The sequence below is a fragment of the Prunus mume genome, linkage group LG1 (assembly GCF_029339155.1).
Source record: "Prunus mume cultivar Tortuosa linkage group LG1, ASM2933915v1, whole genome shotgun sequence".
In the NCBI taxonomy this organism is placed as follows: Eukaryota; Viridiplantae; Streptophyta; class Magnoliopsida; order Rosales; family Rosaceae; genus Prunus; species Prunus mume.
In genome coordinates, this window is record NC_142698.1 from 29362590 (window position 1) to 29434678 (window position 72089).

Below are 72089 nucleotides of genomic sequence, written 5' to 3' on the forward strand. Positions count from 1 at the left end.
CCAAAAACTTCATTTAAATCTTTTTTACGATTATGTTATGTACATACTAATAAGATTTATTATTTGTTGTAAAAAATGCAATAACTTTATTTGAAGTATTTTTAAATAGAAAATGACTAGATTATTGTTTGAATTTTAAAAATTGAAACTTAAAAAAAAAAATCACTATTTTATTTATAAAGAAAACATTAAATTTTAATATATATATATATATATGTATATTATTAAATAAAAGAAATAGATAGAAATATAATAATATTATGTGTTTAAAAAATAAATAAATAAAATTGTATAAGTGGGCTTCGGACCAACATGGCCCATCACAAGCCTCAGGTTGACCCAACTCATTATGCCGAATTACCTTATTTTGCCCCTTTCAAAAATACGGATCATGCTGTGTGAGGCCTTACTTAATTAGGCCGTGTTCATGCCGTACTCGGGCCGGCACAAAATTACCTTATTCTCCCTCTTTCTCCTCCACCTCTACCTGCTCAGAGATCGCACTGCCGCGACGAAAACCAGGATAACAGAGGCGAAACCCTCGCAGGTTTGTTTCAGATTCCGAAGATTTGAGCTTCAGACTCAGAGACGCTGAAGATGATTATGAGGATGTGGAGATCTGCTTCTACTTATCGCAACCTACGCAGACACAGAGGAGGTTTGCCTTTTCTTGAATCTAGTGTTTTCTTCAACAATTACTTGGGGGCTTTGTTTCATTCTCAATGTTTAGAGCGAAGAAAATATAAAAACATATGCAAGGCTCGGCATTTTGAGAGCAACTCAAACTCACCCGAAATCGCTGATCTTGAGGACGCTTTGAATTTGTTCAATTCGATGCTTCAAACGCGTCCTCTGCCTTCAGTTGTCGATTTCAATCCATTATTGGGTCAAGTTGCGAAACTGAAACATTATTCTGCTGCCATCTCTTTGTGTAAGCAAATGGATCTGTTGCCAATTCTTCCTAATGTCTCTACTCTAAACATTATGATCAACTGCTTTTGTCATCTGGGCCAAATGGGCTGTAGCTTATCGGTCTTGGCGAAGTTGTTCAAGTTTGGTTTTCAACCCGACGCTGCCACCTACAACACTCTAATCAAGGGCTTCGTTATGGAGGATAGAATTTCTGAGGCAGCAGCACTTTTCAGTAAAATGCTGGAGGACGCGCCCTCATATTCCTTTACCAAATTAGGACATCCTAATGCCAGGACACATATCTTTACTCATTTAGGACAACCTAATGTCAGGACGTATACGGTAATGATTAGCGGACTTTGTAGCAAGGGCCGAATTAGTGAAGCGGAAAACTTACTTACACTAATGAAGGAGAGAGGTTGTTCTCCAAATTGCTACACCTACAACACACTTATCCGAGGGTGTATCAATAATAAAGAGACATCAAGGGCGTTCAGACTTGTTCAAGAAATGGCAGACATGGGTTTCTCTGCGGATGATTCAATCATGAAATGGGTAGTTGATTTATTGTCTAAGGATAAACTAGATCCTGAATTGGTTAAACGTATTTGGTATTTTAAATTATTTTACACAATGCTTAAACCCTAAGAATCACTCCATATAGAAGCTAGCTGTGCTTCAGAAACTTCTTTTCCTTCATTTTTTTTTGGGTGAAATTGGGTGGGGGGTGAGGGGGTTACTTTTCCTTCATTTTTCCTATTAAAGTTGTGTACTGTGCTTTAGCAATCTTACAAGTGCCTTGAGCTATTCTACCTATTCAATTGATTTTGAGATGGATGCCTAAATGCCTAAATTCTTCTTATAAGATCAGAGCATGTTCGCCCACACGTGCTTTCACCCAATATAAGTTGTCTATGTGTTTGGCTCATAAAAAGGTATCTAATTTTACATCGTTGTGGTATTATATAATGTGAATTTGCTTTGTTTCTATTTTAGGTTTTGAAAACAATCTTAATTTTGCATCATTTTGATGATACCCGCCTAATGTTGAGAGAAATATCTTACTTTGAAAATGTGAGTTCTTGCAAAATTGCCTTTTATGGTATCAAACCATACTATGTGTCTAATAATTACGCGTACTCCCACGTAACTCAATATGCATTGTTCATTGTTAAGGTTTAAATAATGTCACGTGAGGTGGCGTATTGAGAGAAATCTCACATCGAGATCTCACATTGAAAAAGTGAGGTCTTGCATAATGGCTTATAAGGGGTTGAGATACTTAAACTCATTCACATTACAAAAAATATTAGTCCTGATATTCTTTTGATAAACGAACACATAAGTATTGTCATTCCAAATTCAAGATGAAATTTGCCCATCAATTATCACTTCTAGGTTTCTAATAATAAATTTTGACCCAATATTACACATAAATCTATTGAAAAAGAAAAGGAAAAAGAATATAGAAAACCCATTATAACCCCCAAAAAAAAAACATTATAACAGATGTGACCTTTTGATGTTTTCATGCGAACCTTCAACCTTCTATTAACCATTATTAGAGCAGTAAGCATATGCAATCAAATCCAATATCAGCTTGCATAAACAAATTCTAGAGAGACCAAATATCAGATGTACTAGCAAGAAGAAAGCAGTTCTATTTGACCAAGAACTCTTTACGATTCTATATACCCAAAAGAAAAAATAAATCATATCTAGGCTTCTATGGAAATATCCAGTCCACCAAGCATTACTCTTGGTATCTGAATGTTGACTTCAACTTTCAACAAAAACTCTGGCCTGCTTAATTTGTTGTTATAAAGTCCACTTTCGTTTTGCAGCAAATGTATATGCAATTCAAGAAAGAAAAACCAACAGAGATGTTAATGACCACCGTACGATGTTACCATCAGTATCACCGTAATTAAGAACACTGTACGATGCAAGAATGAGAAGTTCATTCAAAAGATATATGCAAGATGTAAAAGAATAATTAGCTAAATAGTCTGATTAGGAAAGGTTGTTTTTATCACTTACTTACTGCACATACTCCAACTATAAGGAAGTTTGTACGATTTGTATGAACGGCTTTCTGAATCTCAGAAAGGTTCAAATAAGAACGTCTTTCATAGGTCATGCATGCATACATAACCTCCAACACTTATCTTAGTAGCCTGCAGAAAATGGGAGTAAACGAAAAACTCATTGCGACAATGAAATGACGAGTTGCTTGAAAGTGAAAGATGAAAAAGAAAAACAGAAACTAAATAAAAAAGAAGCATATATTATACCATTTTCTGCAGTCTCAACTCTTGCTGCACTATAGACGGACAACAAACATCAACGATCACGTACTCGCTATTTGCTTGAGATTTTGCAGGATTGCATTGAACCGTTACATTTTGAGGTTCTGGAAAGACATAATTATCAAAATCGCATTCATTCATGATAGTAAGGCCACTTTCATAAGAAATCAATCCATGAGAACACAAGTATTGCTGGAACATATGGTCCAATATATAGCAGAGATGGTAAAAACCGATTCCAAATGACAGGTCTTGGAGACAGTAAGCGTGCTAAAGTAAACTTCTCATACCATTGCAACAGGAATGTGCGCATATCCCTTGCTGCAAGAGAGAACGAGATTGGATCAAATCAAACTGAAAATATGTTTTGAAAATCTGATTGCTAAGTTCTATAGCAATTACAAAATAATAACCACATACTAGAATCAGTGAAAAGAAACAGAGGTAGACGTAGCTATTAACTTTACCAGTGGATGCATCGCCAGATTTATAATCCGAACTTGTATTCGAGTATAACCATCCTTCTCCGGCAGGAGACTCAACAAAGAGGAGATTTGATGCTACATGTGAAAAAAAAGGGACATAATTTAGGGTTCCAATAGTGAATTGTGAAACAGTGCATATTATATTTTCCAAAAAAAGAAAAGAAAAGGAAAGCTGATGTGTCCATTAAACGTAATATATGATATACCTCAATTCCATGACATTGAATTTCTTTGGAGGCTTCTACCATCACCTGTAGGATAAAATGAACCCAGCTCTTTAAAGGCACCTCCACCAATAGAGGAACAGCCTGGACCTTAATACAAAGTTAATCATCGAATTGTTATCAATTCAACAATTCGGTGTTTAAGAGCCTTACTTTCAAGATAAAGTTTCATTCTGGATAAAGGGGCATGATATACATAACAAGCAATCAGTTGAGAGAGAGAGAGAGAGCAAAGTTGCAGAATACTGCCGGGATAGAACACAATCCAAAAGCTAATTCTCAAATAAATAAAATCTAGGTATACAATATGCCTAAATATGGTCCAAAGTGAATAAACTAACTAATACCTAAAGTATAGCAGCAAAGACAATAGGTCAAGCACAACACCAGTTTTGCAAATTTATTAGACAATGGAAGGAAAATTCATAAAACAAGAAACTCCCACAATACATGAAGACATTCCGCAAGAACTACATAAACTAGTTTTCACATTCAAAATACTAGAATCTCCGCATCGCTACAAAGTTTTTGTTCATTTCAAGATGCAAATTAAATTCACTGAGATAAGACTGCTTCAAAATGAAAACACATCACTTAAACTAGTTTTCACACTCAAACTAGAATCTCCACCTCGCTACAAAGTTTTTGTTCATTTCCTCTTTCTTTTTCCTTTTTTCTTTTTTGGATCAGAAAGTTCTTGTTCATTTGAAGATGGAAATGAAATTCACTCAGATTTTTTTTTCCAATGGATGCAAATCAGTATCTAGTTTGCCCTCATCAATTAAGTCAACTATCATTGTCGTTGTTAAATCATCTGCAGAGAAACCCTAGGCCACCATTTCTTGAATAAGTTTTTGTGCCCTTGATAGCTTATCATTAAGGAGAAATCTCTGGATAATTGTGTTGTAGGTGACAGAATCTGGGGAACAGCCTTTCTCTTCCATTCCTCTAAGCAATGCTTCTGCTTCAGTAAATAGGCCCTTAGTAGAAAGAGCAATTATCAGTATTGTATAAGTCTTGACATCTGGTTTTAGTCCTTTTGAAGGTAAACTGCGAAAGAGATCCCGTGCAGATTCAAGTCTTCCTGCCATGCACAAACCATCAATAAGAATATTGTAGGGACTGATACCAAAATCCACGTTACTGCATTCCAACTCTCCAAAGAATTTCAAAGCCATATCAATATGGCCGTTTCTACACAGTCCATCCAGTAAAACACTATGAGTAGAAATATTTGGAAGTGGACCACCAACTTTCATCTTTGAGAATATGTTTTGTGCATCATCTATTCTTCTGTCTTTGCAAAAGCCGCCAATAAGTGTCGTATAATTAACCGTATCTGGAATCATTCCCTTACGAGTCATTTCCTCAAACAAATGTATTGCTTCCTTCATTCTTCTTTTATTGCAATATCCATTTATCAATATACTATAACTAAAAACATCAACAATAGAGCCCTTCTTAAGCATTAGATCAAAAATGCCTTTCGCATTTTTCGTATCTCTTTGCAAGCAATAACCCTCCATGAGGCAATTGTAAGTAAAAGTATTAGGTTCCATACCTCTAGCAGTCATTAAGTCAATTGCTTGATTAGCTTCCTTCAACTTTCCGTTCTTACACAAAGAGTCAACTAGGATACTGAAGGTTTGAACGTTTGGAGAGATACCTTTACTCCTCATCTCTGTGAAGAATTGTGTTTACACCATAATCAACCGAGCATATCCAGCCTCAAAACAACTAGCACCAAGGCAGACACGTGTCACCACCACAGTGACTTGTGCAAAGTCCCACATCGGAAATCTACACAAACCTCCCACTTTCACCTCCCTATAAATAGGGAATAGTATCCATGTGAAAAGGGGACTTCCTCTCTCCACTTAGAAGAGGATCCGGGTCTCAGAGCTAGACCCTAGGGCCGGGGACTCTCTCCTAGATCCCTGACTGGGCATCTCACTTGTTATCTTTATATTCGAGTCCAATCCCATGTACAAATGTAATCATACACTATTATAATGAGAACATACTTCTCCGTGGACGTAGCCCATTCATTAAGGGTGAACCACGTATATCTTGTCTTCTTTACATTTATCGCTTGCCCAAGTCTTTATACACATGCTTAAGGTCCTCACCTTCATTCATCATCCATCACACCTCATCACTAAGTTGGACTCAATCTTGGCCTAACCATTTTGAGCATCAACAAATTGTGTTGCTTCCGTCAACGGACATGATCTGCATAAACCCAGAAACAAAGACGTATAGGTGATGATGTTTGGGGGAATACCCTTACTTTCCATTTCTGAGAAGAGCTTGAAGGCCTCAGAACAAGTTGGTCCTTACAAAGGCTGTCGATTATTGTGCTGTAGACAACTACATTAGATTGGCAGTCATATTTTTCCATCAACCTAAGCATTTGAATAGCCCTACCATTTTGCCTTAGTTTGCATGAAGCATCTATTAACGTACCAAAAGTAGGGAGCTTCTACAATGAGGAGTTAAAGTGAGGAGGTTATTTGAGGAGATTGATCCGACCGTCAAAACATTTAAAATATTTAAGTCCCATGATTTCTTTACATTTGTTGATGGTGAGATTTGACCTCCTCAATAACCTCCTCACTTTTTCTCATTATAAAGATTTCACCAAAAGTAACAGCATTGGGCTTATATCCTTCTCCAAAAAAGGCTATTTTGCGGACAAGTGCATCAGCCTCATGAACTCTGCTATCAAGGCCCAAGCCCCTTATTAGAGTGTTGAAGGTAGTGACATCTGGTTGAAGCCCAAATTTAAAGAATAGTGCCGAGACTGAAAAACTAGCGCCCATTTGGTTCAAACGACCAAAACAATTCACGATAATGTTTAAAATAGGCGATGATTTACTCCATTTTATCCACTTACACTCCTTTTTTAGTTATAAAATGGAGTGTAAGTGGATAAAATTGGAGTGAGAAAATCACCACTCTTAAAATAAAGGCATCAGGAACAACTCCCAACAGAGTAATTTGCTTATACCAAGATATGACCATCGAGTAATGCTTTAATTTCGCAACTTGACCCAATAGTTGAGTGAAGCGGACAACAGAAGGTCGACGACCCTGTTTAAGCATTTTATCGAACATATTCGATGCATACCCAAGATTAGTGCATCAAATGGGTGTTGGGGGTCTCTAGATTTAGATTTGCTTGGGTTTTGGTTCGAGGACTGAGAAGAACCATGAAATAAACCCAAGTGATTTTTCGAGAAAAAAATCCTAGATCTGGATTGCAGACCAGGAATAGTTGCATAAAGAAGAAGCAGATGTCCGCATAATCATCGTCGTCGTCATCTTTACTGTCTCCGAGTCAGTCTATGCGAGCCAACGTTCAAAGATGGTTCCCTTCAGAAACCCCTAAAACGCTTTTGAGTATCGATGAAAGCTTTCTCTTTCTTGAAGTTCAAAATTGGACCTAGACTCTGGCTTATTTAAGTTGGACCATCCGCGTTCCGAGTCTGAGTAATCACTTGTTTCTCAAAACTCAATTCATTATCCTGCTCATCAGTTTAATAGTTTTCTTAATCACTAGTTACTTTTTAATCAATTCGGAAAACCTGAAAACCATCCACTACATTCTTCTGATACTTTACTTTTTTTTTTTGGGTTTGCTTCAGAAACCGTTCTCATTTGTTTTTAAACCAAAGTTAATGTTTGAGTTGGCTAGGGTGGCTCATGGTGGTTGGGGTGGTGGCGGCTGCTTGAGAGAACAAGAGGGCGTAGAGGCTGCTCATTTTACTAGTTCGGATTGGTGGAGGATGTTCATCAAGGCGTCGGAAAATTGTATGAAATTTCAAGGAATCCCCGTCCCTGTCTCCATATCCCAAATCCGTCGCGAATCCCTGACTTTTTAAAATAAAAAATAAAAAAATATCTATATTATAGCACTCAAGTTAATTTAACAAAATTAATAAAATCATATAATAAAAAATAATAAGTCCACAGTTTAGGGTAGCTTTTTAATTGTTATATTATATCATATTATATATTTAGTACTTAAAAACCTAATCAAAAGCACCTCCGGCATGCTGGAAGTGTTTCGTCAGTTAAACTTTGGGAGTTTCACTAAAACACCCAAAATGGAGGTTGAAATTATAAAAAAACCTAACACCCAAAACACTTTATAAACATACCCAAAACCCATCATTACACACACTCAAAACCCATTTATAAACACACCCAAAAAGTTGACTTTGGGGTTGATTTTGGGTGTGTTTTTATGTTTAAATAGTACTTTGGGTTTTTTTATAAATACATGTCTAGGATTGGGTTTATTTATAAATTTGTATTAAACTTTCTATATAAGTATTTTCTGGACAAGCTTTAAATTTAGTTCAAGTTATTTGACGGGCTTAAATCTTCCTCGGAAATGAATAAAATCAATATAAGCCTAAACTAGTTTAACTGATTCGACCCAAAAAAAAAAAAAAAACTAGCTTAGCATGTCAAGGAAAGTGCGGGTATAGCACAGACAAATGGAAGTTTATGTCAATTTCAACACGTAATTGTTTTGGGTAACTTTTTATTTGTTATATTGTATTATATGTTTAATAACTAACCCGAGTTCGGGAATGGGAATAACAATACCATCCTCACTGTCTTCTATCGGGTATTTTGAAAAATCGGGATCCCTTACCTGTTCCAGTTTTCAAATCTCCCCCGTTAAGGACCCAACACGACGGGAATTTTTGTCATTCCTAAATTCAATGAGAAGAGTGTGGCTCAATATCCTAAAATAAACGAAGGTGTGAATGAGAATGCAACCTACACAAAGATTGGCTTTCATAAATGGGTCTTTATCCTTATTGTGAACCCTCAAAATTTTTGTATTTTTAGTTGGTGCCATTTGTGTGAAAGAAAAATATTCAGGGGTCAAAAGTGGAGATTCAGTGAATTTTTAGAAGTTCTTTGGATTTACTCGAAGTGTAGAAATTTATTTGAAACATACTTTGAAGGTATTCGAAGACATAAAGGTTAATGTTTGAGTAGCTAGGGTGGTGGCTACCGCTTGAGAGAACAAGAGGGCGTGGAGGTTGCTCGGTTTACTAATTTGGATTGGTGGAGGATGTTCATCAAGATGTCAGATTCAATGAGAAGAGTGTGGCTCCATATCCTAAAATGAACGAGAGTGTGAATGAGAATGCAACCGACACAAAGATGGGCTTTCATAATGGGTCTTGATCTTGATTGTGAACCATCGAAATTTTTGTATTTGTAGTTGGTGTCATTTGATTGTGAACCATCTATGATCATGCATCGTGTGATCTGCCTCTCATCTACCTCTATCTTCACTGAACCACAGTAATCATAAACCCCACGAATTGACGATACTGCCACTGTGCTGTGCATCTTTGTTGCAGTGACTGCCACATGAAAACCTGGTAAGACTGTCATTTACCATGGATTCACAGCTACTGTGGCTAGTGGCAGCTTCTACATTTTTCCCAATGCCATGAAGACACCCTTTGATTTGTTTGCATCACCCAACATTGTACCCACGCTGCGCTTATTATTTTTTCTTTTTATCAGGTTGTGGTTTTTTAACTAAATGAGTTGTGTTTGGGTTGAGCTAATTTCCACATGATATACACGTACAAATACATGATTTGTAGCTAGGTCTAATCCAAAACTTACCAAGTCATTTCGTCTGTATTTTTTATATGATTATGATCAATGGCAATAGCCTATGGAGTTCCTTTGTTGGTAGATGGATGGAGTGAATGCCAATCAAACGGATATCTCATCATTTTTGGATCGCAATTGTTGATGTCTATTTTATTACTTAAAATAAAAATAAAAATCTCCGTAATACTTCAAGCAACTACATTTGTGATGGAAATTGATCTAATATCTTGGTGAAGTAACCTTAATTTGTGGGTTATTTTCTCTGCACTTGTGAAACCAAATGTGAGTTGAGGCAAAACATATTGACTAAAAACCTAGATTTTACTCTAGAAAATAATAGGTTTAAGGACTCGTGACCGCTCTATTCGACTTGATTACCGCCCAAATAGACATGCTCAATATCCGATGGGCTACCGCCATTGTCAAGCATAGCTTGGTTTGGTACTCAAAGTATCTAGTGTAGGAACCCAAGTTCTTTCTGAATATGCATTGCATGGTTCAACGTTTAATGACGAAATGGGAGCTTGCCTTTGTTTTCAAAAATTGTTAAGAAACTTTTATAAGGAAAGTTATTTTCGATGAAAGCATAATAACGCAAGGTGGGGTATTTCAAAACTGGGTTTTGCCAAGATAATTCTTTCCGATAACATTAATTTGGGCCTTTTCATGCTACTTTCCATTTAGTGGGCCCTACGCTACGGGGCTGGTTGGATATTAATGGAACACTTTTGGGCCGCTTTATTCAGGTTTTGTTTGAATTCTTAGAATTAAATAAGCCTTGCAAGAAATTGACTTTAATTCGGGTAGCAACAGTGAATTAATAATAGCAAGCGAAACCAGCAGACATCAGTATAATTATTTTTGGAAAATTTATAAATTAAAATCCTACCTGGCAGTGCAGTTAAATCTATAGAAATGTTGGTAAATCATAAATCCTTTCGTTGATCCAAAATTAGACAAAAAAGCCATGTCATATTGGGTAAAAGGTAAAAGGTAAATAAAAATAAATAAAAGTAAATTAAAAAAACAGTAAAGACCCACAGCACAAATATATATTATTAACAAGCTAGTAAAAAACAATTTAAAAAACCTGAATTACATTTTGCAATTATTTTCCAAAAAAAAAAAAACAGTGATTATATTTTGCCCCTCTGTCTGAGGATTGAGGAAGAGAAATAAAACATTAAAATATAAAAGAAATGAAAAAAGAAATGAAGAAAATGAAGAAGAAACAAAGAAGTATTAGGTGGAAAATGTCATGAAATGAAATGATTCAATTGGGCACGGTGAATAAAAGTCGTCTCCTTCCAGCACTGACCGACGGCTTTTCTTTTCTCAAATTTCCTCAGTGCACCTTCCTTCTCTCTTTCTCTTTCTCTCTCTAAGAAGGAGGCATTAGAATTAGATCAAACCCATTTTTGCGATTTTGTAATTGGAGGAGCTGCTGATCTTCACCAACAGTATTCAATTTCTGCTCGTCTGTAGATCCATCCAATACAAGCCCACAAGGATCTTCGACGATTTGGGGGGAGCTGAGCAGTGGTGGCTCTCTCTCTCTCTTTGTCTCTCTGTCTCTCTGTGAGTGTGTCTCGCTAGGGCTGGATCTGAGCAGTCATGGCTTTGTCAGGCATGCGAGGCCTCTCTGTTTTCATCAGCGACATTCGGAATTGCCAGAACAAAGAGCAGGAGAGGCTCCGGGTCGATAAGGAGCTTGGAAATGTCCGTACACGCTTCAAAAACGAAAAGGTTTGTCTTAGGGTTAGGGTTTCGCGTTTCCTTTGTGTTCTCGTGTTGCAAATTCGTTTTTTTAGTTTTGGGGGATGAGAGACAAGTGAGGTTTTTGATCTAGACCATGGTGGAATGACTTCATTGCTTAAATTTGGGATTTGGGTTTTCTTGGGTGTTTGTTGGGCTGCTGAGAAAGTCTGGGAAGTGAAAGGAAACTTAAATTTTGTGATTTCGGGTTTTGTATTAGTAATTGGAAGCGAAAATGTGAACTTAGCTTGAGGTGGATTTATAATTAAGAAAATAAAGGTTACCTGGTTCTATGATTATCTGCGTAGAGTTGGGTGGCATCAGCATTGGTTTTTTTTTGGGTTTTCAAGCTTATTTAGAAATGGCTTTTATGTGGACTTATTATTGCGGAGAGGCAGTAGGAATTTGGTACTACATATATTCCTTGGATTTATAATACCATGGGTTTAATATAAATAGTTCAATGAACGGAACATGTTAGTTCCTGCAGTTTCAGTTGACGGACTTCAAGTGATAGGCATGAACCAGAGGCGTTCACCTTCATTTGCTTTTCTTTTAGATGGATATCATTGAATCTGATTAAATTTGAGTTGAGATGTTACTACTTGTGTATGTTATCTACAATTTTTTGAAATATTGAACTGGATTTTTGTTATGGAAGTGAATAAGATGGGAAATGCATCCTATTCTGTGCCTAGGGAGATTGGAGAACACATGAGGATAGTCTTGACGTAGCTATTTATTGGTTGTGGCATCCTTCACCTAAAAGGAGTCAGTGCTCCCCCATTTCAATTCTATTGCTTGTGGTGCTTTGGTCATCCAACATCCATTTTTAAAATTTAAACCAAGATTGAAAGGAATCCATTCAACAACCTATACCTAGATGTTCTTATGCTGAATTGAAGATTCTCTATAAGCACATTTGGGCTATCCTGTAATTGGAATATGAATTGTTGCTGTCCATCACTGAATTCAAATGTGAAGGGAACTTGATGACTGTTTCAATTTTTATATATGTTGTCAAATATATTTGAAAGGATATAAAAGTAGGTAGAAATTACCTGGAATGATTGAAATACTATAATGGCAAAATGATGTGTTAATGTAGACATGTTTCCTTAGAAAGGGGTATGCCACACAAGCAAGCTAAATTTGTATTAAATTTAAGTTATGAATATATTGAAACTTACTTTTGCATGTTTTTTATTATAAAATGTTGTCATGCGTCACCAGACCCCAAAGTTTTAAGAAATTCGAGGCACAGTTTGTATTGAACAAGGTTACCACTGGACAAGGGAAGCCGTTTTTTTTTGCATTTTTCTTTAAAGGAATAAGATTTCTCTAATCTTATAAATTGTTATGTACCCGCATCTTCTGCCCCTATTCACTCACTGATCTTCAGTCCTTTCTCTGTAGTATCTTGTCTTAGATTGAATTAATTTTGATGACTAAACAAAATTATGTTTATTCTTTATGGGTTATTATTTTCATTCTAGGGTTTATATGACAGTGGGGTCATTACTGTTTGTATTTGATTGTTACTGTCAATGTTGTTGTTGGAAATTGGCTTCAGTTTAAGTGATGGTGATTTCTCATTGTTCATTTCTTCTACTCCTTGTGCACACTCATGATATATGCTATGTGTCACATTACCAACCAAGTGCTTGAACCAGCCTGGTAGAATTAGTAGTTTTATTGAGTTAGCGATCAGTTTAGTTTCTCTACATATTCTTAATGCATCATGGGATTTAATGATCTATTCTTGGACTGCAAAGTTGGCATCTTAAATGATTGGGTATTAGGAAATTAATTGTTTTCTCGAAGATGCTTTGTGTTAGCGCTATACCAGAGACTGTTGTGCCACCTGTGTGGTTTAGGTTGGGTCACCAAAGATGTGCACTTGTATTATTTGATTCAGTTTTGATCTCAGGAAACTCTTTCTAAGTTTTTTCCCCCTCTATCTGTGGATGCTTCTTCTATGGTGTCAAGTGAAACTTATTGTTCTCTGTTTAGGAACAAGTATCGTGTACTACCTTGTGTGTTGTTATTACTGGTGATGCTTTTTCCAGCACCTTGCACAGCCTTATTTTGTGTCCCAATTTTCCTGGAGGAGGAGGAAGGGTGAAGGTTTAGGGAGAGATGGCTATGTTTTAGGTAATTTGGCTGGAGGAAATAGGAGGATATTTGATACTCTTAGGTGAGAGGAGATGGAGATTTTATGGGATAAAGTTGGTTTTTGGTTTGGGCATCTTTATGGGCTCCATTTTCTTCGGAATTTCAGGAAATTCTTGTTATGCAACTTTAGCTGACTGGCGGGCAGCTGTTATTTAGGTGGAGTGCTGTTTCTCTGTTAGCAAATTCATTGCTTGTGCGTGTTTTCTCTGTCTCTCATTAATGATAATGAAAATTGACATTAGTTATATCGCACAAATCTTAGGTTGTCTTTGCTTTGGTTTTGCATAGATTCCACTAAATAGGTTGAGACGTAGATCAGTTTTGTATAAATATGATCTAGTACCATCTTTTTATATGGTGGACGTCCATCTGCTTACACATACCTCACTCTTTACTGCTTGCTCATTATTTAGTTAGAAAGTGCAACAGCTAAACCAAAAAGGGTGACTGGTTAATGGAAATTTTATTGAATTCTTTCAACAGGGTTTGTCACCTTATGAAAAGAAGAAGTATGTTTGGAAAATGCTTTACATTTATATGCTGGGCTATGATGTGGATTTTGGTCACATGGAAGCAGTTTCTTTAATATCTGCGCCTAAGTATCCAGAAAAGCAGGTGATATCTTCTGTTCACATCAATATTAAAACGACTAGTCTTGAGTTTGGTTATCTTCCATTTTCCTTGCATTTATGGCAAAATGGCTTGCAATTCTAGGAAGTAAACCCATTCTCATCATATTTCTTTTTTGTACATTAACGGACGGAAATAGTGATAGACGTTGTTCATCTCAGGGTCATCAGTTTTATTTCTGTACAGTTTTAATACGGTACTTTTGCATACCAATTATATAAATTTATCTTTGGGAAAAAACTAAAATGCACGTTTCTCTTCTGATATGCGATCAACCTCAATGGCAGTAGCTAATTCTTTTATCCCATTATATTGCCTTATCTTCATTGTCCAAAAAACAGAAGAAAGGATCTTACTTTTTAGTTGACTGCAGGTTGGGTACATTGTGACATCATGTCTGCTCAATGAGAACCATGATTTTCTGAGATTAGCGATAAATACTGTGCGCAATGATATTATCGGTCGTAACGAGACTTTCCAGTGTTTGGCATTGACTATGGTATGACAATATCTGTTCAGTTTTCAAAACATACTATTCATTTTGATTTTAAAGTTCTATGTGATAATGATCAAAAGGGATCTTATTTTATGCGTTTGTCTTCCAGAATTATATGATTGTATGCTATGTCAATATTGAATAGGTCTTTTAATAATATTTGTAGTTTGATCTGATTTTGGGATATCTTGAATCTTTCATTTGGATAAGTTGTTCTTTCTGTTTTTGTTTCTTTAAACCTGTTGCTTCCATGTTTTCTTCTTTTGTCTTTCTTATATTCTCTCCTGTTGTGTCCTCATTAAAAAAATTTACAGCTCTTAGATTAGGCCTAATGTACCATCATTATTTCATTTGTATTTGACTTTGTAGGTTGGGAATATCGGTGGAAGAGAATTTGCGGAGTCATTAGCACCTGATGTTCAAAAGTTACTTGTAAGTTGCAATCCTTTTTTCTGTTTGGCTCGAATTAATAGAAAATGATGTTGTTGACCAAGTTTTTTTATTTAGATTTCTAGCAGCTACAGACCACTTGTGAGAAAAAAAGCCGCACTATGTCTATTGCGCTTGTATAGGAAAAATCCTGATGTTGTCAATGTAGATGGCTGGTATGTTCGCATATTACTTTCTTAACTACATGATGTTTTGCATTACTTTTGCCTTCCGTGCTTATTTGATTGGTCTATCTTTTTCCCTTTATTTTAGGGCTGACCGGATGGCACAACTTTTAGATGAACGCGATCTTGGTGTTTTGACATCATCTATGAGCCTTCTAGTAGCCCTCGTATCAAACCACCATGATTCTTACTGGAGTTGTCTTCCAAAATGCGTCAAAATATTAGAACGGCTTGCTAGGAACCAGGATATTCCACAAGAATACACCTACTATGGTATCCCATCTCCCTGGCTTCAGGTTTGTGATATGTACATTTCTTTTTGTTTTATTCTTCAGACTTCTTTGTATGTACCGGATACCAAATAAAATCAGCCTCCTGATTTATCTTTTTCCTTCCGAAACAGATTAATCTTGTCATGTCTATATTAAACTGATATGGCTCTCTCTCTTTGCTTTTTATTTTTTATTTTTTAAATAAAAAAAATGTGCCAACTACTGCACTTGTTTTTAAAGCTTCCACCATTTGCAATCAATGCTGTCATTTTTCTTTTCCATAGATTATAACTTAATCAGCCTTATAATAATATGTTTTTAAATTTTATTTTATATCATGTGCCTTAGTTGTGCTAACCAGCCTAACCTTCTAGAGCATGCTAAACACCCGGAAATTTGGTTCTGGCTTCAGTTTTTCCTCTTTGGTTTACTATAGTTTTTAGGCAAGATCTTTTTAACTTTTTGGGATTTAAAATTCCAATGACTTTGAACCATCTTTGTAGTGCTGCCAGTACTTAGCTTCTTGAGAATATATTTCGTATTTTCTTGTTTTGCCTGGACAATTTACTAGGACACTGTTTCTATCACTTAAATGTGTTGGAAAGTCACTTAAATCTGTTGGAAAATTTGTAGCATTTGGTGAATGTAGAACAAGTTCATGTTTTTCTTACAACTGTTTTTTTGCACAGGTTAAGACAATGAGGGCTCTTCAGTATTTTCCTACTGTTGAAGATCCAAATACCAGACGGTCATTGTTTGAGGTCATTTTCTGTCAAGAACTTATTATCAGTTGTGCTGTTATATTTTATGCTTCTATTAAACCTTGTACTGGTGGTTTCAGGTCTTACAACGGATATTGATGGGTACCGATGTTGTTAAAAATGTTAATAAGAACAATGCATCGCATGCTGTTCTCTTTGAAGCCCTTGCTCTTGTAAGTTTTCTGCAGTAATTTTTATGTATGATCATGAATTTTAGACACCATTTATTAAAACTATACACGCATATAGGTTCCCCTTATTGGCTGACAATTTTTTTATAATTTTGGAACTCCAGTGGTCCTTCTAGTTACTTTTGCATTTACTTCCATTGAAATTTTGTCTTTTGCGTTGAAAGCAACAAAATATTCTGTGTACATACGTTGACAGAGATGTACGTGCATGTATGTGGAATCATTTAAGGGCTTTTATAATTTTATGGCTAGGCTATGTAAGTGGAAGTGGTATCGTCTGCATTATTCTTCCCGCTCTCTTCTTTCTGTCAATTTGAATTGTGCAGTCATCTGAGATTATAACATGCTGGGTGAAATCATTTTGGAGATATTTCTTTGCTAGGAAATGTTTTAAACTTTATTTCATTTTCTTTCGGGCACGCCCACACACAAGTGTCTTATCTATTCCTTTTTAAAGGCAGCGGGATCTTATGTATTATGTGTTATTATTGCCCAATTTTAGGTCATGCATCTGGATGCTGAAAAGGAAATGATGTCTCAGTGTGTTGCACTGCTTGGAAAATTTATTGCTGTGCGAGAACCAAATATCCGATATCTTGGTTTGGTAAGTGGTGAAAAATAATTCTGGCTTCGTTATTAGGCTAAGGATCAATAAATGAATAACAATAGTTCAGTAAATATATCTTTTGGTTTTTCACATTTTCATTTTAACACAATCCCTGACTGAAGCATGCAGAGGAAGTATGTCTAAACTTAGAAGGGTAAATGGGTGGCTGCTGTAAATTTGGATGATTTAAATTTGAAATTGCTCATGTAGGAAAATATGACGCGCATGTTAATGGTGACGGATGTGCAAGATATCATCAAGAGACATCAGGCTCAGATCATCACCTCATTGAAGGATCCAGATATCAGGTTAAATTTGTTATCTGGCTGTATTTGGTTTACAAGCAGAAGAGAAATTTTGTTTTCATTCATAACAGTGCCATCCTTTAGCAATACTAGTTCCTAGGTCCATTTGGCCTGATTCCATGGGCTCACAACTAATAAAATGTCAAAATATGCAAGTTTCTCGGAGCTTACATGACCTCATACCTTTTTTGTAGCATCTTTTATCTATTGAAGCATTCCATATTTTCTTTGATTTTGGCATCATGCTCACTCTATAGTCTGTACTATAATCACTTAGTTCATTTATCCATGCATTGCACATGTCTCTAACCCATAGTATTAACGTTGCAAATTTATTTATTTTTCTTGGGCACGGTTTCCTGAAGTTAATTGTCCTAACGAAGAAATTCTTATTATACTTAAAGGATATTATGAGCACACTCACTCTTATATTTTGTGCTTAAGTTTTATACATCTAACACCATTAAGGGGTCACTAACATCAAATTCTATCCTCAGTATTCGTAGGCGTGCTCTTGACTTGCTTTATGGTATGTGCGATGTTTCAAATGCAAAAGATATAGTTGAAGAACTATTGCAGGTACATCAGATACTCTGTGCGTGTACTACTTGGTTGTATATGATTTTAGTAGATTGCCTCTTGTTTTATATTAGCAGACATTTATTCTCTCTCAATCACAAAATGAGGTACCACTGACTTTCATCTGCATTTCAGTATCTTAGCACAGCGGACTTTGCAATGCGTGAGGAATTGTCACTTAAAGCTGCCATTCTTGCCGAAAAATTTGCCCCTGATCTGTCATGGTAAGCATGGCTCTCATTCTGCTCTTTTCCTTTTTCATTTCTTTAACGAACATGGCTCTCCAATGAACGAGATAGGGCATGGGACCAATACACCAGTAGAGAAATCTGAAAACAGGCATACGAATCTAAATTATTAAGCAAGTGTAGTTCTAAATCACATTTTAGTTAGGGATCTGATTTCCCCACTCCCTTTTTCTCCACTTACACTCCCTTTTGCTTTTTAATACTTCTTAATCAATTTTGTTCTTTCTCTTTCCTATTCTATCCTTACCCTACAGTAATTTCTTTTTTTACTTCACTTTTAATTATTTCTTTTTCTTTACACTTAATTTCCAACTTACACTCCATTTTGTATTAAAGGGAAACAAAATACTTAATTTCTTACTCGATTAAAGGAAAAAAAAAAACTAAAAATGGAGTGCAAGTTGGAAAATTAAGTGTAAATAAAAAGAACTAATATAAAAGTGAAGTAAAAAGAAATCAATGTAGAGTAAGGGTAGAATAGGAAAAAGAAATAACAAAATTGATTAAAAAGTATTAAAAAGCAAAAGGGAGTGTAAGTGGAGAAAAGGGGAGTGGGGAAATCACATCCCAGTAGTTAATATCAGAGAGAAAAGAGAAATAGAGAAGCAGGGAATAATAGACGAAGACACAGAATTTTTTTAATGTAGACGGTCAATCTCTATTGCAATGACTCTTGTTTAAATTAAACACATTTTTGGATTATAAAGATATATCTAGTTTGATATTATGCAAGAGGAGTGATTTTTCATGATCTTTTGAAAACGCTCAGTGTCTGTTTGGTCTTGATTGTATCATCTTCTTGTCTTCTTCTCTTTCTGTTTCTACTTTGAAAAAACTACGACTTTCTATGTGTCATTTTACTTTGAAACTACCATTTTCTATTTCCACGGTTACCTATGATGGGACTGAGGTGAAAAAGGATCAATGTATCCGACTTCTTTGTTTTTGGTCTGACAATGCATTCTGCATTTCGACTTTCAATTAGTTAGGATTAGTGAATTGACTTGAGTTTTTTTTTCATATTGTTATATGTATATATAATATATACTTATTTAAAAACTTAAAGTTGCAATAATTTTGTTTTTGTTGGGTGGTGAATTCTGTGATTTAGTTATTTGTACTTCTTTTGGATCTTCTGGGAGTTTCCTTTCTTATGTGTGGAAGTAAAAGTACTTATGGGAAGTTGGTAAACCTATTATTAATTGGATGCATAGTGATCCTACCATTTTTTCTTTTGTGCATATTGATATTATGCAGGTATGTAGATGTGATTCTTCAACTAATTGACAAAGCTGGAGATTTTGTCAGTGATGATATATGGTTTCGTGTTGTGCAATTTGTTACAAATAATGAAGACTTACAGGTCAGAATGCTTTGCTGCATTTTTACTTTATTAGATATGTATTTTCTAGTAATTATTAGACTGAGATGTTATGCACTTGATCAGCCATATGCAGCAGCAAAAGCCAGAGAGTATCTTGACAAACCTGCTATACATGAGACAATGGTTAAGGTGTGTATAGACTATGATTACGTTTTCCATGCAAGCTTTATCTAAATCTGAAAGATAATACTATATGCCGGATCAGTGGGAATGTTTTATACATGCATGCACACACACATACATAGGCTAATGTTTTGGAACCACACTTTCTGGAAAAAATCAACATGATCAATGGTCCAGATTCAATCTTGAAAGAGAACATTTCTTTTTATATAGAGCCATGATTATCATGATTGCATGATTTAGGAATTGTGTTTCCATTGCTGTGCACGTGATTTGCGTGAGAGCTCATGACCCATATATAGATCATGATTTTTTGGTAGTTACATAAAGAGGTCAGAATTGGCCTTGTTAGCGAAGTTTGTTGAGAAATATTCTTTTGGAAATTCTTTTGGCATGCGGTCATCTGAGCTAGAGATTGCATTGATGCCAGTAGGTAGGTCTTTAAGGTGCAGTGGAGGTTAAAGTTAAAGTCCAAATCTTTGGAAAGACATTTCACAAGGAATTAGTTTCTTTTGTCATTTTCTTCAATTAGTTGTTGAAAATTTTGGGAGAATCAGATTTTTGGAAAATTTGGGTGGGTGATCACTCTATGGTTTTTATTTCTGTATATTTTAGATTATCATCTGTTTATAATGTGCCAAATTTCAATTGCTAATCTGTTGTCCCCTCTTCCATGTATTTTTCTTCTTTTTTTTAATTTGATTTTTTTGGTAAGAGGGGGGCCTAAGGCTTGGGTCTCCTCTTCCATTTCAATGGGCTGTAATTTAACTTTGAAGAGGTTCCGGAACATGGGCAACTAGAATTTGATGGAACCTTCTCTTGCAAATTCTATTTAATTGGTTGATGGTAAACCATCTATCCTTTTTCTCAGTCCAGTGGGAACAATTGATAAGCATAATGTTTGCATATCATCTTCTTGGTTAAGAAGGAATTGAGACATAAGTTGTTTAGTGTAAGGTTGAGAACTTAGATTAAGATCTTCTCCTTGTCTTGGAAACCCTTGTTTTTTAATCTAAGTCATCTATTAGAAACCCAACGGTTATTATGTATTTCTTAGTTTTACTACCCAAACAGGATGAGAGAATCCTTTCATTTCTATTTAAAACCAAGGATAGCCAAGAAAGGAGAGGACCCAAATTTAAGGTTGAGTTGGAGGTTTCCAACTTTGCACAGATTTTATTGAGAGAAATTGTGTTTTTAGTGGTAGGAAAAAAGGCGACTGTTATCAACCTTCCATATCTTGGTCATCTTCTAGGTGGTCGAGTTGGTAAGAGTGTTGGATTCTCGAAGGAAAACATTGAGAGGACGTCGATTTCTTGTGGGAAAGAGTGCATTGTTGAGTGTGGGATTCTTGTTTTATGAGTTCAGTGAAATAAATTTTTCCTCATTTATGTGCCCTTTTTTGGGGAAGGGGTTGGGCTGCAGTTTCTTGGGACTTTTTATCTTTGTACTTGTGTTTGGTGTGTTAGTGCTGAGTAGGTAGTTGAATGTTAGAGATTTGTTCAATGGACTAGTTATCCACTGCTATTGCACTTTCTTGACCTCTTGTTAAAAAATAAAAAGAAATAATATATAATTGGTATGTCTTCTAAATAAAGTAAAATAGAAAGATTAAGGGGTCGAGAATTGTGAGCTCGAAATGCTTAATGCTGATTCTCATTATGTTAAAAAAAGAGTCCTGTTTTGGTTCTAGGTTGTATATCTTTGCACATATGCTACTCAAGAGATCCGTTTCAATTTGAACTCACCTTAATCTTTGTTGTTTCTCTTGCATATATTTCTACCAAACGTAACCATCTAAGGAAAATAAATGTCTTGATTTGTTTGGATTCAATTCACATGCAACAGGTCAGTGCATATATCATTGGAGAATTTGGCCACCTTTTGGCCAGACGGCCTGGGTGTAGTCCAAAGGAATTATTTAGCGTCATACATGAGAAGCTTCCTGCTGTATCGTAAGGGCACTTAAAAACTTTTCCCTCTCTTATTCTTACTAAATTCAGTTACAATATATGTATTTATCTTAGAGTGTGTATTATATTTGCAGGACTTATACTATTCCTATTCTTCTTTCAACATATGCTAAGATCTTTATGCACACTCAACCTCCAGATGCAGAACTACAAAATCAGATTTGGGCAATATTCAACAAGTGAGATTGTCCTCTGCACCATTACTTTTCTCAAGTTGGTTAATTTTTTATTATCAAATTCTGTGCTTTTCTTTAGCATACTGTTTATTTCTTTCAGGTACGAGAGTTGCATTGATGTAGAGATACAACAACGAGCTGCTGAATACCTTGCCTTGAGTAGGAGAGGTGCAGCTCTTGTGGATATATTGGCTGAAATGCCTAAATTTCCTGAGCGGCAGGTAATTTGTTTTGCAGTTTCGTTCAGAAGAAGCTTATAGAATCAGGCTATTCACAACAGTACCAAATTGTTGGAAATTATTGAAACCAACTCTTAACATTGTTTTTGTTCGTATGTAGTCTGCATTGATAAAAAAGGCTGAAGATACTGAGGTTGATACAGCAGAACAAAGTGCTATCAAGTTGCGGGCCCAGCAGCAAACATCAAATGCTTTGGTTGTTACTGACCAACGTCCTGCTAATGGGACCCCACCTGTCAACCAGCTCGGTCTTGTGAAGATTCCCAGCATGAGCAGTAACGCGGTTAGTTTTGCTTTTTCTTTTTTCTTAAATTTAGGGTTTGCAAAAGGTATGTTCAGATCCAAAGATTATAGCCAGTTTTGATTGAAATTGGTGTATGTTTGAATATCGTTACAGGATCACAATTCAACCGACCAAGCGTTATCTCAGGAAAATGGTACTTTGAGTACAGTTGATCCTCAACCTGCTTCAGCAGATCTCCTTGGTGATCTCTTGGGTCCACTGGCTATTGAAGGCCCTCCTGGTACTGCTGTTCAATCACAACCGAGTGTAATACCTGGAGTAGGAGGCGATTCAAATGCAGTAGATGCCGCAGCCATAGTGCCTGTTGGCGAGGAGCAAAATTCTGTTCAGGTACTTTCTATAGCAGTTCTCTCCAATCGTTGGTGGGTGCATTATTGCTTCAAAGTTCTAGCATGTTGGGCAGAACCTGAATCTGTTCCAATTGCAATATGTTCTGCACTGTAAACAAGACTGTCCATCAGAAATTGACAGTATATTTTGTTTTTAGAAGTAACAGTATTTTTTGAGCTGTTAAATATGTTGAATAAGCTATAGTTAGCTAAATGTCTTTTGCCTCTGATTCTTGTCCTTTTTTCAGTTATACTTCTGTGTATGTTTGTTTGGTTCTTAGAGTTTGAATTCCCCTGATATAAGTTTTATCTGATTTTCTTGTTCCTACCTGCATCTGAACTGGAAAAAAAAGTGTTTATGCTGGCACCTGATAGGATATTTGTTATATTTCTTTATGTATAAAACTTTGTCAGATTTTATTTTCGATTTCTGTGGTACTAATACATGTAACTAATTTTATAATTGTAACCTGCAGCCAATAGGAAATATTGCTGAAAGATTTCTTGCTTTGTGCTTGAAAGATAGTGGTGTTCTATACGAAGATCCTAATATTCAGGTTTTTCCCCAATGAGTACCCTTATTTTCTTGTATTTAGACTCGGTAGTTTCTACTCTTTCTTTGCAAGAGAGATTGTGAACATTCAGCTTGGCGTTATTGAGCTTATAGTGACATTCATGTGATGTTATCCCAGATTGGAATTAAAGCAGAGTGGCGGGTACATCAAGGATGTCTTGTTCTTTTCTTGGGAAACAAAAATACTTCACCGCTTGTGTCAGTTCAGGCTATAATATTGCCTCCCTCCCATTTCAAAATGGAGCTCTCACTAGTACCAGACACTATACCTCCCAGGGCACAGGTAATAATTGTTATTCATGTAATTAATCTGTGGTCGTTGATGAGCTCTTAGGTCTCTTTTCTCTCTGTCTTTGTCTCTCTCACTCATTCTTTTCCTTTCCTAGTCCTTATATTTGTTTATTTTCTTTTATCTTTTTGGTTGTATAGGTACAATGCCCACTGGAAGTTGTGAATCTCCGTCCAAGCAGGGATGTAGCGGTTCTTGACTTCTCCTACAAGTTCGGTAACAATATGGTACTTAAATCTAAAATCCTGTGGTTTCTTGTGGCCAATGAAGCAGAAAATAAGTTATATTTGTGTCTTCATATATCTTATAGTAACCCTTTCATAGGTCAATGTCAAGCTTCGCCTTCCAGCTGTCTTGAATAAATTTCTTCAGCCTATACCAGTGTCTGCTGAAGAGTTCTTTCCTCAGTGGAGATCACTATCAGGACCACCTCTGAAGCTTCAAGAAGTGGTATGTGTGTTATATGTCGCATTTGTCTTCTTTTTATGGTTGAGGAAATTCTATTTATGGTTAAAAATTGTTGACAAACATTTATATTGACAAAGTGAATTCATTCATATTTATATACTATAAGTTGCGTCCTGTATCCAGTGATTGACATTTTCCTTTACCATCCTCTTCTGATTGGAAGGTTATGATGGGTTTCATTTTTGTAAGTAGCAAAGCAGGAAGATAGCCTGTTAACTGTTACACTATCAGAGTAGGAAACACATGCTAACCTGTTTGTAGTCAAAATGTAGCATTATTCATTTGGCTTATTGCCAATTCCAGGTTAAGGCTAAATTATTATACATACTGAAGGTTCTGTATTTATCAACGTGGTGATATTGTCCAGTAAACCGTGCAGGTTAGAGGTGTCAAACCAATGCCACTTGCCGAGATGGCAAATCTACTTAACAGTTTGCGATTGATGGTTTGTCCAGCACTTGTAAGTTCCCTTTCTATGTTAGAAAGTTTCCTTGTGATCCGTTAGTTATTAAAAGTGTTCACTAACGTATTCTCTATTTCAGGACCCAAATCCAAATAACCTTGTTGCAAGCACAATGTTTTACTCAGAAAGTACACGGGCCATGCTTTGCTTGGTAAGATTTATATGTTTGCTTCCAGGACTTTGAGACTTTAATTGGTGGATTTGATGCCACCACTTTCATTATTAGGACACAGCTGAAACTCCAGTGTTCAGTTTATTAATATAGATATAAAATTATGTTGCTTGACCTTTCCCTTTCCTAGAAATCATATGAAGTGCTGATATTTTTTTTCTTAAGTAATTTTTAGGAGTTATCACATGACCTTTGCTTTAGAATTGTGAAAGGTTGGTGATTCAATAGCTTCTTTTTGGCTACTCAGGTTAGAATAGAAACAGATCCAGCAGACAGAACCCAGTTGCGTATGACAGTTTCTTCAGGGGACCCTACATTAACACTCGAGTATGTATCTACATAATGTATTGCTAACCTTAAATTACAACGATGGAAGATAGATTCCTCTGATCTCCTGGTGATGTACAGGTTGAAGGAGTTCATCAAGGAACAACTATGTAGCATCCCTACAGCCCCTCGTGCACCTGGACCAGTGTCACCAGCACATCCAGTAGCTCAGCCAACCAGTCCGGCTGCAGCATTAACGGATCCCGGGGCTATGCTAGCCGGTCTGCTGTGACAAAGTGAAGATGATATATGAGGATTTGTTCATTATACACTCGTAAATCTGATTTATACAACCTACCCAACGGTATCTCTCGCCAAAGTTCAAAAGGTGGATAGAGAAAATCCTGATGCAAGGGCTGGCGGAATCAAGTGTGAGCTAATTTGTGCGGACGGCTTAGTGTTTGAGTGGATCTCTCCATGGGTTGGTCGGGGTTTTCAAATTCTTTCTGTACAATGCAATTGTGCCTAAGTGAGAAGTTTTCTCGGTTTTGGGGTGAGGGTATTTTTATTTCTTTTTCTTTTTCTTCTTTCACATTTTTTTCCCTTCCCAATTTCAGTGGATTGGTTTCTGTAGTTACACAGTACTTGACAGAACAGAATGTAAGATATTGGCAGCATGAAGTAGATTAGTTGTAATATTTTGTATTTGGTTGCTAATGCATAAATATGTTTTCAATAAGAAAATTTATTGGGTGATCAGTAATGTGATGTTGTTTCAAAAGATCAGTGATTAACCCTTAAGGTAATTTATTTTGAACCAAAAAAATCTGATACATTTTTCTTTATTGGGATTAAGAAAAAGGAATAGGGTCAGCTTAAAACTCAAATAAAAATAAAAGTAAAAAAGCTCCAAGTAAACTGTAAACAAAAGCTCTTTCATTAACAAGGTAATGGTAACAATTTCTCTCTCATTAGCTGTCCACGTAGTGCAGAGAATACAAAAGTTGGAGTTTCAACTCGATAAACATTGAAACTGAGGTTTGCCCTCTAATGAATAAACACTAAAAATATATGAGAAAAACAAGATTTCTTGAATTCTGATTATTCTGAAGCCAACTAGTAAGTAGTCTGAAGTAGCTGCAATGAAGGCGGCTGCTGTGGGTCTAGAGGAGAGGCCAAGTCGCTATCACAAATTTGGATATAATCTTCCATCAAACCAATATCACCACCACCCAACAGCCAACTAAGATGATCAGAATTATTAGTATCCATCTGAGCTGGCTGCTCTTGTGATTCAAGAGGGAGAGGGGCCAAGTCACTATCACCAAATTGGATATAATCTTCCATCAAACCAATATCATTATGATCATCCAATAGCCAACTCACATATTCATCAATGTTGCTCAGAGTTGGTGCAGGCAACAGCAATATGAAGGATCTTCCAAATAGAAACCATCCGAATTTGTGGTGCAATAATCTTCTTGTTGGTGATGAGGAACTTGATCAACAAGCAACATTGATTGCTGTTGATCTGGTGGATCTGGTAGCACACTAGTCCCCATGATATTCTCGTAGAATTCCATGAAACTGCAGGTGCTAGTTGTTCTAGTTTTGGTACCCCCATCCCTCATCATCACAACTCCAATTCTCTCATTCAAACCCTCTAACATGGTGTCCAAGAAACTGTAATCAGTACCCTTTCCGACCGAGAATGAACCCTTTTCAATTTTCTTTCCCAATTTCCCTAGATTCTTGTGTTCGAGAAGAATTGATTTCGCATCTTGTTGGTTTTCCGGCCAAGTCTCGATTTCGCTGTCGGCCCCAACAGCGACCACGCAGACGGCAACGTCGCACAATATCGAGAGTTCGCTGGCCATTTTCTTCAGAGTGGACATTCTCCTGGCCAAGGGGGGTTTCAGAACAGAGCCACCATTGGCGTCGATTTTAAGAACCTGCGGCTTCATCTTCATCTTCATCTTCTTAGGTTTCTTGGACTTTAATTGAGGAGGAGCCATTAGTTAATTCAACTCTGAAAGAGAGCAACAATGGAAATAATGGAATTGAAGAAACAACAGTGAATAGCGAGAGAGGAGGGTAACGGGGTATATAAAGGAATTCTGAGTTGACCGATAGTTGACCGAAGGTTAATTGGAGCCGAAGCAAACAGGAAAAACTAGCCGTTATATATGCTCACGGGTTAAATGGCAATCCTAGAAGACAAGATTTTATTGTCTTATTTGATTTTGTAATTGTAGTTCCTTTTTCTTTTTGAAACGGGAAATAATTAATTAAGAACCAAAACCCTGAAGTTTGTTACAATTATTTCATTAAAAAAAAATGTTCGTTACAATTATTTGTGAGATCATGAATAATTGTAACAAATTATCAATTGATAAATCCAAGGTTGTCCAACTATATTAAAATTGGTCATGTCAATGGGATCTTGACTTGCTAACAAGTGGTTTAGGTTCGAACCCCCTGGTATGTGAGAAACCTCTCTCGTTTTGTAATTTAGACTTTCGCTTGTATTAAAAAAAAAAAAAAAAAAATCGTAGAATGTCATTCTGCTCATACTTCCATAGTCTCTAATTTTATGGATTCTGTTTTTTGGAATTTGACCAAGTATTGTTTCATGAGTTCAAGTGAAGATTGTTTTTTTATGTTGAAGTTTCTGAATGTATATTTACCTTTTTAATTTTAATTGAAGTTACAGTGGAAATTACATAGGTTATGGTTATTTTATAGTTTATTTTTGGGATTTGTGGATTTTTATTTTATTAGAAAATGACCTTTTTACATATCTTTTATTGAAAATTTATTTTATTTATTTATTTATATTATTCACAGAATTATTATTTTAAATGTAATAAATTTCAGTTTAATTCAATTATATTGAAAATCAAACTCAAATTTAATCCAGCCACTTAATATTGTCAACACCATACACAAGATTGGATTAATGTAATCTAATGAAAATCAATCCTACCTCATAATTCAATCCAAATAGTCACCAAATATGGCCAAGTGAATTAATTAATTCTTTTTATTTATTTATGTTTTTTCTCAATTGAATTCCTGTTAAATGTGTAATCCCACAAAATTACTGCACTTTGGATTTATTTTCTCAATTGAAGACAAACCGATACCAAACCACTTGGTTATAGTTTTTTTTTTTTTGCTAGTATATTTGTTTATAGAAACCACCTAGCTTTGGGTTTTTATTTCCATATGAGCGATAGTAAACTACTTTAAATAAATCTAATCAACGGATAGGGAGACTCGAACTTGAGTGCAAAGAAATAGTCTCTCACACCTGCCCGCCTAAGGCTTAAGCACCAAGATGTGCCCTGCTTAGATATCGGCTAGGGCTAAGGGCTAGGGCTAGGGCGCTGGTTTGGGTTTTGACCGTTAAGACCATATGCTTTCTTCTAAGCCCAGCAACAACTTTTCGAACTAGAAATAGTAAATATTAAAACGGAAGCTATCGAGTAGCGCTCTAAAAGGAAGGATGCCAATTTTCTAAACCTTGTAGGGCTAAGTCTTCATTTAACATTTACACCAAAAAGGGAATGCATCTACTACTAAAAAACACAACAAAAGAACTTTCTACAACAGCCAAAAGCACCTCAATATGACCTGATTTCATAACAACGAAATTTGGGTAGGAATTTCATTTATACAAGCAATTCAATCAGATAAGCACCAAAAACCCGCTTATCGTCTGAACTGAGTTCAGACAAAAATATGAAGCTGGTGAAACAATAACCCATTTTCTGATCAGGGAAAAATTAGCCACTTTACAGTTGGAGCTCCAAACCTCCTAATTAACATGGAGGTGCCTAACAAACTATATAATTGGGAAGTCACAATTCAACTTCCCAAACTTCTCAAAAGAACTGAATGTGCTACAAACTCGGCAGGAAGCAACCATATCATCATTCAATCGGAAGCACATCAAGAATGACCACCAGGATCAAAAGTAATGAGAACTGAAATTTCCATATCAGATGTCACCTCTAACAAATCAAAAGAATTAATGACAACCAACAGTCATTTCCCAGCAACTTTCTCGTCCGGGAGAACTCCCCCTGAAGATCGTTTACAAAACAGAGACCTTAGAAATATGGCAAGAACATCTACCGCCACTCTCGGCACTGGCCACACTTCCAGCTGCCATTACCAGAAGATGACTCAATCCAAGGAGAACAAGTACTGTGTATCAATAGCCCACAGTTCTGGCAAGACAGATCAGCGCCTGGTTCTGCATGTGAACATATCTGACATTGCATGATATTCACATCAGATTCTACAGAAATAGTAGACTTTGATTGATCAGTGAAAGTAGCCATGTTATATTGTTCAGGGCCTCCATCCTGCAACACTGTATATGGATTTTCCAGATTTCCTGACTCATCTGCAAATGCTTGGCCTCCATCTAGAAAGCCATCATCATCATCATCAGGTGCCAACAACTCATTGATAGTGAAGACAGTTTGCGGTTCCATATTCTCGTAATTTAGATCTTCATAGTCATCCATTATCCCACTTTCGACGCCATTAATGGAAGCATCCCATTCAACATGAGGGGATGGCACAATCTCCATAGGATTTGACTGGTAATTTGTTTCACCAGGTGCAGCTATTCCAGCATAAGTTATGTTACTCTCAGGAAAGCCATCTACATCCTCTTCACGCTTAACACCCCTTCTCACTTGTAATTTCCGTGGCCCTGGCCCGGCAGTATTCCATTGATCATTAACTTCCGAATTGTACTCTGTAATTAGCTCAACTCTAGCAAGGGAAAAAAGAAGAGGATCACCATCCTGTTCCTGTATGGATGCTTCCTCCATGGGAAATATTGGAGTAGCAGGCTCACACAATTTAGAATCAGAAATGGTTGCAGAATCAGAGTCGTCTCCAACTGTTTCTTGCTTTGGACGCCTAGTGCGAACTTTCTTGCTCTCTTGCATCTTTATATCTTTAGGATCAGTGTAAGGACACACAGGTGACTTTATCCTGCGACACTTGCAACACTTGAAGCCCGCCACATCAGAAACCTTTGACTCCTCCAGTTCAACAGCATCAGCATGGTACCAATCTGCATGATCACAAACAGAATCCATCTTAGACACACACAAAAGAGGAAAATAATTTTGCCAAAAAGATGGCACTTGTAGGAGCAAACTTACTTTTGCAAGTTTCACAACATATATACATCATATCTGACTGATATGGCATATGGCACAGGTGGCAAACAGGATACAACCCACGGGATTCCGAACCACCCGCAAGAAGTATGTTATTAACCCGGAAATGAGTGCCAGCTTCCACACCATTCTTCTTCTTCCATATAATACCCCAAGAACAAATGCTGCGGCGTTGTTTTTTTGCTGCCAATCGAGAGTCTGAAGTTGCCTGTTTTATCTCAGAACGAGTGTCCTGCGCTCTGACATCTGTTACTGGTTGACTGTAATTTTTTGGCCTTGCAACACTGGTGACGGTCACAGGAGTATGATATTCTTGCATTTGCAAGTGAAAAGGACTAGTTGGAGACTCCTTAAAGTTTTCATTTTTAGAGAGAGCTTTCGCATGGTAGCACTGCTTGCAAGTGATCAAGAACTCAACTTCCTCTTTTGTAGAAACTGTTGAGCTTATGGTGCATTCCTCGTGACAATAACCTGACAAAAATATGGCAGAAATATAAACAATGATGAAAATTTTCCTATAAATTTGGGAAGTTGGTAGTTGATCACATGATTAGCACTTCATGTAATATTCGTAATATTTGGAAAGATTAGAAACATGGTAGAAGAGGTTATCAGGAACTCAAAGCCACTTTTTCTAATTATAACACCATATTCATGAAGCTTAAAAGAAGGTTTTCGTGTCAATGTACCTTGACAGGCACTGCACTTGGCCGCATTCCTGAATTTTACAACAAACAAAAGATGAGTGAATTTCGACATAGCACTGTAGAGAACTTAAAAATTAAAAAAGAATAATTGTATGAAATGATTACCGCATTAAAACATCCAGTTGGCATGAAGAGCAGGAACACAAGTCCAGATTATCTCTCTTACACACAAGATAGAAAAATATGTCCCGGTGGGGAGCCTTCCAATGCCTTTTCTGTAACTTGCAGAACACATTCAAAGGCTCCTCAGCTGATGGAAAAAGCACTTTACCTAAACGTTCTTCATAGTCTTTAATCAAATATAAAGGAATCCGCAATTCAGGAAACCAGAACTTGTTATTTCCACCCTCATTTTGCTCCATTTCAATTATATTTTTCATTAAACGGGAAGGCAGATGCTTTTGAGTACCAAAATCAACCCCATATACGTTACTGTTCTTCACAAATTGTTTGTCAAATATACTTGCATTTCTAAAAGCAGAAGCTTCTGTCTCTACACCCTTCCCATCCGGGAGGTTCTGCTCAGGACGAACAAGATCACTCCATCTCAGATAATGGTCCAGATATCTAACCTGGTGAAATTCCAATTGAAGTTTCTTAAGTTATCAGTTACAGACCACCAAAATTTAATATGCTTCCAGGCCAAAAGAGAAATATAAAGAAAGTGGAGGGGCGAAGAGAGCAAGAAACTTAGGTATTTGCAAGATAATAACAAACCTGAAGCGCAAGCTGTGATGCGTTCTTACTCATTTCAACCGCAGCCCTCCATACTGATTGTCTGCTTCTTTTAGGAATCTCGGAGCCATCCGCGTAAACTATACCAGAAATCTTTTTCCAACCACCTAATGGGCCACAAAAAAAGTCATTAGTACACATCCCTTCCCTTTCCACCGAATTTGTGTATTAAAACACTGGAAATCGAACAGTCTACAATTCAAAGATAACAAGGGGGGAAAGCCAGCTAGTTCTGCAGGAAGTGATGCAAAATTACCTTGGCTGGCTGCTTTTTTAACCAATGAGCAAGCCAAAATTGCTCTCTGGAATATAAGCTTTGATAGCTTCCCACCTTGCCACCAGACAAAACTTTTGTCATTGCAATCATCATCCTTATCTTCTTGAATTGCATTCTGCTTTCTGCCCCTCCTGTTGCTTGGTCCACGTTTTTGTGTTGTACCAACAGTGCATGTCGTACTTTGAATCACAGAAGATTCAACCAACCAATCATCCACCAGCTTAATCCACTCCCCAGACAGAGCAATGGTTCGGATATTTGCCTCAAGCTACAGATAAGAAACAAATCATCTGTCACAACATATTCATAATCACGGATGCTTATAACAAAATAATACATCCAGATATAAGAGAGATACAAAGCTACTGTATAAACTGAGGGACGAGGTCACAATTTAGGGGAGAAAATTAATATAGAGATGCATAATTGGCTTCCGGGCATCTTACGAACTTTTGAAACACAATTCACCAAGTCATAATTCGGTGCCAGTTGTACATTGAACTTTACGCTACAAGATACCGTTTTTCCCTAAAAGTTAAATAAAAGCACAAATAGACACCAACTGCAACCCACGTAATCATAAAAATGCAAGAGGCTTACTTCACAAAAATACTGTGATTACAGATTAAACATAAGTTCAGGCCCAGTTTGGTAACCATTCCATTTTTAGTTTTCATTTTTTTCTTGTTAGATATAGAGGGAAGTATATGGGAGAAAGGAAATGAATATGGGTGGTGGGAGGGATGTGGAAGAGATGCATATGAAATAGCATACAAAATGAAATTAAAAAAAACTAAGTAGTTTTCTTTTTCAAGTTTTTGTTTCAAACATTCTCCTTCTTTCCCCAGATCCCTCCTCCAACCACCCTCCCTCCACATTTCTTCACCCCTCATTTCTCCCATATACTTTTCATCTATCTCTAGCCCCCAAAAAAAAAACTAAAAACTAAAAAACCAAAAACCAAAAACTAATGGTTCCTGAAAACGACTATGAAATCAAAAGTTTTCACTATGGTTTAAATGGTGATTGCACTTATAAGCCATGTAAACTTTACAAAATATTTACTATAAAAATAAAAACAAAGCAAGTGCAATGGAACTGATCAATGAAATTGAAAAGTTAATTTGAAAAGTTAAATTTGAAAGAAAATGATATAATTGATATACACGGTAGGAATTTCAAAGTGGGTAGGAAAGAGAAGGACCACATGGAGGCACCGAAGGTGATAGGGGGTCGGCCTCTACCATCGGGCGAGGAAAGAGACCCCTTTTTTCCCTTCCCTCAATATATATGGCTCGCTTCACTAATATAATGCTCAAGAAAAGGCTCCAACCTACTCGTTGCCCACAAGCCTTTATTTGAGCATTGTACAAGTGCTTAGGATCCTCATGCTTTCCATATATCTACTGGGCTTTGAGATTCAAATTGAAACTCAAACCAGGTCAGCAAAGTTAAGATATAAGTGGAAATAAATTTGCATATAATCCTGCAATAAAATGTCCTAATGAAAATGTACAAAGCTACTTAATGCCTAGGAGAAAAATTACTAAGCCAATTAGAATCTATACCAAATAACCAGATATGATAGGAATTTAAAAAACTTACTTCAAGCAATAGTGCTTTTATTGTACTGAAAGTTGATGCTTGATAAATTTGTTTGCGCCATTGTTTTCTATAATTTTCATTGACGAAGGGACCAGTTATGAGACCTCGTAAACTCTCCTCCATGAATAAAATGTATGTTGCGATGCTTACAAGATTCCCCTCCCCATTCTTTATTGGACGAAGGCTGGCAAGGATCTTCATAGCACCTTTGGTGGCACTCAAGGCAGCATGATTTAGCATACATCCCCTCTTGCTGGCAACTAGAGCCTTACAAGAAAGACACCAACCACACCTCTCCCTTGGAACCTCCACAAGCTTCTTTTCAGAACTTGGCCAGAAGAAACGCGAGGCTATTAATGAGAAGGCTTTTGTTTGTAATAAATTGTTTGCAGATGCAACTTTCCTGGGATTTGCCAAAGCATGATTATCGGAAATGCGAGCTTCTTCTGATGATATTACAGCCAGTTTGGAGGCAGCAGATGCAGCAAACTCCCCATGCATATAGTAATTTATGTATGCCTGAGGTTTATAAAGAGCCCCCATGTATGCACAATTGACAACTGAAGTAGAGTTAACCTTTCCAGAATCCACACGATTGCCTTCTTCACTATGTGTTGATAAAATCACTGAAGGATGCATACCATTTGCATGGCCATTGTAACAACTACTGAAGTTCCCTGAGGCGCAAGTAGTGAGGTCTACTGCAGTTGATCTGTCAGCTGAGCTTTGGTAGGTCAAGTCAGATGGATCAGCCTGCTGGCTACCAGAACCAGTTGAAGTACCTGATTTCATTTTCTTCCTTGCATGTATCTGCATCTTTGTAGGCAGGCACTCCAGTGGTGTACTATCACCAGTGCTATCAACTTGAATCATATCAAAGGAGGTCTCTAGAGATGAAACTACCACATTATCGACTGTAACATTATGATTTTCCTTGTCAGACAAATTAATTGGCTGGGCAGAAAAGTTCACATCTTCCTTTATATTTGCTAATTTAATCTCTGTTTCACTCATTTCCGAGAAAGATAAGATGCTTTCTGGAATATTCCAATATTGTAAAATTGCCTTGCACACCCCCATGTAAAAAGCTGTGTGTTGCCCGAATGCATACAGAACTTTCAGGACTTTTGGAATGTCATTCTGATTGTAGTATCTAAGACATGCTTCCGTCTTGATAGTTGCCTTGACCCTGCAAAAATCATACCAAAAGATTATGAGCATGCAACAGGATAGGTTGAATGACATTCCAAAAGAATGAGAAGACAATAAGAGTAACACATAAAGATAGAACTGAAGAAAAAGTCCAAGGCAGGGATGGAGTTAATACAGCATGCCAAAAGCCGATAACAATGATTCCTTTGAAAAAAGGGTTCATCGCTAATTAAAATGCGTAACAAACAGAACAATAGGGAACTAAAAACCAAAGATGTTGAAAACATACACCAGTAAGTGGTTGCAAGTACCCATGAAGATGTGCTCGTAAGAATCAATGCCAAAGATTTGTGCTCCTTTAAGGGATGTTCCCGTTGTAATAGCCGGCCCAATCTTATTAATTGTGCACTCAGGACAATACCAGGACCCTTCTGGTATAGACAATTTCATCAAACCTATACACCTCGTGTGGTAAGCAGATGGACACCCATCACAACAAATTAAGGTCCCATCCATGCCACAAAGCCGACATTCATCGGAGTTACGATCCACATCAACATCAGTAGCATCCGCATCCCCTTTCACACCTTTGGAACCGATTAAATTTGAGTTACCAGATGATTTTATCTCATGAACTTCTGTAATAATTTCCACAGCTTCTCTGTCCTTGCAGGCAGAAGTTTTGGAATATCTGGGATGCACCCTTCTTGGCCCACTTACAAGAGGATTAGTTACTTCTGCATCATAATCTATTCCGACTTCTGATTCTTCGCGCGTGTCTAATTCAGCTCTTATATCTCTAGTATCTAAGACATCATCGCAAAGGGTTTGCAAAATCATTAACTTCCTACCAACTGATAATAAATAATACTCCTTGTCCAAAACCTCATCATAAAATCCTTTCCACTCAGGTCCTTTTGCATATCCCATAATTGTCACATACTGGACCAGGTAAACAGGCCAAGTCAAAGTATCAAGCAAGTTCCAATCAATGCACCTGCAGATAAATTGTAAACATGATCCTGAAAGTTTAGTGATGGAACTATAAATAAAAACATCAGATATAAGTATGACATAGATAATTCTTTGCTGCAACCATTTTTGTGGTTGTAAACATAATACAAGGGAAAAGGGTGTTTAATGCCATATGCACTTGCATGCTCATATGGTTCCTTCAATATACTGATACTGTAAGAGATTCAATCAACTAGAGGCATTGAGAGTTGTATGTATAAGTACCTCAAGCATTTTGGAGCTACCTCTGAGCCATCGGATGAGAGTGTCTCAAGATGATGCCTCAAGGCACGCAGCAAAGCAACATGAATTGCATCCAACAATGTGTTTGGAGCACGGAAATTAAGTGTCCCCACAAAATCATCCAATGTAAATGGGTTCAAGAACAGGGGGATGCTAAATGATCGCAAGAAACCATAAACCGAAAAAAGATGTGAAATATACTGCTCTGGCACGCCTATAGTTCCTGAAGACGGCGGCAACTGCGGTGGCGGGACAGGTGGTGGCTCAACATCAAAATCCATATCCCTATCCCTTGCATACTCACACGAATCACTAGACGAATCTGCATCACCTTCAACTTGTGTCTCATCAGTTTCAATCGTTACTCCAACGCCCAACTCACTCAACGCAGGTGCTTCAACCCTATCCACCTCAGGGGTCGATTTCACAACATTCTTATCCAACCCAACTGCAGTTTTCAAACTTAATTTTGACACCAAATCATCTAATTTCTTCCTCCTAGCACTCAAATCAGTATCAAAATCATCATCACCAACAAGGATGCCACGAATCTCACCACTCTCCAAGTCCTCACAATCACCGTCCTCATAATTAACTCTATACAATCCAGCCTCGTAATACACAACTTTCCCAAGAAAAACTCCACTAGTTCCGAAGTCTTTCAACACATATCTACCAAGCAACACCATCGTCCTTGTTTCCACAACCCGTTTCTTAGTTTCAGGACCCGCTTTCCGATCATCAGCAACATTTTCATCCTCCGCTCTCCGTTTCCTAGGACGACCCCTCTTTTTGACAACCGGAGGGTCCATTTTAGCCAATCCGATCGGATCCTAACCCGAAATCAACCGCCAAAAAAACCCTAAGGTTTCCCCAAAAAATAAAAGGGTCTCTTTTAGACCTAAGCCATAAGATTGCGAAAACACTTCACCTAAAATGCTGCCAAATCCAGGATTCGTGCAGATCCTATAAAACAAATAACAAAATCAACAGAGGAGTAAATCTATTGTGATTTGAATTAAATTTTAACAAAAATAACGTTGAGATTCGAAAATGTTGTATATTTTGCTGTTTCAGAAATCGAACAAATATATGTACACTAGCGATACCTTCTTAGGGTTGGATAACCGCCATTGTAGACGTCTCTGGGGCTTCGCGAGAGAGATAGAGACAGGCACAAAGAGAGAGAAGGAGAGAGAAGCCCTAATGGGACAAAACAACTGCCTCTCCCACTACCCCTGCACGAGTTAAATTGTCACGCGTTCGATATCCATCACTCGGAACTCGGTTTTCGAGTCATCAGTTTGCACTTGGACGAGTTGGAATTGACTCGGATGATTTATATTATTTTCGTAGCAAAAAATTATTCGTAACATGAGATTTTTTCGCTGCGGCTCTATGATACACTATGATGCGGCTGCGGGGCCACCTTATAAATAATTGTAAGCTCTCATTTTGCCCTTTTTGGGTAAACTGTGATAATAGCCAGATTTTTATTTTGTTATTCTTTAGTCATTAGAGGTAGTACTAATATAATACATATGATAAATATTGACATTTAATCCTTAGCTAATCTATGATTAACATTTCTAAAAGAATTTAACTCAATATTTGTACTTAAGTCTATAATTATATACTGGAACGGGTATTGGTTTATTATAATGAAGATTAAAATTAAGAGCTTTAATCTAACGACTTGCACTTTAACAATTAGATCATCATGAGTACAACGATATAATTACAAACTAATTTCATATGAAATTTGTTGAACTAAGGAAATTTTGAGATATAGTAGGTCACATAATAGTTATCCTTCTTCCCACATGTCTATTTTCATAGCAACCATAAATATAAGACCATTTCTACTAGTTTATGATGCATTTCTAATATTTAAATTAATTAAACAAGATACAGATGAGAAGAACACAGAATAGAAAAGGTTATAGTAAGGGCTTTAATCAATTTTCGATAGAACATATCTATTGGGAACCTAATCAAGTAGCATATATTCTAGCTAAACATGGTCATACTTCTTCAATTACGCGTGTTGGTTTGGAAATTTTCTAATGAATATTTTACAATGGAGTCACGTTTGTGATTTATATGGTGTAAAGATTTCTTGAGGATCTTCTTTGTAATGTTTGTTTCTTGACTGAAAAATTAAACAAAAAAATATATTTAAAAAAATGACTGACAATTATGAGAACCCATTTCTTAAAATTACAAGAAAAGATGTTTGAGGAGAAAGTCAATAATTTATCTATTTAAAAACCAAAAATTGGCTTTTTATATAGGCCCCACCACCCACTAGGCAAGCCATAATTTGGTTTCGGTTGATATTTCCATTTGTCAGCTGATCAAACCAATTGTACAATAGTGAAAAGCTTGCATTTGCAGTAAATCGAGCCCACCATAACTAATATTAAAAAGTTGAAAAGAAAACCCAAAAGTTTATATAAGCGAGACATAGAGTTGACTCAGAGTTGGAATGAGTTAACTCAGAGATTAATCCGATCCCAGACCGTATTAAAGTTCCCCGTGCTTAATGTCGCAAATTTTGTTATTCGCCCATTCCCATTCCCAGCGGAGGAACATGACACACTAGTTATGAGCAAAATGGCGGGAACAATTTCCCTCTAATAAAACTCCCCGCCAAATTCTTCAAGGTTTCAAATAAATAAGAGAAAATTGTACCAAAATAAATTAAATATTTCAAACGAAATTGGTAATTAAAATTTTGGAATGGAGGGTTGGGGTTGGGACAGGAGTCACAGGACACACAATCTAATTTTAAGTGCAATTTATCTTTATCTAATTTCTTTTAAATATGATGGTGTTAAATCATTTTTCTTCTAACTTCAAAAGAGAAAACATCATTGTTCTTCTAAAATCTTCCTAAATTTAATTATAAATTAAAGACATGAATTTTGTTTTTCTCTTGCTAAACACTCTGACATATTATTTTATTTAACAATTAATCTAGGAAATTGGCACTCTAAAAAAGTCATCATACATCCTTAAAAGTGCACTTTCTCCCTTATGGATTTATAATAGAAGCGTGGAAGATTATTTTTTTTGAAGTGTCAATAATCATTCCCATATAAACTAGTTGAGACGATAAAATCATATTTGAATGCAACCTTTATTTTATTTAATGTAGTACTTATATGACCTTCATGATTTCTGGCAATGAGTTTTTTCTATAGAACTCTCCCAATTTGATGGTTGTTGGTTTTACCCCACCTGAAATGGGTGCTTTTTCCCTGAGCTATGTCTCATATTTGAGGCTTCTTGCCTCATATTTTGTTTTTCTTTGTATTTTCTCTTTTATTCCCTACTATGTGCCCAACCCTTGAAACCCTAAATCTTCCCTCCCTCACTTTCCTTTATTCCCCACCCACCTTTGCTTTTCATTCTCTACTTCTCACATTACACTCCCTTCATATCCCCTATATTTTGAGGTCATCCACCCATGGGCAGCAGTTGCGTCTTGCCACCAATTATCAATAACCACCATTTGCTCTTCAGTTCTGCGTCAGCTGCTCTTATCGCTCTTCCTTGGTGCCGTGTGGTGGTATGAGAATGCGATTACAGTGCATATTGCACTTGATTCTTAGATTATGGGAGCACTTCTGAGCGGGTGGCTTGCTCACCCCCATCTTCCATTTGAATTTTTGACACCAATTACTCCTCCTTGGCGGTGGTGGTGGATATGCTATGGTGGTGTTGTTGGCTTGCTAAGTGGTGTGGCTGCTAATGTGTTCTAGACCTAGGTTTTTATTTGTTTAATGTAATTTTGGGCTTTTATTGTTTATTTAGGCTTTAACTTGGTTAAAATTATGTTTTGTATCTTTATGTTAGGCCTTGTGCTCTATGAGACACCTCTACCCAATTTTAACCATTTATTTAAATTATTTAATTGTGAAATTACAATTTTGCCCTTCGAGTAGGGTCATTTTGGTCACTTTTTAATCTGGTAGGATTGTGGAGAAATGAATGGCATTGTCGCATAGAACTCGTCAATATGAGTTCGTAGACACATAGTGGGCCCAAATCGGAGTTTTAACGAAGAAGTTACAGTCAATGGAAGTGTAGTGTCACAACCGTAAATATTTCAAAGTTAGAATTTTTAAAAAAGGCATTTCGGTTTCTCGCCACCCTCTCTCTCTCTTCCCGACCCTTTCCCCTTGCGACACCACAGACTGGCCATGTGGCCGATAACTCCACATTCCGACCACCAACTCTTACAGGATCGGTCAAAAAATACTCGAGGCACATGGGGATCACATCGGCCGAGTTTCACGAGATCGACCCTTCAAGTTCGAGTTTTCCGACGCCATTTTCGGCGTCTCCAGCCACCAAATTTGTCAATCCATGTATGATTTCTCATCCTTTCAATGTGATCTAGCTGATGGTAGGGTTGGTTAGGATTGATTTTGAAGTTTTGAAGCTCGATTTACGATATAAGTTTTGACCAATTTTCAACTCGAATTTCAGGCAAGCTCCGACCACTTTTTGGACATTGCCCAATAACAAAAGTTGCTCCACTAGTTGTCCTGATCACGTAGGTATAGGCATTATTGGATGTTTTGAGAATTTTCCGGTCGCCAGAATTTTCTCAAGACACTCACGCAATGCCAACGAGTGTGGCGGGGCGTGGGCCAACGTTGGGTGGCCCATTTGGTTCTAAAATGTTCCCCATGTCGTCCCGAGCATGACAATGTGCTCGGATTTGAATTTGTTTATCGTTTGACAATCGTACAGATTTACGCATATTTGGCGATATTCGGGTTCGATATGTTCAGACTGTTGGATTGACTCCATTTCCAAGTATGTCGATCTAAGTACCTCTAAGATCGTGTAGGAACTCACGGATTGAGAATCGGAGTCCCGAATACTCCGAATCAATAATTCAAAGTTTAAGTAAAACAGTGATCGTCCAATTGTGCGATTGGTTTAAATCTGACTGCTCGATCGAGACCAAGCTCTCGTAGCGTGTTATGTAGACCTTGTTGGACTTATAGGAACGTTCGGACTGGAAATCGGAGGTGGTGGGCCCCGCGGCCTAATTGGTCAAATTCAGCGATCGGGGTCAAACTGACCATTGGATCGTGACGAGAGTTCTAGGATGGGTTTAACTCATGGTTATGGACCAATAGGAAATTGCATATAACCATTGAGGTCATGGGCCCTACAAGCCCAGTTGATTTGGATAGTGGGCTATGTCGGCTCGGTTGAGGCCATTTAGTAGTTGTAATTGTAATTGGAGGTTTGTTTTTAAATGGTTTTATGTTATGCGAGTTTATTTAAATGATTATGAATTATATTGCAATCACTTTTACTTTCCAAGCATGTTATATTATGTTTAATTGTGTGGAGTTGGAAATGGCTTGGATAACCGGGTTTTGACATGAATAAGGAATTAATTAATTGCCTAATTATATGTCTATATTTAAATATATGCTAGGTGGCTTGAAATCGATGAATTTTGGATACTAGTTCTCTAAATAGTATGTGGTATATATTTAAATATAGTTGAGAACAATTTTTAAAGATTATGCGTGGTCAAATTCAATTAAGAAATGTTGAGATTGATTTCGTTTTAAGATAGGGATTTTTGGTTATCTATTTAAGAACTTATTTTTGGAAAGTTGAGAAAAGATTTGGAAAGTGGATTTGTTGAATAAGAAGAATTTTATGATAAGTTTCGAATATGATTTTCAAACCCACCACAAGAGTACCCCCCAGTTGCCTTGGAACAGTTTAGTCATTTATGATAATGCCCCAAGAGTCTCGGGGACCCCTGAATCGTGTGGTGCGAGGATATGCTTTCTCGGGCTGACTACGTGTCCCCTGAGTTCTGCGAGGATATGCTTTCTAGGGCTAATTATGTGTCCCCTGAGTTTTGCGAGGATATGCGTTCTTGGGCTAACTACGTGTCCCCTGAGTTCTGCGAGGATATGCTTTCTCAGGCTAACTATGTGTCCCTCGAGTTCTATGAGGATATGCGTTCTCTGGCTGACCACGTGTTCCCGAGTTTTGCGATGATGTAATATACATGGTACTTGGTATTGATGGAATATTAGTGAAATTGACGAATTATGAATAGGGGTACGCCTAGGTAAAGAGTATTTGAGTTTTGAGATGTTTTAAACTAATAATTAATGATTTTATCTTGGTACTTATGGGAAAAAGGTTTAATACGTGTTTTCCAATTTATGAGACAAGGATTAAGAGTTTTCTAAGTTTTATGGATTTTATATAATTCACAACTATTTTCTTAAGTGATGAAGATAATTTCTTGAACTCTTTCGTTAGGGCTTCTATTTTATGCAAGGAATTTGAGTTGAGAATTGAACCAAGATTGGATGTCACTTTTTGAATGCTTCCTTTAACTGTGACAGTTAGCTGCCTATTTAGGACCAGAATAAAAAAGAAATTAAATTTGTTGGAGTTGAAGATATGGAAGTATTTTTTTCTCGCTTTCTGTTTTTCTTGATAGGTAATTTATATGGATGTTATTTCCGGTCATTTTTCCTTTTCAACTTTTGCTTTTGGTTTGCCACAGTAGAGTTTTGTGTTTTACAAAACTTATTATGAAATCTTTGTTATAATAAGCCACTGTCATGTATAATAGGACTCAATCTATATTTTTCTAGAAATGAAATGGCATGTGTTACAGGTGCTTCTGTTCTTGGTGGCCAGAGATGTTGAAGAAAACTTCTTATAGTATTCAAAATAAAGTTTTCCTTTAGATTAATGCAGAATGTGACTAGTTTGAAAGAGTTACGTGTGGCTTGATCCCTCAGTAAGGGTACGTAGGCAACCTAGATTAACCTAGGTGCAGCCGCAAAGTAAAGGTTGAGTTATGCTTTGGAATTTGTGGCTATTTGTAAAGTAAGAAACAAATTCGTATATTACGTGGATATTGCCCAGGTAAGGTGGAATTTGAGGTTAGAGGCCATATGGTAAATTATGTGTGTTAGCATTGTGCATGCTAAAGTTGGGAAATATAAAATTGTGATTTTTACAGGTGAAAATGATTTGGTAAATAACCGTATTTCAAGGGAGACTCTGCCAGTTTTCTGGTAGGAGTCAAACCTTAAACTAGTTTTGGATTAGGGCAAAAAGGGGTATTTTGGATAATTGTGCCGATACCTACAATGTGTTGGACATGCACAAGGTTCGACATAGATTCCAAAGTGGAATTTGGGTCTAGTCCTGTTAGATCAAACTAACTAATTTTGTTTGTATAATATCTAACCCCCCACTCAAGTCATAACACGTGGAATGTGAACGACACTAAAAGACCTGCTCGGTGAGCCATGCCGATACTATCAATCGGCACACAACACCGATTGATACACGATCGTCGAAATTAGCAAGTCCTACCGACCGACTCACCGACACCAATCTTCGGCATCTTTTGCCGATTCTGACAGATAACCTTGGAGTTCCGCGCACAGCCGAGCACGTGTCGATCGTCGAAGACACTCCCACGAGTCCTACATCAAAACTAAGTACTAAAAGCATCACAAATGCTCTCTATAAATAGAGCCCCTTGGCCCAGCCAAGAGGTAAGACTGTTTACTTGACTTGATCTTCCATACTGTCAAAAGAACTGCTCTTAGTCACTAACTTTGGCATCGGAGGGTCTTCGGCCGGCGCCACACCGGTGTCCCAGACCTCACCTACCGTTTCTTTCTCCAAGTCAGATCCAGACTCTATGCCACGGATGAAGGTTCCTCAGTCCAAACTCCTACTCCACTGTAAGTTAGCTCTACTTCTATCTGTTTAGTTTTAACGCGAACAGATTGGTGCCGTCTATGGGAACTTCGATTGACAATCAGCCCATATCTCATTTTCCATTTTACTATGAACTCATCTTCCCCTCTTACGACCGATGGCCCTATCCTTGGCTTCTCCAGTGAGCCAGGCCGGCACACCCAAGTGGAGATGCCGGGCGACAAAATACCTTGGAGGTTAGAATGGTAGCCCTACAACAGGAAATGGCAAAAATGCAGAAACACAACAACATTCTTTCCTCCAAACTGGACGACACCCAAAGGCAGCTTCACGAACAACGATCACACTCGGCCCAACTATAGGACGGTTTGGAGCAGACCATGCAGCTTGGCAGGAGCAATCGCTCAAAAGCATGAAGCCCAGTCGGGAGAAAGGAAAAACACCAACAACGGGCGGGCCATCCATCTTTAGGAGGCTGTTCGTGCCCTCTCCCGAAGAACGCCACCGGCAATACCAAGTCTACTTCGATTGTCGGGACAGACTCAACTATCGGCGTAGGGAATGGCGGACTTCTCCGACTCGATCTAAATGAAACTCGACGATCGGCACTTGGATGTACTCGGACCGAAATCTCCTCTTCGCCAAAGGTACGACGCGATTAGTCTAGAAGAAACAGACGAATCGGACTACGTTCCGACTTCCTCTGGAACAACGATCTCTTACCGATCGGCGATGTCGGGTCATCCAGAGAGAACACCAAGGCTACCAATCGGCCAGGAGGATGATTGGCGAAAGGATGTCTCCGTCGAAACTTCGATCGAGCGGCGGGCCATGAAGCGCAAGAACATGATGTCCGCCTTCCGACCCCAAGACATCGAACCCTTCGCAAGCGACCTCCATCCGGCCGATCCACCATTCGCCTCCTCATTCAGAAAGTCAATCGGATCTAGGAAGAACAGAACTAGACTCGAACACCGACTGGGGAAAGGTACAGCCAAGACCGTTCACCAATCGAATCTGAGTCTATCAACATGAAAAAGAGGTCCAGGCACTCCGAATATCATTCTACACGGGAGTGGAAGATCCCATGACACACATCCATACCTTCCAATCGGCCTTAGGTTGCAAAATGCTCATCGATGAAGGCCAGTGCCTACTATTTCCATCCACCTTAGCTGGAGAGGCACTAAATTGGTTTTATAGGCTGGAGCCAGGTACGGTAAACTCTTTCGATCAATTAAAGCAAACTTTCCTCAATCATTTTGTGATATAGACCGATCATCTTTACTCTACCGATGACCTCTACACCATTCGACAAGGAGACGATGAGCCCCTTCAAGAGTATGCAGCCAGATTCAGCCATGAATACTCTTGATGTCTGGAAACCGACGATCGCGCAGACCTTCGCGCTTTCAAAAGTGGCCTCCGTTCATCACAGTTCCGTTACATGGTCCACAGTAACAATTGGACGACATACGACAAACTCATGAAACATGCAGCAATCCATGCCAAAGCTGAGCATTTCAATTCCAAGGGAGAACCTTTAGCGCCCTCTTGCCTATCGGCACCTATCGATCAACCAAAGGATCAAACCCACAACCGCTCCCCGTCTGCCCGAACAAACCAATCCGTCCATTTCCAAACGACACCACCAGTGTCAACCCCTTTTATGGGAGGAAAAATGAGAGATGATTCAGGGTCGGCAGAACGGGACAAAGCGTGGCAAAAACTCCGAAGGCCAAATGAACTTCGAGGACGCAAAGAATCGACATCCTGAGGTATTCACCCTGCTAAACACCAACTATGAGTCAACACATCCAGCCGATTATGACAGATAACCTCGGAGTTCCCGCCAGAACTGCCGAGCATGTGTCGACCGTCGAAGACACTCCCACGAGTCCCACATCGAAACTAAGTACTAAGAGCATCACAAATGCTCTCTATAAATAGATCCCCTTGGCCCAGCCAAGAGGTAAGACTGTTTACTTGACTTGTGCTTCCATACTGTCAAAAGAACTGCTCTTAGTCACTAACTTTGGCATCAAAGGGTCTTGGCCGGCGCCACACTGGTGTCCCAGACCTCACCGCCATTTCTTTCTCCAGTCGGACCCAACTCTACGCCACGGACCGAAGGTTCCTCAGGTCCAAACTCTCCACTCCACCTGTAAGTTAGCTCTACTTCTATATGTTTAGTTTTAGCGCGAACAAATTTGATTCAAAGGCTAACTAATTTGATTCAATGGTTAAGAGATAAGGCCTCATCTGAGGGCCTTATACAAGGCATTCACTATAGAATTCTTGTAGGTTGGTGATGGGTTGCATTTGGTTTGGGCTTTATACATTTTTAATGCTTCCCACTCTTAATTAATAGAGTTAATTTGACAAAAAAATATCATTATTGTTGGAGAACAATTAGAATATAACCAAATAATAGAATAAAACAATACGAAATATATATATATATATATAATCAAATCAATATAGCAATAGAATGAATTACAGAATACTGACTTGAATAGATGATAAAGTCTTGTAGAGTTGTAGTGTCCTTTAGACAATATTTCTCCTATACCTTTGTGCTTGTAGTTCGATATGAGTCTATCCGCCAGGATTAAACTATCACAAATCAAAGCCTAAGCACTATCGCTTTGATTTTTGGCAAACAATGATATGCTTTCTCTTAGGAAGTATTTATGTGTGAGACTGATTATGCAATTTCAATTTCTATATGTTCTGGTTTGGACAAATTGTCAATATATAGAGGCCTAATACTTTTTCATCCAACAATTACAATAGCTGTTTAAACATATTCGAATTTTAGATAATGATTTTATCTTAAAATGAATTTCTAATTAATAAAAAGAAATATTAATTAAATCAACAGAGCCCAAGAGCCTCATTTTTTGACAATTAAATATATATATATATATAATTAGCCATATTATATATATATATATCCACTGTGATGAGGCCCAACTTTATCTTCTCCACTAGGCTCATACCTTATTTAGTATTTCTGAAGTGCTGGTACTTATAAACTATGAAAGGAAACAACTCTCTTCAAATATGGGACTAAGTAAAAGTGTATTTTCATGCACAAACTCTAACAATTATATATTAAAAAAAACCAATGAAATGATTGTGGAGAAGATAAAGTCACACTATGATTAGGAGTAAGAGATCTATGCTTCTCTTAACATGTACAATATCATGACATTAAAATGAATGAAATTGGGGTTTGAGAAAAGAACTAGTATTTTGATTCCAACATTAGGTGATTTCATGGATTGAATTGTGTTGTAATTAAGGACAAACTAGTCCCTCGATTGCATTATAATTAAGGATAAAACTGGTTCACAATATTTCTAATTAGTTCGGGTAACCATGATATGATACCAGAGAATAAACAAATAATCATATTATTTAATGAACAAAACTTAGGTCTTGTCCACCTCGTTGTGATTCACTATTTAAATATTATATTTGCTGAAAATCAATCAAATTTGATATCATTTAGTTATTTATATGTATCAAATAACTGGACGATTCATCGTGAGAATCTTAATTGTTGTCAAAATCATTGTTCGATAAATATGAATTAATAAACGATCCCCAATTTGATTGATTTTTGTTGAGTTCATTTTTAAATTGTGATTTAGGAAATGAAATGTTTCGATTATGAGATGTGTGTGGTTAAGATTCGTAAATCACAACATGGTGAAAAAAATGTTGTCCTTATTAATTAGTTCACATTAAATGAAAAATTACAAAGAGTATTTCTATTTTTTCGCTACAAAAATAAGAATATGTAGTCAGGGCATTTTAAAGGCAATATTTCCAGTTATCTATTAATTAGAAAGAGTTTTATGTTTTTTTATAATATTTTTTTTAACCTTTCTTTATATTCGGGACATGGGGATTCCCTCCTCCTCCCCAAATCCAGTCAGATCCTCAGTGTTTTCCGTCTTTCGGTGGACCTATGTCGATATACTCTTCCTTTGGAAGATATATTGTGTCATATATGGGCTGACTTTGGTCGTGTCTCATCTCGCGGGGCTGCTCTATGAAATGTTGCAACTTGGTCATGGTAAATCCATTGCTCATTGGTGTGTTGTGGCCTTGGGTGAACTAGGTAGCGCTCTCTATGTCATGTCCCAGATGAAGGGTAGCGCTCTCTATGTCATAGTCATATATTGTGCTTCCTTTTGCGGCTTTGTTTTAGTTTTTTCAATTTTGGTATAGTTTGTTCAATAAAGTCTATAAACTCTATGATTTGTCTATGTTAATTTTCTTTCATAATTCCATAAACTTGGTTGAGTTTTATTGGGTTTTGTAGTCTCTTGAGGAGAATCATACTGATTAGCTACATGGTTTGTCCTTATGCAATTGGATTAGATTCAAGACAACTATGATAGTAGATAGAGATTTTAGAAAAGTTATTTTTGGGAGTGATTCTCTCCAAATCGTTTCTGATTTTTGGCTGGCTCATGTCACTGGAAAAGGTTTTGCCCATGTTTGCTATATTGCTATTGGGATGACTTCCTTTACAGTCTTTTTCCTTTGTACTCTTATTTTAATTTGGTCTAATCTATAGCTTTATATATATATATATATATATCGTTTGACTTATAATATTAATCCCAATTAATATGGTAAATAGGGCTGAATCAACTAATATAGATTAGTTCTTTGGCCCGACCCATCGCTTTTCTTTGGGTCATGCTAGAGAGACCACATTATTAGACGACCTTATAAATCATCTCCCTAATAGAGATGGAGTTTATCAATACAATGAGGCCTACCTTTATTAGGCCATCTCCAACCATGTTAGGGTTAAACTCATATTTCCACCCTCCAAAATACAATTATTCATGTATTTTCAAGACTCAATTTTTTTTTTCCTTCCAACCTTACAGATTCATAATTTGAGTTCACAACTTTATTAAATTGTTTAAGAATAATTAACCCATATTTTTTTTATTGTTAATTTTCCTTGACATTATTTTTATTTCAATACTCATGATTTAATTTTCTAAACATTTTAACCTAAAAAAATTAAAAATCCAAAACATAATAGAATTTCACTTTTTTAAAATTCAAAAAACAACAAATCAGATTTGTTTTGAAAATATAGCTGCTGCCCAACAAGATAGAAATGTGCGCTAGCTTTATTTGCATGCCCAAACAGAAATATCAGCGGGCGCATCAATGTTGGTCAGCATGTGGGCTTCCAGCCAAGAAAAAAAGAATAAAAAATAGATTTTGGGCCCACAAAAAATATGAGTCCAGGCAATATTGAAACTGGAATTCTACCCCAAATTTGAGATTTCTCAAATTTCCACCCCTCAAAATACATGGGTTGGAGAAGTTTTTTGGACTCAAAACTCAAAATTTAAGTTTTCACCCCTTGGGTTGGAGATGGTCTTAGAGAGGTGGTTTACCAAGTAGTCTATAAATGTGGTATGCCTAGCATTTTTATTGTTGTTGTTGTGGATTTATCCATTTGACTAGTGGCCACGTAAGCAAGTTTTCTTATGATTTATCCAACCTGGGTATCAATCTTCATCATTTAAGATCTAAATTCTATAATTTAAGAATTTTATGTAATTTTCAATACTCTCGTTTTAAGTTATTTTTCAAATAAGGACCAAAATGCAAATTAGGTAGAAACTAAAAAATCATTGTTTTTTTTTTCTTCTTTTCTACAAGCTATAGTCTAAACCACAAAGGAGGAGGTTTCTCACTAACACAACTAATGTCATGGGGTTTGAACATGAGACCTTAGTCTGCAAGCCCAAGTCTTTTTTTCTTACTGTGACCCTGTTGGCAACTATTGCTCCTAAAAAAACTTGCTTTTAAAAAAAAAATTTGGGAAAAAAACACCCAAAAAATGTTTTCCCGATAAAAAAGAATAAGCACAAAAAAACCCATGAAAAGGCGATTTTGTTTTTGGTCAATATGAATAGGCGATCTGGTCGTTCACTTTGTGCAGTGAAAAAGAAGAGGATCAGTTCAATCGCGCTCTGTTAATCCTAACGGTCAATCGAGAGATATGCCTTCAGTGGAAGAAGGATCTTTAGCTCCAAAGCGTAGATTATCGTGTTCCACCTGCTTTGACGCTCTCTGGTTTTGCTATTGTAAGCTTCCTCTTTGCCTTCTCTCTCTCTCTCTCTCTCTCCCCCCTTTCTGTTGTTAAATATCACATAAGCTGTTCCCATGTCATTTCTGTTGACACAATAGTTTCGCAATTACATGTGGTTCGATTCCAGTCTCTTTTTATTCAATTTTAATTTAAAGGTTACATGGGTTTTGGGTAATTGTTCATGAATCTAATGTACAACATGGTAGATTTAAATCCGGGTTTTATTGAATTTATGGAGAAGATGTTATTTAATAGTTGCTAAAAAAAAAACAAAAAAAAAAACAAAAAGCTTGGTAATTTGTTCATTTTGGTTACTGCCCACTTAACAAGCTTCAAACTTGACAGTCACTAGCTTCTGAAATCAGTTATTGGTGGGTTTTCTTTTGTAATTAAATTTTCTTGATGATTCTTTGGTAGTTTTCAGTGACTGTTTCTTTTTCATGTTAGACTGCTTTATGCTCAGTTGTTTCTATATATGGTCATCTTTAAATCTTGTTGATAGCTGTTCGTGATCATTGCACACAGCGATATAGTTTCACCATAAATGTCAATTATTTTAAATTTTTTTTTTTCTGGATGTTTCCTACCTCACTCATTCTATTTTGTGATTGCTTTGCCTGTTTATTTCTATTTCTTGCTTTTAATCTGATGCGCACTCATGTTCTGGCAGCTCCAGTGCATCAGATGCAGCAGTATTATAGACTTGGGGTACTTGATAACTGTTCCGGGAAATGGAATTCTCTTGTTGATTGTTTGAGTTTGAAGACAAAACGGTCATCTGAAGTGCAGGTTTGATTTTTTGTTTGGTTATATATTTGCACCCTCTGTATGGGTTAATGGATTTCTCTTCAATTAATACGTATTGATGATTAGAGCCCTGCCCCTGTCAATTATTTCTTTGGTTTTTAATACTGTCTTTTCCTTGATGATTGTACAAAATGTGCTTGGATATTCCTTCGGCTAATAAGTCACATTGCTTTATCGTTTTTCCCCTAATTTAAGGCCTATATGGAGAAATTGGTGTCTCCCAACATGAAAAGTACTTAGGACTGATGGTGTGACTTCCTGAATAGAAGATCCCATTTACTGCCACAACAAATTACAAGATGGAGTAGCAGGACATAAATACAAGTATATTGTTGAAACTGATGTCAGTTTATTGCCTAAATCATCTTTACGCATTCAGTTCTGGCTTCGTTTGTATGCCACTGCAGTATTTTTAATCAATCATCTACCTAGCAGATCAGTGCTGCTAAAATCTTCATGCAAGAATCTCTTGATCATTCCAGATTGTAGCTTTCAAGGATTTCTGGATGTGCTTGCTGTCCTCATATCAAACATTACAATCAGCATAAATTACAATATAAAGCTAAACAATGTGTACTTCTAGCATACACATTGGATTGCAAAGGATTTATTTGTCTAAATGATGGGTGTTGCCTATGATTATGGTGGACTAGATAAGAGAAATTTTTTAACTCGAAAAGATCTGGGGAAATAAATTTTATGGTTGATTTAAGTTTAGAGAAATTCGAGAAATAGAGAATAATAGGGAGGAGAAGATATCAAGGCACCAAGCCTTCAACGTGAGATAATTTTCATTCATCCAAATCGAATTTGCTTTGGAAGAAATAGCCTTAGTTATAGGCTTCATGAAAAGTTGGTTATGCTACGAGGAGACATTCAATCCAAGAGACAGTAAATCAACAACTAGGTTTCTAGTTCACTGTTTCATTTTCTCACCAAACCAATTGAAAATTACCCTCAGTTTGTTCAGAACAGAAGGATTTGGGTGTTGTGTTCATTTCCAGTACTATTGTTTAGGGAAGGAAATGTGAATTGGGTAATTCAAGCTGGTTTTAATTCTGTTTATTGAAAGGCATAAGCTGTTTGGTTGTAGGGGAGGTGGTGCTCTATGTTAGATTTTGGTCATTCAGTGTCTTCTGAATTTGGGGATGCATCTTCTTTGGCTATCTTCACTGATTGAAAGAAGCTGTTCTTTGATACTTAATACCAAGTTTAGTGTTGAGGTCCTGGTTTTGGAAGAATTGTATTGTTCTGTAGTCTAGCTTTCATTGTTGTAATTGGTCTGCATAGTTTCGCACTGTTGATTGATTTACTTTCCTTTCCAATAAGAAGGAAAATACATTTCGAGCACGGATCAACTAGTTGATATGTTACCAAGCCTATGTCCTCTACTAATTTATTTTACATTGAAGCAAACTGATGGTGACTCTCCTCCATCTGTTTGAGGATGCACATAAAGTTAGCAGCTTGCTGTGGCTCTATAGCAGTAATAGCTGCTTCAGCTGATTGCTGTTAATGTAGAATATGCAAAGCCTTTAAATCGTCAGCTAGTTCCATGGATCTGTTAGTTTCGGTTGAGAGAGATAATTTTTATGTGGGCTTGCTATAACTATAAAGAACACAAGTTTATGAGCTGTAATTTTAAGCCTCTGTAGTGTCATAATTCATTATGGAACTCAGAAATCGAAAGTCTCATTTTACTTTCAGTTTCATCTTGTCTGTTTTTTTGCCTCAATTTTCTCAAGTTCTTGACACACCAGTTATATAGTTGCTGAACAGACTTAACAAAAGGGATTAGTTGCTATACTGGCTTATTCCTAACACCCACCCACATAATATTAATATTATTACATATCTGTACATATTATTTAAATGTTTGGCATATACGTAAAAATATTGGAAGAGCCACCCTTCTATTTGTTCCTTGTGAATTCTGATGTATTTGAGTGTTGGAAGTGTTTTGTTATTGGACTTTGATCATTCTTGTCACATGTTGTTTCAATTGGTGCTTACAAGTGTGCAAGGAAACTGTGGCTTCTTATATTGGGTTGGTGCCTAGAAAGAGTAGATCCATTTCACTCTTTCCCCTCTTGTGGTGATGGCAGATTCATGTATAAGATGGCAATGTAGGAAAAGCCATCCTTTCAGTTTGTGCTTTATAATACACCTGACTTTGACCTAAAGCTAATACTCGCCATGTTATGATTCGGTTTTCAATAAGTTGTCTTTTTTCTTTTTCTTTTTCCCCTTTCCTTTCCCTAAGAGCTTCTTTTTTGGTGATTGTCAATAACTACTTGTGACAAAATTAACAGCTATGTGGCACTTAGGAATATGGCTTGAATTCAGTTTGGCTTGTGATATACATGATTCTTCAAAGTAATAACAAACTAGACCTTCTTAATGCAGGAAATTTTGGAAACTCGGGAAAAAGCGAAGCCTCACATCTGGACTTTTCGGACTCCCGAAGAAGCATCAGTTCACTGGAAAGAACAATTTGGACATTTAGATGAAATGGAATGATGGAGATTAAGTTCAGCATCCTTCTGTGCTCCTCCTTTGTAATTTTTGCCCCACATCTGGTGAACCCAAAAAATAGACTTCGATTTATAGTGGTACTGAACCCACTTGATTTAAAACAGGGGCAGAGAGTAACAGAGTGAGATCTGCAATACAATATTCTTTGCTTGGTAATTTTGTTTTTCTTTTTGTGCTGTGGCATAAGAGTATCTCCAACCGATATGTCAAAAGTGCCACGTAGACATTTAACGGCTAGAAATAACATTTTACATCACTCCAACCGATGTGTCAAAGCTGATGTGGAATGAAGGCTGGAGGTTGAGATGTTATTTTTGACATCCCAAAAGTAAGATGTCAAATGAATATTTTATTATTTTTAAAGATGGTTGTTACTTTCATTTATTATTTTCCTTTTTATATATTATTTTTCTTTATCTTAAATGATTTAACTGTTACAATAATTATTTATTTGACATATCGGGTGGAGTGTAAAACTGTGTAAATGTCAAATTGCCACATCAACCATCAAATTTAAATTTGATGTTTGGTATTTGACATCTCCCTTGGAGATGCTCTAAGGGGCCATGTCTTTAATTTCAAAATGAAGTTCACAGCAGTCTGGAAGGAAGATCAACTGAAAATTGTTACCGCAATCACTGCAATTTATCTTTCTAATATGAAGGGCCCTTTTTATATATAAATTTTTGTGTGGTCAATGATCTGAAATGTTGATTTGAATACAACAGATGGTCTAAACTAAAAGGACGAGAGTTTCTCACACACAGTACAAGAGTGTCATGGGAGTTCGAATCTGAAGGGTTGATTTGATATATGAAAAATACTAGGCTGACCACATTTTTATACCACATTGTGTACCATCTCTATGTACACAATGTGGTATAAAAATGTGGTCAGCAACAAAAACAATTCCTGAGTAATATATATCAAGGTTAATGCCATCCCCCACACCACATGTATATTCGTTACTTTCACGAGACATGGTACTATATTTTTTTACAAAAAATTGTTGGAAAAAAATAATATTTAAAATTGGAAGAAAATTATTAGGGCTTTTGTACATATCTTTCTCACGAGACACGGAACATATGAGAGCTTGCTTGTGTTGAATAAAAAAAGTGGACTTAAAACCTCATACTTTTTTTTTGTTATATTGGAGGAAAAAAAATCCCACTGTGATTCGATCCTAAGGCTCCGTTTGGTTAATGGAAAAAGAGACTTGGAGATGGGAAATCAATTACTTTATCATGTTTGGTAAGTCTAGGCATGAGAAATCGTTGTTTGGCCCATGGGAAAGTAAGGGGAAAGTGAAGCCATCCTCCCAACTTGAGTTTTGTTTTCCCTCCTCATGGGAAAGTTTGGGGAAATGAACCAATAATAAATACACATTTTTCATGACCATTTTGTCCCCATAAACAATATAAAATTACAATATATCATTAAATGCATTCTTTTTTTATTTAATTTAATATGGGTATAATTGAAAATTTTTACAAACTTTGTTTTCCATTCATACTCAAAACAAACATGGGAAAGGAAATAAAATGCTATCTCCTGGTTACTTTCCCATCATTACCAAACATGGGACATGAATCTTCCATTTCTCATCCCTTGGGAAATGACATGAGAAATAATTTCCCCTCAAATTCATTATGTGAACCAAACAGGGCCTAAATGTCATGGGGAGGGAGAATCCACCACCATTATAGTGGGAACCCATTGGCTGAAACCCCCTACCTTCACCTTCAAGTTTTAAGCACTAAACCACTAAGGTAAAAATGCTTCTAATGTTATTAATGCATAATGAATGTATTTAATAATTTTCCATCCAACTGTATTTAATATATATATATAAATATTAAGGTTTGAAACCCTAACACATTTCTTCTCTTGCGATGTCTCTCTTCCATCTCTTGCTCTCTCCTTTTTTTTTTTTCCTTCCATCATTTTTTGACTTTTCTCTTCTTCTTCTCCTCCTTTTTGCATCTGTGTTACACCAACTTCTCTATCTTGATCTAGAGATCCAGACCAAGCCTCCTCGCTCGTCGCCTCGCCTTCGTCTCCCTAAAAACCGAAACCGAATATTCCAACTTTGTGGTTCAGCGTCGGTACCAAGACTTCCTCCATCCAAAGCTATCGGTTCGGATAGCTGCTCGGCTATACTCTGTTGTTTTTAAAAAATAATATAGTAGCGCGGCTATTCTTCCAGTGTTTGTTTTTTTTAAAGTAAAGCCTCACGGCTATACGCGGTTTTATTTAATTTTTTTTAAAAATAGTATAGCCTTGCGGCTATAATACGGTTTTTGGGAAAAAAAAAATTTAGTATAGCCGATCAGCTATACTGTTTTTGACCTGTGGGCTAATCGCTAGGCTGATCCTTTCTTTTTTATTTATTTTTATTTTTTATGAATAGTAAAGTCGCGCCTATGCTCAATTATTTTTTAATTTTCTTGTAAAAACTACTATCGTCGTGCGGCTATACTTTTTTGACACGTGGACTCCAAATCGCTAGGCAGGTGCCTTAGCGCTAGCCAGGTAATCTTTTTATTATTATTATTATTATTATTTATAAATAGTATAGGTTCGGATATACTCTGTTGTTTAAAAAAATAATATAGTAGCGCGGCTATTCTTCCAGTGTTTGTTTTTTTTAAAAGTAAAGCCTAACGGCTATACTCGGTTTTATTTAAATTTTTTAAAAATAGTATAGCCTTGCGGCTATAATACGGTTTCTGGGAAAAAAAAAAATTTAGTATAGCCGATCAGCTATACTGTTTTGACCCGTGGGCTAATCTCTAGGCTGATCCTTCCTTTCTTATTTATTTTTATTTTTTATGAATAGTAAAGTCGTGCCTATGCTCAATTTTTTTAAATTTTCTTGTAAAAACTACTATAGCCGTGCGGCTATAATGTTTTGACACGTGGACTCCAAATCGCTAGGCAGGTGCCTTAGCGCTAGCCAGGTAATCTTTATTATTATTATTATTATTATTTATAAATAGTATAGGTTCGGATATACTCTGTTGTTTTAAAAAAATAATATAGTAGCGCGGCTATTCTTCCAGTGTTTGTTTTTTTTAAAGTAAAGCCTCACGGCTATACTCGGTTTTATTTAAATTTTTTAAAAAATAGTATAGCCTTGCGGCTATAATACGGTTTTTGGGAAAAAAAAATTTTAGTATAGCCGATCAGCTATACTGTTTTGACCCGTGGGCTAATCGCTAGGCTGATCCTTCCTTTCTTATTTATTTTTATTTTTTATGAATAGTAAAGTCGTGCCTATGCTCAATTTTTTTAAATTTTCTTGTAAAAACTACTATAGCCGTGCGGCTATAATGTTTTGACACGTGGACTCCAAATCGCTAGGCAGGTGCCTTAGCGCTAGCCAGGTAATCTTTTTATTATTATTATTATTATTTATAAATAGTATAGGTTCGGATATACTCTGTTGTTTTTAAAAAATAATATAGTAGCGCGGCTATTCTTCCAGTGTTTGTTTTTTTTAAAGTAAAGCCTCACGGCTATACTCGGTTTTATTTAATTTTTTAAAAATAGTATAGCCTTGCGGCTATAATACGGTTTTTGGGAAAAAATTTTAGTATAGCCGACCAGCTATACTGTTTTGACCCGTGGGCTAATCGCTAGGCTGATCCTTCCTTTCTTATTTATTTTTATTTTTTATGAATAGTAAAGTCGTGCCTATGCTCAATTTTTTTAAATTTTCTTGTAAAAACTAGTATAGCCGTGCGGCTATAATTTTTTGACACGTGGACTCCAAATCGCTAAGCAGGTGCCTTAGCGCTAGCCAGGTAATCTTTTTTTATTATTATTATTATTTATAAATAGTATAGGTTCGGATATACTCTGTTGTTTTTTAAAAAATAATATAGTAGCGCGGCTATTCTTCCAGTGTTTGTTTTTTTTAAGTAAAGCCTCACGGCTATACTCGGTTTTATTTAATTTTTTTAAAAAATAGTATAGCCTTGCGGCTATAATACGGTTTTTGGGAAAAAAAATTTTAGTATAGCCGATCAGCTATACTGTTTTTGACCCGTGGGCTAATCGCTAGGTTGATCCTTCCTTATTTATTTATTTTTATTTTTATTTTTTATGAATAGTAAAGTCGTGCCTATGCTCAATTTTTGTAAATTTTCTTGTAAAAACTAGTATAGCCGTACGGCTATACTTTTTTGACACGTGGACTCCAAATCGCTAGGCACGTGCCTTAGCGCTAGCCAGGTAATCTTTTTATTAATATTATTATTATTATTTATAAATAGTATAGTCGTATGCGTAGGGGTGGTTGCGGTTTGGTAACCGCAATTTTTGTCCAAATCGCAAACCGACCGACTATTTGCGGTATGGTGATTTTTGAAACAACAAAGTACTGCATTTTGCGATTTACCGCATGAGGTAAACCATAAAAAGAGGTCAGTTACAGTGAATTAGTGGTTTAAAACCGCAAGTTCTTTTTGTGTCATAAAAATCCAATCTTCCACATTTTAGGCCTAATTTTGATGCTTCTTTTGAAGCCTTTTGATTTCAAGCATACTTTAACCCAAAAATATAAATTCACAACCTCAACTTCTCAAGCATATATAAATTCACAATCTCCTCAACTTCTCAAGCATTCACAACCTAAAGAAAATTAAAGTTACAATTCCAAACATTTCAATTAAAGTTAAACTTCTCAAGCATTCCAATTCCAAATCTTTTAAAGTTACAAATCAAAAGGAAAATACAATGCAAAATGAATTAAAGTTACAACCCAAAGGAAAAATCCAATTCAAAGTTAATTAAAGTTACAAACTAAAAGGAAAATGCAATGCACCAATGTTACAAACTCAAGTGTTGGTGGTGGTAAGTGGATTTGAAGGACCCTGTTGTGTTGTTTGAGCATCAATGCTATCTACAAAATGTGATTTTTTTTTTTAAAGAAAAAAATATAGTCGTGGTTTGCGGTAACCTCAAGTTTTGAAAATCAAATCTGAACCGCAACCGCAACTGCAAATGTGGTTCGGTTCTTCATACCGCAAATGCGGTTCGGTTTCCCGCGATTGCGGTTCCATTGCGATAAATTGTCGGTTGATTTTTGCAGTTTTTCGGTCTAAAATGCCACCAGTCGTGCGGATATACTCGGTTTTTTTATAACTGTTTGAAAAAAATACTATAGCATGACGACTGTACTCTTTTTACACATGGGCGTGTAGTCCTTTTTATTTATTTATATAAAATAGTATAGTCCGGTGGCGATGCTATTTTTTCTAATTTAAAAAAATATTAGTCTGCGGCTATAGTTTTTACAGATTGGGCTCCTAATCGCTAGGCGGTCCTTTTTTTTCCTTTAATAAATAGTATACCCGCGCGGCTATACTCATTATATATATACTGGGATCCTTTTTTTTTTCTTTTAATTTTTTTTCCCAATTTTCTTTTATCAAAAAGAGTAGTTTCATTTTTTACTCTTCCAGAATTATTACCCGTATAAAGAGTTTAGCACTTTCGCTTTTAATACTGTATAATACAGGTACATATGCATTTTTCAATAATATATCCATGTTCTGTACATGTCTTAAAGGCTTGGTAAAATTCACGTTATTAAAAAGCAAATGTACAATACTCGTATTGTACATGTACATATGTATTTTTTATGTTTAATATATATAAATTTTTGTATACAAAACCTTCAATAAGACACACAAAATGTACATATTATACACATAACTCTCACATATTATTGAATAAAAATAATACATATTAAAAAATACAAATAAATTATACTAAAATATAATATAGTGGGTGAACTTTTAAGTTGTAATTTGTCAAAATTTTGCCGAGTGGTTATACTGAGGTTCTTTATATATATAAAAAAAAATACTATAGCCGGGTGGCTATACGCATTTAAAATTGTTTTTTTTTTCTCAAAATAGTATGGTCGACTGGTTATACTATGTTTTTGATGTTTTTACAAAAATAGTCTAGCCGCGCGGCTGCACTGTTTTTGACACGTGGGCTCCTAGTAGCTAGGCGGGTCCCCTTTTTAATTTATAAATAGTATAGCCGCGGCTATACTCAGGTTTTTTAATTTCTTTTTTGTAAAAATAGGGTAGCTGCTCGGCTATACTGTTTTTACACATGGGTTCCTAATTGCTAGGCGAGTTCCTTTTTTGTTTCCTTAAAATAGTATAGCCGGTTTTTTTTCTTTTTTTAAAAAATAATAATATCGCCTCCCGGCTATAGTATGTTTTTAATTTTTTTTTAAATAGTATAGCCGTGCTGCTATAGTACGATTTTTTGAAAAAAAAAATAGTATAACTGCTGGGCTATACTGTTTTTGATACGTGGGCTACTAATTGCTAGGCGGGTCCTTTTTTTTATTATTTATAAATAGTATAGCCGTGCGAATATACTATTTTTTTAATTTTCGTGTAAAAAATCGTATAGCCGCACGGCTATACAGTTTTGACATGTGGGCTCCTAATCACTAGGTGGGTAATTGTTTTTAAATAAATAGTAGAGTCGGGCGGCTATACTCGGTTTTAAAAATAAAAAAATTACTGTGCGACTATTATCTTTTTGACACATGGGCCCTAGGTGCTAGGTGGGTCCCTTTTTGAAAAAAAAAAAGTATAGCTGGCTGGCTACACTCTGCTTTTAAAGTTTTTAAAATTGGATAGCCAGCGGCTATAATATGGTTTCTTAAAAAAAGAGTCCAACCGCCATGCAGTTTTTGACACATGTGCCCCTAATAGCTAGGTGGGTCCTTTTAAAAAAATAGTATAGCCGCGTAGCTGTGCTCGGGTTTTTCAAATTTTTAAAAACAAATAGTATAGCCTTCTTTTCTTAGCTGCTCAGCCGATCTCTCCTCTCCTATTTTCCACCTCTTTGCAGCAAATGTCTCCTAAGTTCACCCTTCTTTTCTTAGCTTCTCCTTTTGGGTTTCTCCTAAAATACATGCATGCATCTTTAATTTTAGTTTTAATTTCAAATTGAGAATTCTAGGATTTCACTTAGGGATGATATATAATTTGGGGATTTTATTGAAATTAATTACGACTTTGATTTTAGGAAAGTTGTTGAATTTGATGGTTTTGTGGGTTACATTAATTGTGGGTTACTTTCAAATTCTGGATATGCCACTGTTGCTACCCACATGCTTATTCGCCACCTACTCCATTTCCTACTTTCACTGAATGGATATATGCATCCCGACTCCATATGGTAAAACATTAAACATATAACAATTTTTCTTAATTTGTGGCTTAGATGTATGCATTCTTAGGTGAGTATTTGATTTTTTTTTCCTTTTTAAAAAGATTATAAATATTTTGCTATCATTTTTTAGTTAGATCAAATGTTAAAATGTCAAATTTGGACGTGATGGCTTATGTGACAATTTTGAACTTTTTTGTTTTTATTTACAAGTGATAGTCTAAATTACAAGAGATGAGGATTTCTCACACACACACATAACTCTAATGCCATGAGGGTTTGAACCTGAGACCTTTAGTCTGCAAGTCAAGGCCCTTTTCCACTGGGTTAGACCCCCCTGTGAACTTTTTAAACTTCACTTGAAATGTCATATCTCATGTTACCTTATTATACTTTTAAAAGTAAATGAGGCCCATATGATTATTTAAACTTTTAAAAGAGAGCAAATAATAATGGGGCTCATGGCTGAAATTTATTAAAACAACATTTGACATCAAGGTTTAAGGGATGTGAATTTTGACATTGTTGTTCTTGCTTTCAAATTCATGTACGATTTGACTACTTGGTTAGAGAAATTTTTTCCTTTAATTCTTGTCATTTTATATCCAAATGGCAATTTGTCATCTACTTAAGAGATGCTTTTAGGCGCAACATATATTTAGATGCAAGGGTCGACTATGTTTGGCTCTTTGTAGCCGAACATTAAACCTTTGTTTTGAGTAGGGCTGGGCATTTGGACCCAAAACCCGGCCAAACCGCCCAAACCAAACCAATGGGTTGGGTTGGTTTGGTTTTTTTTCAATTTTTTTTTGGTCATCGGTTTGAACTAAAATCAAACTGAAATATATGGTTCGGTATATGGTTTGCACTGGGCCTAGAAAGCATGGAAGAGCCAAGCCTAAGGCAGAAGGAGGCATTGGGCTTCGGAGTTGAGGCAGAAAGGCGCTGGGCCTTGCACGCGACATGGGCTTGCATTGGGCAAGCGAGCCACGTCTGCTGGAGGTGGGCGAGGCGCCGACGGGCTGCAATGTAATGGGCCACGTCGCTGGGATGAAGATGGGCCACATGCGTGCTTCTTCGCAACGTCAACAGTGATCCAAATGTGGACAAGTCTAGCACTGCAGGGATGAGGGCATGTCGATATGCTCAAGACGCACTTTCTATCAAGTCCGTCCTCTTGTCTTTGAGTGGTTGATCAAATTCGTCATTTGGTGATCTTGGTACTTTTTCAAGTCTTTCCTTAGAAAAAAAAGGGAAGCAACACTTCATCTGCTTCAAAAGGAGTAGTTTTGCTCTGAGACCATTCGAACTCGTGTCTTTGTTGCCCCCTCTTCGCTCGACTTAGTGAGTTGGAGAAGAAGAATGCCAAGCTAGTTAGCAAACTTTCTGCAGAGCAGACCCGTTATGAGAAGAAGACGTCTGATTTGCGGGCGATGATATCTGAGCTGAAGAGTTCCCTTGTTGAGAAGGATTCCGAGCTTAACTCTTCTGCTGCTGACTTGGCAAGTCGAAAAGATGCTTACTTCCACCTTGAGAGCAAGAATGCCGACATCTCTCATAGCTATGACAAGCTTTTAGCTAGATTTCATGCCTATCATGAGTTTGCTGAGGAATCCAAGTCCGAAGTTCCCATGGACGGGTACAAGTTAGGGTACTTGGACTGTACAAATGGACATGATCCCTTCTATGCCATTGGAGATGAAGACATCAAGGTGCTCTATCTTGACTTGCCCTCTGTGCAAAGTGAGGAGGCTAATGCTGTGAACACCAAAGGATCTGAAGAGTAGGTGGCTGAAGAGGATGAAGCAGAGGAGGATAATATTATTTGTATCATATTTATTAATATATTAGTTAACTTATATTGAAGAAGGAAACTATGTGGTTGACCTGATTCATTTAAGAAAAAGAAAAAGATTATGATTTTAGAATATAACTTGTCTTTTTTTTATTTTTTAAGTGCCCGTTTGGCATTGCTTATTTAGAGTGATAAGCGATTTTTAAAAGAATTTGGGAAGCCCAACTAGTTTGGTAAACTATGAGAAAATCATTTATTGTTAAAAATTGTTGTGAAAGAAAGCTATAAGGGAAAGCAGCTAATGAGGTGATTTCATTTTCTGATTATGTGGGAATCAGTTTCAAAGAGGCGTTGGGTTTAATGAAATTTACGAACTTCAGAAAATACCCCGATCTATTTCACGCAATCTCTTCTCTTCATGCGTTGTCTCCTTCGCATCCTTTGCTTCTTCACACCATGTCTTTCACAGAGTTTTCCTTCTCTTGAATCTCTTCTATTCTTCCTATTATTTTTTTCTTGTTGAATCAATTGAAACACACTCATGAGAAGCCACAAGACTCAGGTAAGAGGCATATTATGTTTATTTCTTCTCAATTTCATTCTTCCCTATTTCTCTTTAATTTTTATGGTGTTAACTATAAATTTCATTCTTCACTCTCTCTTTAATTTCTAGGGTTTTAACTTCAATAGTTGTTGCTGTTGGTTTTTATTTGTTTCTTTTTCAGTTCCTGTTTTTGTTTCTTTGAAAGAATATTTATTTGTAATGGAATATATTGGATTTAACTTGAAACATTAGTTTAGAGCATTTGGATACAAATATTTAATTTTCAACATAATACTTTATTTATTTTATAATTAAATAACTTTTTAAGGTGTGATGGCAACATATTTAATACAATATATATATATATATATATATAAGTGAAAGTGAAAGTGTTTTCCCTTTTATCAAACACTTTAACAAAAAAGCCATTTCAACATAATGCCCTTTTTAGTCATTATACACAACTCACAACAATTTCACAGCAAAATTTACCAAATATTTAGAAACTGATTATTGTACCAACAACACTTTTAACAAACAATTTACTAAATGCCAAACTGCTTTCTCTCACAGTAAATTTGTGATTATTTTCAGAGCAGAGCAATGCCAAACTGGCCCTTAGTCTTTCATACAAAAAAGTTTTATAAGTGAAACTGATTGTAGGGTTAGAAAAAAGTTTTTATTTTTATTTTTATTATTATACTTTTAATTTAGTTTTAGTCAATATTAGGAAATAAGTAATTAGTTTTGGGCCAAAACACTGTCCCACCATATAAACAATGTTGATGCCCAAAAAATCCAAGGCTAGGCCCAAAAATATTCCTAGCCCAGTGCGACACCTTATTGAGAAAAAACCCAGTTGAAGCACATGAAAGTTCGTTCGTATGAACTTGCACACATGCCACGCCACACAAATAAGCAACAAGCCATGCTACAAGCTTAAGTGGGCCCAAGCCACGCAAATGCCCGGGGGTTTGCTGAGTGGGTTGTGGCATGGATGGTAACAAGTTTTTATAAGGCCCGTTGATGAGCTGAGAAATTGAAGTTTTGGGTTGCTTGTGAGCCCCAAAACTCAAGTCCAAATATGTGGGTAAGCATAAAAGAGAGAAGAATTAGCCCAATACACTAGAAAAATTGGCCCTTCACTTGATAAAATAACATATCACCTTAATAAGATAACCCATAACTTTAGAAAATTAGCCCATTCTCTTAATGGGCTAACCCATCACCTTAGGAAAGCCCAAGCAACCAAGAAGAAAATATCTGCAATCTCCAGCACATGGCTGGAGACAAAAGCATCGACAAAAGCAGAGCTGCCTATGTATGTCAATTGCTGGGAGGCTCCATCAAGTGGGCAAAGCAAACTTCAAGGCAGATAGTTCAAAAAACAAGAGGATATTGGCCCGAGCAGGAGAAAAGGTAGCCTTTAGACCAGCCAAAGTTATCTATCTCCTTCATTTACCAGACCTTGCCATGAAATAGGAGAGGAAAGAAGGAAGGTGATAACCAAAGATAGGAAATCACCACTAAAGTAGTTGCGGGAAAAGCCTTTAGAGCTCCCAAAAATCCCTGTTTTTGTGTAATTGGGCAGAGAGAATTTCACCAAATAGGATGAGTCAAAGGAAGAGAAGAAAAAGGAAAGGAAAAACTTGGCCAAATTAGATATAAACTATTAGGGTTTCTTGGAAATGAGGAGCTTACAGCGGCTATAAATGAAGCACCTCCTGCACAACAACCAACAACCACATTCAGAGAGTAAGCTTTCATTTCTTACTTCCAAAACCCAGCAATTTCATGCTTTGTTCATCCTTCTCCCCCTTATTTTTCTCTCCTAGCAGACTGTTCTGGTACTTGATGAACTTTTGTCGAGCTGTCAGAAAATCACTTAAGCCACCGATTGCCCTCTCTTCCCTCTTCTCAGCCAAACCCTCTGATAATCCTTTCCTCCCTTTCCTTAGAACCACTGTTTTCCACAGAAACTCATAGCTCTCTTTTTAATGCTAAACTCATGACTGCTTTACTTCCATGCTACAAGCCTCTCATGCCAAGCTAAGTATTTATTTGTAAGCGGCTGTTAGTTTTGCTGGTGAAGGTAACCAATGTGCTTCCTAAGGCTCTGCTACCCTTTTGAAGCATTCTTGGGGTCTGATTCTTGAACTCAAACCCAGGGGCAATTTCACATATTTGACTCTTTACAACAGCCCAGACTTGCAGTAGTTGTCGGAACGAAAAAGCCCCTACAAACAGTAACCTAATCATTTGAATGGTCACATTCACAATGCACTCCATTGGAATTTGGTTTCCTCCTACCGTTAGAGCATCTACAATCATGCTCGCTATTTTTTTTATTAAAAGTTTAGCTAAAACCCTACAAAAGCTATTTTAGGAGCTCTTTGTAAAATTTGAACTTCAATCATGCTCCATAATTTAGGGAGTCATAAATACTATAATTATGCTTTAATTCAATAGAAATGGTCCATCTTTATGAAATAGAAAAATAATTAGCATTAATTAAAAGGGTAAGATATTCATAAAACAAAGCAACATTAAATTATAAGGAGCCACTAGGAGTCTTTTCTCTCTCATCAGATCTAGGAGCTCCTACAAGTCTCCCCATTTTAGGAGGTGGATAGGGAGTATGGTTGGAGTTGTATTTTTCCAATTCCTTCATAAAATGTGTCTAAGGAGGTTGTTTAGGAGCCTATTACAGATGCTAGTAGTATTAGGGATGGCAACAGGTCTGGTAGGGGCTGGGTCCCCATCCCCGCTCTCCATCCCTGCCCTCATCCCCAAATCCATTCCCGTTTAATAGGTTTCTGGAAATCCTCGTCCCCATCCCCATCGAGGGACTATCGCCCATAACCACCCTGAATCCCCTATTTTTTTTGCATAAAAAATATTTGTCATACATTTTAACATTAAGTTTCATATTAAATTATCATTCAACACATCCAAATTAACTATAAAGTTCAACTCAACTATTCAAAATCATATCAATTTGAAGTTCCAGAGAAGATTAAGAATAATTAGGAGATGCGGTTAACTTAGGGTTAGACATAAATATTATAATTATATCTTTAATTATTTAAGTATAAATATATATATTTTCGGGTCGGGTTTGGGAATGGGGACTCCAATACCATCCCCTCCCCATACCCGTCGGGAATTTTTCAAGTTCAGGAATCTCCGTACCCGATACCCATTTTGCCCCGAAATTTCCCCCCATTAGGGTTGGGAACCCGCCCTTGCATAGATTTTTGCCATTCCTAAGTAGAATAACCTATGTCAGTTGTTGGTCAACCATTCAAATGGTTGCAAATGAGGCCCCACCATCCCAATGACTTTTTGATCCCAAATTAATAGTATGCCACATTTTCTTTTGGCTAAAACTTGAAAGAAAAAAAATATAAGTAAAGTTAAGGTCCTGTTTAATAACCCTTAGTTTGCCCTAATTTTTTTATTTTAAATTAATAGTGGCAATATAAAAAAATGAAATAAAAGGAGAAAGCTTAATTATCATTTTAATATTAGTTGTGAGGAAAATAATATACTTTTGAAACACAAGGGCGATAGTGTTTTATTAATGAGGAAAAAAGGGTAACAAGTACAAAAATCAGGCACAAGCCCTAGAGGATTAGGCGAGTACTCTACACCAAACGAAGCGTAGTGGTCGTCAGCTACGAAGTAGCCTACCTCCTCAACTCTTGAGGAAAATAATTTACTTAATAAGAAAGAATTACGATATTGTCACTCACATACCTATTTTTCCACCTACCATGTTTTCCCACCTCCACTAATTTTGAAATAAAAATCAATCTTATCTTCACTATCCCTATTATTTCCAAAATACCCTTAGTTCACTATTTCAAATATCCACCAATCAAACACTCTTCCCACTTCCCAAGAACTCACTAACCAATATATGTTCTTTTGTCTTCTTTCTTCTAAGCCAACTATAATTTTTCTCAAGAGTTGAAGTCATTCTACTATTTTGACTACTACCTCCACCAGAAGTTCATATTCAGTCTCATTTATTCTTGATTAGACGGTATGTTAATCTTATACATTATCTTTAATCTCTTTTATTTATTTATGGATTTAGACCATTCGTTCCATTTTTTTATTTAGTGATTTGTTCTCGAGTTATTACCATTAGAGACTTGATTTGGGTTTAGAAGACGTATTCTTATGTAGTTTTTTTTTGGGTTCCCATTTGGTGTCAGGCCAGATCTATGTTTTCTTGTAAGGAAATGAACAAATCATATGATATCTGGCTTCTTCTAACCAAACATTAAACATTCTTTTCAATTTATTTGTGGTTTCTAGATGTACTCTTAGGTAGATGTTTGCTTTTCTTTTGTTTTAGGTTGTCATTTTTGTGTCATGGTCGAGCTTCAAAGACTTGACCAGATCTACGAAGTTGGCTCCTTATAGCCTAACTTAAACTAGGTTCGGTTGTTCGGCTCTGGAAACCAAAGTGGGATGTTTGGCTCTAAAGAGCTAAACAAAGATGTTTTGTTCTACTCTTTAGAGCCAAACACAAGGCAGGTCAATTATGTAGGAAGCCTACTTTTTCTTGAATGGTGCAATAAACGCATGTAGGTAAATAAGAATGGATGATCTCATGTTTGTTAATGAAATAAATGGATATATAATTTAAATAATAATAATGGAAGGACTAAAAAATTACCAAACATAACATAATTCATCTTATAACATATAAATCAATACGGAATAATAGCAGTGGCTAAGAAAAGATGATTGTAACAATGTATTTTGATCATTCGAATATCATTTTAGAATAGAATACAATAAGAGAGAGAAAATGCAACCTTTTATAACATGTTTACTTACTTGGAATGAGGAAAACCATGAATTGAGAAATTTAGTAATTTGGGTGATAAGGAATGGGTATGGTATCAAATTTTCCCCATTAATCAATTTAATTCATGGTTTTTCAGGTATTAGATTACAAATATAAATGTGAAATTCACATAATTTTTTTATTTCTTATGTGTTGGTAAACGTAGGGGAAGTCGGGAATTAGAATAATTACAATATCCATGTGTTAGTAAATGCGGACGTAGTCAAAGATTAAATTAATTCCAATATCAATTTCAAGTATACCATTATTTATATGGATTTGAGCAGCCTTTATCTTCAACCTTATATTAAGAAAATAAAGCAAGCTCTTATATCTTTCTTTTATGTTCTCTTAGGTTGCCATTTATTTTCTAGTTGCGATGACTCCCGTAGTATGTAGTTATGCGTAGATAACGTACTCATCCATTCTTTCATTTGGGAGCCTCTATTGGCCTCCAAAGTAGCAGTGCATGTAATGTTGCATAGTGGTAACAAATACCGTCAGTGGTTAGCTTGTTTCCCTTTCAATTGAAATGATTTTCATAGTTTCCTTGTTCAAGTAAGCTTTCCTTAATTTTATTTTTTGGGTGATATTCTCCACTCTTCTCACACCCAATATGTTGAAGAATATAAGTATCATATCGGAAACTTGACTAAATAAATCACAACTTATAATAAGTGGTTTCACTTAGCACCGAGGCCTTTTGTGATAAAACAACACATCTATTGGGCTTTGTAGGCGGTTAAGTTGGGGACAATATCGATGTTGCTAGTAGAGGGCCGCTACTAATATTAGAGCGAGTTGAATGGCTAGTTCTGAAATATTGGGCCTTTACCTTTACCCCTTACTCAATTTGTGGTGTTCACATATTGCGCTTGAATGTTTACCCTTACTCCTCACTCAATATGTGATGTTCACGTGTTGGGCTTAAATTTTGACTTCAATGTGGACTTGGCTCCACGTGTGGCCCACTATGTGGTGGTCTCACATGAGAGGGCGTGTTGAAGAATGTAAGTACCACGTCGAAAACTTGACTAAATAAATCACAACTTATAATAAGTGATTCCACTCCTAATAGCACCAAGGCCTTTTGTGATAAAACTTCACACCTATTGGGCTTTGTAGGTGGATAAGTTGAGGACAATATCAGTGTTGCTAATAGAGGGCACGCCCATCTCTCTAAAATTTAACATGGTATCAAGCGGATTGAAAAAGTGGGCCTGAAATATTGGGCCTTTACCCTTATCTCTTACCCACTGGCGGACTCATGAATTTCTCAGGGGAGAGAGAACATTAATTTAAATGGCTAAAAGTATGTGAGGGAAATCCAAGTGTAAGGATTCCATGAATCCATCTACATTATTCGATAGGGAAGAGAGAAACTTTGAATAAATAAACGTGAAATTTGCATAAAACAAAATTAAATTATAAGTTGAGAAACTAAGAAAGGACAAATGCCAAATAAAGAGGATTAAAGCTCATAGATATTTATTAAATAGAGATACACCATTAAGGGAATTTTGGGAGACAACAAGTTTATGTGAAGTAGAAATCAAATTGAATATTTACAAAGTCTCGTTTAGACATTTAATCGAACACATGGTGGGCACCAATAGAGGGGCAAATTCCTTCACCCCAAAGGATTTTCCAACGAGGGGAAGTGCAGCTGCATCTCCTTGCTCATGTGTAGGTCCACCAGTGCCCTTACCCAATATGTGGTGTTCACATGTTGGGCTTGATGTACATATTAAAATTACATTTGTTTCACAATTCAATATATCATTTTTGGTCATTTTATATTAGGATAAATTAATAATTCAATAAATAGTTTGGTAGTAGGGTGTACTCAATTAATTTTAGGGTTCATTTAGTAGCACTCCTAAATAAATCACAACTTATAATAAGTAGTTCCACTCCTAATAGCACCAAGGCCATTTTGTGATAAAATCTCACATCTATTGGGCTTTGTAAGTGGTTAACTTGGGGACAATATCGGTGTGACTCTTTTCTCTAAAATTTAACACAATAATTGTAAATCTTCAACTCTTGTTACCCTTTCTATCTCTACTAAATCTTGAAGCAACAAATATTTTTATGGGCACCTATCTCCTAACCACCCCTACACGTATTTATGAGCATGACCATAGTTAACTTTTTACTTTGTATTTGTGGAACCATGGTTATACTTATGGGTACTCATCAAGTATTAAAAAAGGTGATGATAATAGTATACCTTGTGTTAAAGTTGTGAACACAAATGCTCCCCTTAAAGAAAGGCTTAAGAATTCCGAATGTCAACTTCGGTTAGCACTTCTGGATGAGCCAATAGGTCATTAGAAATGGTATAAGGGTAGCCTATTGCTGATGAGTTCTTACAACGGCTCCCTACTAACACTCAAAAAACATTTTTTTTAAATGAAGAAAAATGACTATGAATACTTTACCTTTTCACTAAGAGAGTCCTCCTAGTGAAAAATGGAAAGGGATATTATCCTCCCCTACTCTCATACTTATAAATACTACTCAATTAGTCTGTTATGCTATTTTTGGGTAATACACATGCAAGGGGACATTAAGAGCCCCTTTTCGTCGTTAGTAGTTTATTTAGAGTGGTGAGTTCCTCACTCCAATTTTATCCATTTCACACTCCATTTTATAACTAAAAAAAGGAGTGTAAGTGGATAAAATTGAAGTGGGAAAATCATTACCCTTTATTTATGCCTTCTTGATTTGGTTGTTTTAGATGTCATGTTAATGTCTTTGTTATATTGTTTGAGGTAATATATTTTAAGATACTTCAAAAATGAAATAGTGCAAAAGAAAAAGAAAACTTGGTGAAGCCATTACTGAAAATCCAAATATTCTAAATAATAAAAAGCCAAATACACAAACTTCCCCCTCCCTCTTTTTTTCCGCTTAAGTTACTCATACCTACCTTATACTCCAAATAAAAAATTCATAATATTTTGAAATCTTCATATGGTAGGATATAATTAATAAAATTTAAAAAAATTTCCTCTTCCCATCTTTCTAGCTATAGAAGAGTCTCATCCGATCCCGACCATGGAACAAGTACTGTTATATTTTTTTTCCTTATCAAAATTTTTTTTTTTCCTTATCAAATTTTTTTCGTAGTTTGAAGATAAAAGGAAAAAAAAATTGATGAAGGAAATCAAATTTACAAATTAAAAAAAGAATAGATGTTAACTGAGCTAATTTTGTGGGCTCAAATATAAAATTCAAACAAACTTATCTTTTTCAGTGTTGTTTTTTTTTTCTTTTTTTTCCCCAAATTTAATTTTTCAAATCGGTATCTGAAAAAAGAAAAAGAAAAAGGATTTCTTGATTATGTTCTTCTAATGGACTTATTGTTACGGAACCCAACAAGGAAATATCAAGTAATAATTCTATGGTAATTAAATCATATTTTTAAATTTTAAATCACGTTTTCAAAATAAGCACTTTTGTTAAAAATAAAACACTGAATTGTTACATATTGAATAATTTTTATATTTTATCTTGGAAATAAAATCTCCTAAATATCACTAAAAATCGGAAGAAATTCCTATACATAAATCGAAAAGATTTCTTTTCCCTTTTCACAACATTAGATATTTAGGAAAAAGAGAGAGTTTTTAATTTTTATTTTGTTGGGTGTACAAGAAAGAACTAACCTAAAATGTCTCTAGGCCTATTGTCGCCAGAAGAAAACATATTAAGGGCCTTCCAAGAAAAAAAAAAAAAAAAGTCTGCTTTGGAAAAGCAATACAGAACAAAGTTTTCCATCATTAAAGAGGCTTACAAAAATTCCAAACCAAAAAAAAAAAGAAAAAGAAAAGAAGGAACACTCTTCTGGCGCCCTTTACAAACCGAACTCTTGTTCAAACTATATATATAATTTTTTCATATACACACAGCCTCTTTCTTCTTCTACTTCTTGGTATAACTTTTCTTCTTCACCCTTTGTCTGCAGAAGCTGTTAGTATTGATGGAGGAGCAGAACAACATGGTCACTTCCTCCCAGTCTCCACAGACTGAAAGTAAACCGAACAACGAAGTAGAGACTTTCATGGAGCCTGTACAAATGAATATGGAGCCCAACCAAGATTTAGATCAATCCGGGGCCCCCATTGGAAGAGTAGAGCTAACAGGAACAGATGTTCTTGTGAAGAGGAAGAGGGGTAGGCCGAGGAAATATGAAATGGTTGGTGAGGAGGGAAATGTGGTGCCTTTAGTATCAGCATCACCCGGTACATATTCGGGTTCATATTCAGAGAGCTTACCGAAAAGAGGAAGAGGACGACCTAAAGGTTCCGGTAAATTGCAGCTCTTGTCTCCCCGTGGTGAGTTCTCTGCCTGATCTTCCCTGAAATTCCCATAAGGATATGAATTTAATTAGAGTTGTGTTTGTTAATTTTCCAAAGGCTTTTTATCACAAATCATCACCCTGAGGGTGGAACCCACATGTCTAATTACATCGTGACATGTGGATTAAATAAATAAAGAAATATTTTTAATGAAAATT

At 36.4% G+C, this 72089-nt stretch overlaps 4 protein-coding genes and 2 pseudogenes across 5 annotated transcripts in view; 3 read left to right on the forward strand and 3 right to left on the reverse strand.

Annotated features, from left to right (window-relative positions):
- Positions 1-2772: 2772 nt before the first annotated feature.
- Positions 2773-4102, reverse strand: LOC148921543 (serine carboxypeptidase-like 42; annotated as a pseudogene).
- Positions 4103-4540: 438 nt separating this feature from the next.
- On the reverse strand, positions 4541-6752 carry LOC103327575 (uncharacterized; annotated as a pseudogene).
- A 4121-nt stretch (positions 6753-10873) lies between these two features.
- On the forward strand, positions 10874-25738 carry LOC103326586 (AP-2 complex subunit alpha-1-like). Of its 2 annotated transcripts, XM_008228834.3 has the most exons (27): positions 10874-11331; positions 13999-14130; positions 14519-14644; positions 15011-15073; positions 15149-15246; positions 15344-15551; positions 16217-16288; positions 16369-16461; positions 16982-17083; positions 17297-17394; positions 17889-17970; positions 18106-18194; positions 19476-19581; positions 19666-19731; positions 21574-21680; positions 21773-21877; positions 21975-22095; positions 22214-22396; positions 22511-22747; positions 23223-23303; positions 23439-23603; positions 23750-23836; positions 23934-24059; positions 24457-24537; positions 24620-24691; positions 24960-25039; positions 25121-25738. In XM_008228834.3, exons 1-27 carry the CDS (start codon positions 11200-11202, stop codon positions 25269-25271), a joined length of 3063 nt encoding a protein of 1020 aa, XP_008227056.2. In that variant the 5' UTR covers positions 10874-11199; the 3' UTR covers positions 25272-25738. The 2 variants fall into 2 exon arrangements, with proteins under 2 accessions (XP_008227056.2, XP_008227049.2); XM_008228827.3 differs by having other exon boundaries at positions 19476-19731.
- A 2844-nt stretch (positions 25739-28582) lies between these two features.
- LOC103326609 (DDT domain-containing protein PTM) lies at positions 28583-37166 on the reverse strand. The gene is made up of 10 exons (XM_008228857.2): positions 37029-37166; positions 35902-36885; positions 34952-35659; positions 33511-34699; positions 31885-32173; positions 31611-31735; positions 30999-31465; positions 30876-30904; positions 30169-30657; positions 28583-30077 (listed from the first exon to the last, which is right to left on the reverse strand). The coding sequence occupies exons 2-10, from the start codon at positions 36729-36731 to the stop codon at positions 29116-29118; spliced, it is 5088 nt and encodes a 1695-aa protein (XP_008227079.2). The 5' UTR covers positions 36732-36885; positions 37029-37166; the 3' UTR covers positions 28583-29115.
- Positions 37167-49561: 12395 nt separating this feature from the next.
- LOC103326619 (uncharacterized) lies at positions 49562-53572 on the forward strand. Its single transcript, XM_008228866.3, has 3 exons — positions 49562-49802; positions 50478-50596; positions 53021-53572. Exons 1-3 carry the CDS (start codon positions 49718-49720, stop codon positions 53132-53134), a joined length of 318 nt encoding a protein of 105 aa, XP_008227088.1. The 5' UTR covers positions 49562-49717; the 3' UTR covers positions 53135-53572.
- Positions 53573-71552: 17980 nt separating this feature from the next.
- The window catches only part of LOC103327585 (AT-hook motif nuclear-localized protein 5-like), a 3510-nt gene continuing 2973 nt past the window's right edge, over positions 71553-72089 (forward strand). The window contains exon 1 of the mRNA XM_008229922.2: positions 71553-71907. Coding sequence (XP_008228144.2) covers positions 71553-71907 — 355 coding nt within the window. The remainder of the gene's footprint in view (positions 71908-72089) is intronic.

Excerpts from the sequence above, each read along its gene's own strand:
- LOC103326586 (XM_008228827.3), top strand. The coding sequence starts at position 11,200 with ATGGCTTTGTCAGGCATGCGAGGCCTCTCTGTTTTCATCAGCGACATT. Across the intron at positions 17,084-17,296 it reads ATATCCGATATCTTGGTTTG|GAAAATATGACGCGCATGTT; the intron begins GTAAGTGGTGAA and ends TTGCTCATGTAG. Across the intron at positions 23,604-23,749 it reads CTATACCTCCCAGGGCACAG|GTACAATGCCCACTGGAAGT; the intron begins GTAATAATTGTT and ends TTGGTTGTATAG.
- LOC103326609 (XM_008228857.2), bottom strand. The coding sequence starts at position 36,731 with ATGGACCCTCCGGTTGTCAAAAAGAGGGGTCGTCCTAGGAAACGGAGA. Across the intron at positions 31,736-31,884 it reads TAAAAAAGCAGCCAGCCAAG|GTGGTTGGAAAAAGATTTCT; the intron begins GTAATTTTGCAT and ends GTGGCCCATTAG. Across the intron at positions 30,905-30,998 it reads CAACTGGATGTTTTAATGCG|GAATGCGGCCAAGTGCAGTG; the intron begins GTAATCATTTCA and ends TGTAAAATTCAG.
- LOC103326619 (XM_008228866.3), top strand. The coding sequence starts at position 49,718 with ATGCCTTCAGTGGAAGAAGGATCTTTAGCTCCAAAGCGTAGATTATCG. Across the intron at positions 49,803-50,477 it reads CGCTCTCTGGTTTTGCTATT|CTCCAGTGCATCAGATGCAG; the intron begins GTAAGCTTCCTC and ends ATGTTCTGGCAG. Across the intron at positions 50,597-53,020 it reads AACGGTCATCTGAAGTGCAG|GAAATTTTGGAAACTCGGGA; the intron begins GTTTGATTTTTT and ends TTCTTAATGCAG.